Source organism: Ahaetulla prasina, chromosome 6, assembly GCF_028640845.1.
Source record: "Ahaetulla prasina isolate Xishuangbanna chromosome 6, ASM2864084v1, whole genome shotgun sequence".
Classification (NCBI taxonomy): domain Eukaryota; kingdom Metazoa; phylum Chordata; class Lepidosauria; order Squamata; family Colubridae; genus Ahaetulla; species Ahaetulla prasina.
The window spans coordinates 110,350,836-110,421,435 of NC_080544.1; the positions used below are offsets into that span (position 1 = coordinate 110,350,836).

The 70,600-nt window shown below is 45.9% G+C and overlaps 3 protein-coding genes across 7 annotated transcripts in view; 2 read left to right on the forward strand and 1 right to left on the reverse strand.

The window, feature by feature from the left end:
* The first annotated feature begins 19,445 nt into the window (after nucleotides 1-19,445).
* NPPC (natriuretic peptide C) lies at nucleotides 19,446-31,131 on the forward strand. Its single transcript, XM_058187330.1, has 3 exons — nucleotides 19,446-19,881; nucleotides 20,580-21,012; nucleotides 30,311-31,131. Exons 1-2 carry the CDS (start codon nucleotides 19,579-19,581, stop codon nucleotides 20,973-20,975), a joined length of 699 nt encoding a protein of 232 aa, XP_058043313.1. The 5' UTR covers nucleotides 19,446-19,578; the 3' UTR covers nucleotides 20,976-21,012; nucleotides 30,311-31,131.
* Nucleotides 31,132-37,142: 6,011 nt separating this feature from the next.
* COPS7B (COP9 signalosome subunit 7B) lies at nucleotides 37,143-53,683 on the reverse strand. 5 transcript variants are annotated; one of them, XM_058187324.1, is made up of 8 exons: nucleotides 53,534-53,683; nucleotides 52,739-52,957; nucleotides 50,743-50,919; nucleotides 47,743-47,818; nucleotides 46,556-46,644; nucleotides 44,730-44,932; nucleotides 43,449-43,554; nucleotides 37,143-38,534 (listed from the first exon to the last, which is right to left on the reverse strand). In XM_058187324.1, exons 3-8 carry the CDS (start codon nucleotides 50,902-50,904, stop codon nucleotides 38,373-38,375), a joined length of 798 nt encoding a protein of 265 aa, XP_058043307.1. In that variant the 5' UTR covers nucleotides 50,905-50,919; nucleotides 52,739-52,957; nucleotides 53,534-53,683; the 3' UTR covers nucleotides 37,143-38,372. The 5 variants fall into 5 exon arrangements, with proteins under 5 accessions (XP_058043307.1, XP_058043309.1, XP_058043311.1 ...); XM_058187326.1 differs by having other exon boundaries at nucleotides 52,739-52,944; nucleotides 53,534-53,644; XM_058187328.1 differs by lacking the exon at nucleotides 50,743-50,919.
* A 12,914-nt stretch (nucleotides 53,684-66,597) lies between these two features.
* Nucleotides 66,598-70,600, forward strand: part of PDE6D (phosphodiesterase 6D) — a 47,416-nt gene continuing 43,413 nt past the window's right edge. Inside the window, exon 1 of the mRNA XM_058187331.1 lies at nucleotides 66,598-66,827. Within this exon, the coding sequence (XP_058043314.1) occupies nucleotides 66,760-66,827 (68 nt within the window). The 5' untranslated portion in view covers nucleotides 66,598-66,759. The remainder of the gene's footprint in view (nucleotides 66,828-70,600) is intronic.

Genomic DNA, 70,600 nt, shown 5'->3' on the forward strand with positions numbered 1-70,600 from the left:
CCAGAGCATATAAAACATTTGCTAGACCAATTCTAGAATACAGCTCGCCTGTTTGGAACCCTCACCACATCTCTGACATCAATACAATTGAACGTGTCCAGAAATATTTTACAAGAAGAGTTCTCCATTCCTCTGAAAACAATAGAATACCCTATCCCACCAGACTTGAAATCCTAGGCTTAGAAAACTTGGAACTCCGTCGCCTTCGACAAGACCTAAGTTTAACTCACAGAATCATCTACTGTAATGTCCTTCCGGTTAAAGACTACTTCAGCTTTAATTGCAATAATACTAGAGCAACTAATAGATTTAAACTTAATGTCAACCGCTTTAATCTAGATTGCAGAAAATATGACTTCTGTAACAGAATCATCAGTGCTTGGAACACTTTACCTGACTCTGTGGTCTCTTCCCATAATCCTAAAAGCTTTATCCAAAAACTTTCTACTATTGACCTCACCCCATTCCTAAGAGGACCATAAGGGGCGTGCATAAGCGCACAAACGTGCCTACCGTTCCTGTCCTATTGTTTTCTTTTCTTCTTTCTATATATATGCTTATACCTCCTTATATTTACCCATATATGTTTATATACTATATAATCTTTTGTATGATTCCTACATATATTGTTGTGACAAAATAAATAAATAAATAAATAAATCTTATTTGGGGAAGGGATTCAAGAAAGAAGGGGGGGCAAGACTTATGGGGGGTTTTCCTTTTCTTTATTAATTTTATGTGCCGATCTTAGATTTTCGAATTGTATTTATATACCGCCCAGAGCCTTCCTCTGTGTGGGAGACGTGGTCGGTTTCGAAATTTGATAAATAAATAAAATACATTCCACACGGTCCAGTCTTAATGAACCTTCTGTCCTTTAGTTACAAATTGCAAGTTGAAAGGACTGCTTGTTGTGGGGGGGAAAAAGCGTGTTCACACAACAAACTTAACGAGGGCTGAGAGAGAGACAGACCAGACCAAGATCAAAAAACAAGTGTCTGCATTTCTTGAGTCGGATGAGGAGAGCACCTTTTTCTCCTCCTGTCCTGGCCACTTTTTACAGAGGCACGATTGAGAGCGTTTTAACAAACTACATCCCTGTTTGGTTTGGTGGCTGCAGTGCCTCAGATAGAAAGTTCCTACAGAGAGTGGTGAGGACAGTGGAGAAGATTATAGGAAGTTCTATTCTATTCTATTCTATTCTATTCTATTCTATTCTATTCTATTCTATTCTTCTGTTCTGTCCTATCCTATTCTATCCTATCACACACTGAAGCTGAGCTCGCCTGCCCACCGATAAGGCTCCAGTTGCCACCTGTGGCACACATGCCATAAGTTCACCATCACAGGTATAGAGTTTCCTCCCTGAGCAAGGTTTGGACTAGAAAACCTCCAAGGTCCCTTCCAAGTCTGTTATTTGAGAACGTACTCCTATTCAAGCAGAGACATCACCCTGCCAACAAAAGTGCGTATAATCAAGGCCAAGGTTTTCCCAGTTGCAATGTATGGCTGTGAAAGTTGGATCATAAGGAAGGCCGAGCGCCAAAGAATGGAGGCCTTTTGAACTCTGCTGCTGGAGAAGACTCCTGCGAGTCCCTTGGACTGCGTGGCCATCCAACCGGTCAGTCCTAGAGGAGATCAACCCTGACTGCTCTTTAGAAGGCCAGATCCTGAAGAGGAAACTCAAATACTTTGGCCACTTAATGAGAAGGAAGGACTCCCTGGAGAAGAGCCCAATGCTGGGAAAGATTGAGGGCAAAAGAAGAAGGGGACAGCAGAGAACGAGGTGGCTGGATGGAGTCACTGAAGCAATCGGCTTGAACTTTAATGGACTCCAGAGGATGGTAGAGGATAGGAAGGCCTGGAGGAACGCTGTCCACGGGGTTGCGATGGGTCAGACATGACTTCGCAACTAACAACAACAACTCCTATTCAAAAGAGGATATCTCCTGTCCCCTTCAACCTTCTTCTTCTAGGCCTCTCTCTCTCTGCAATTCCTCCTTCATCAACCCATTTTCCCCTCTCGCCAGGCAGGGAGAATATGTTACAGATCCCATCCATTCAAGAATTTTGATCGAGGATCTAGGAAGAGAGCCTTCTCTGCCGTTGCCCCCACCCTAGAGAGCAGCTGGCCCAAAGGAAAGTTAAATCGGTCCCCATCCCTAGTCTTTTGGAAGAATGGAGAGGCCTGGTTCTGCCAATTAACCGGGCGGGGTGTGTGTGTTGGGATGGTGGACTGTATTGCAACTAGAATAGAACAGAACAGAATGGGACCTTGGAGGACTTCTAGGTCATCCCCCTGCTCAAGGCAGGAGACCCTATAGCCTTGATGGCGAGGAGGGGGACATAGAGCCATATCGGTGGGCACGCAAGCGTAGCTCCAGCACGCATGCGCACGTCAGCCAGCTGATTTCCGGGTGTTCTGGGCCCACCGGATGTAGGGAAACAGGGTGTTTCCAGCCTCTGGAGGGCTTCGGCAGTGGGTGGGGAAAGGCCGTTATTGCCTCCCCAGGCTCCTAGAGAGGCTCCAGAGCCTGAGGAGAGCAAAAACTGGACCTACCGGTCCCAACATGTCATCACGTGCCAAAAGCAGTGGGGGGCAGTGGGGGGGTCATGCACACATGTGCAGGGGGCATAGAATTATGGCTGTGGGCACACATGCGCGCAACCCCCACACACACCCCTGTTGTGGCTCCAGCCCCCAAACCTGGCCCCATGCCCGAAAGTGCCTTGGAGCTGGGCCTGCTGCCCGAAAGTGCCTGGGAGCTGGGCCTGCTTGGAGCTGGGCCTGCTTGGAGCTTGGAGCTCGGCCTGCTGCCAGAAAGTGACTCGGAAAGTGAGGGGGAAGGGCCGTCAGGACTTACCTCGGGAGCACCGGCTTCCCTGGCTCAGCTGCAGGAGCCAGAGGCAGGCCAGGTGGAAGAGATAAGAGGCCTCCGTCCCCTGACTCTTTCCCCTCCCCCAGGCCACGCCTGCAGACCCAGCTGACAGCAATCAGGCCTGGCTGGACCCTAGGTTTCGTAGGCAGGAGAGGCGGGAACAACAGAAGCAGGGGAGGGGCAGGCCTAGGAAGTGCTGAGTCATGGAGCCACACCCCACAGGATATAAAAGGCAGCAAGAGCTGGTGGGTCTCTTTGTAACAGGCAAATCCATGGATTGACTAGAGCTGAAGTTTGTGACTCACCAGTGTCTTGGCAGCTAACGAGGGCTCTTGGCAGACGCTGGCTCTTTTGCTGCCAGAGCTAATACCACCCCCGCTTTTGGCAAGCGATGGCAAAAAGGTTAGCCACCACTGCCCTATAGCATTTCAGACAAATGGTTGTCCAGTCTCTTCTTTAAAAAAAACGCCACTGTTTTTGTGGAGCGCCCACAACTTTTGGGAGCAAGTCGTTCCGCAGATTAATTGTTCTAACTGAAGAATGGAAGTGATGGAGCACCCACAACTTCCAGAGGCAAGCTATTCCACTGGTTAATTGTTTTCCCAGTCAGGAAATTCCTCCTTAATTCCAGGTTGTTTCTCTCCTTGGTTGTTTTCCATCCATTGTTTCTTCTCCTGCCTTCACGGGCTTTGGAGAATAGGTGGACCCTCGTCTTCTTTGGGGCAGCCCCGTCCCGCAAATGCTGGAAGATTGCTGTCATGTCACCCCAAGTCCTTCTCTTACCCAAGAGCAGACTAGACATACCCAGTTCCTGTGGCCGTTCTTCATACGTTTTAGCCTCCAGGCCTTTGATTGTCTTAGTTGCCCTTCTCTGAACTTTTTTCCAAAGTTTCAACATCTTTTTTGTAGTATGGGGACCAAAAACTGGATGCTCCTTTCCAGGTGTGGTCTTACCAAGGCGTTTATGGAGTGGTATTAACACTTCAGGGACGTGTTGGCTCAGTGGCTAAGACGCTGAAGTTGTCGATTGAAAGGTCGGCAGTTCAGCGGTTCAAATCCCTACTGCTGCCGTGTAACGGGGTGAGCTCCCGTGACTTGTCCCAGCTTCTGCCAACCTAGCAGCTTAAAAGCAGGTAAAAAAATGCAAGTAGAAAAATAGGGACCACCTCTGGTGGGAAGGGAACGGCGTTCCGTGCGCCTTTGGTGTTGAGTCATGCTGGCCACATGACCACAGAGACATCTTTGGACAGCGCTGGCTCTTCGGCTTTGAAACAGAGATGAGCACCGCCCCCTAGAGTCGGCAATTGACTTAGCACATGTGCGCGAGGGGAACCTTCACCTTTCTCCTTATTAACACTTCCCGTGATTTTGATTCTATGCCTGGGGAAGGGGTTTGGAGACCCTCCTTCTGCCCTTTGATTTTGCATTTGTTATTTTGAACTCTGCTTCAATTGTTTGTTTGTTTTTATTTGCATTTATATCCCGCCCTTCTCCGAAGACTCAGGGCGGCTTACATTGTGTCAAGCAATAGTCTTCATCCTATTTGTATATTTATATACAAAGTCAACTTTTATTGCCCCCAACAATCTGGATCCTCATTTTACCTACCTTATAAAGGATGGAAGGCTGAGTCAACCTTGGGCCTGGTGGGGCTTCAACCTGCAGTAATTGCAAGCAGCTGTGTTAATAACAGACTGTCTTAGCAGTCTGAGCCACCAGAGGGCCCAATAATTGTGTTTTTTTATGTGATTTTATTCTTTTATTTGCAAATCGCAAATACAGGTCGTCCTCGACTTACGACCACAGCTGAATCCCACATTTCAGTTGTTAAGCAAGGCTATTTTTAAGTGAATTGTGCCTCACTTTGTGACCTTTTGGCCACAGTTCTTAAGCAAATCAATGCAGTTATTAAGTGAATTATGTGTTTTTAGGTGAATCCGGCTTCTTTCCCCCATTGACTTTGCTGATCAGAAGCTGGTTGGGAAGGTTACAAATTGTGTTCACGTGACCCCAGGACACGGCAACCTTCGTAAATCCTTGGATTCTGATCATGTGACTATGGAGAGGCTGAAATGGTCATACGTGTGAAAACCCACCACTTTTCTCAGTGCCATTGTAACTTTGAATGGTCACTAAAGGAGTGATTGTAAGGCAAGGACTACCTAAAGATAGATGAGAGAGAGAGAGAGATAAGAAAGAAAGAAAGAAAGAAAGAAAGAAAGAAAGAAAGAAAGAAATAAAGAAAAAGATAGATAGATAGATAGATGAGATATAAGAAAGAAAGAAAGAAAAAGAAACAAAGAAAACAAAGAAATAGATAGATAGAAAGATAGATAGATAGATAGAAAGATAGATAGATAGATAGATGAGAAATAAGAAAGAAGAAGAAAAGAAAGATAGATAGAGAGATAAGAAGAAAAGATAGATTGATAGATGAGAGAGATAAGAAAGAAAGAAAGAAAGAAATAGATAGATAGAGAGATGAGAGAGAGATAAGAAAGAAAGAAAAAGAAAGAAAGAAAGAAAGATAGATAGATAGAAAGATAGATAGATGAGAGAGAGATAAGAAAGAAAGAAAGAAATAGATGAGAGAGAGATAAGAAAGAAAGAAAGAAATAGATAGATAGATAGATAGATAGATGAGAGAGAGATAAGAAAGAAAGAAAGAAAGAAAGAAAGAAAGAAAGAAAAAGAAAGAAAGAAAGAAAAAAGAAAAAGATAGATAGATAGATAGATAGATGAGAGAGAGATAAGAAAGAAAGAAAAAAGAAAGAAAGAAAGATAGATAGATAGATAGATAGATAGATAGATAGATAGAGATTGATAGATGAGAGAGATAAGAAAGAAAGAAACAGAAAGAAAGATAGATTGATAGACAGAGATAAATAGTTAAGATAGATAGATAGATAGATGAGAGAGAGATAAGAAAGAAAGAAAAAAGAAAGAAAGAAAGAAAGATAGATAGATAGATAGATGGATGGATGGCAAGGGAGGGGTGAGTAGAGGCTGACGAGGCACCTCTGGGTGTGAGAGACATCGAGTTGGCCCAGCCACGCCCACCCAGTCACATGACCACCTAGCCAGGCCCATCCAGCTGGTCATTAGGCAGATCATATTAGTGGTCCATGGGGTTTAAAATTATGAATTTAGTGGTCCCTGAGGTCTGAAAGGTTGGGGACCCCTGCTCTAAGCGGTTTACAGAGTCAGCCTCTTGCCCCCAACAATCTGGGTTCTTATTTTACTAACCTCAGAATGGATGGAAGACTGAGTCAACCTTGAACCAGTCAGTATCGAACTGCTGGCAGTGGGCAGATTTAGCCTGCAATGCTGAATTTTAACTCCTGCGCCACCACAGAAGGAAGTAGGTAGCAGGCCAGCAGCTTCACTCACTTAGGAATGTCCCACCTGCACAGATACACGACTGATATATGCACAATATTTGTTTTATATTCCGCCTGTAAACAACCCAAGTTGCCGAACATATATAACCCAACTTCCTCTTCCTATTTTCCCCACAAAAACAACAACCCAGTGAGGTGGGTTGGGCTGAGAAAGAGAGGGACTGGCTCAGGGGTGAAATCCAGCAGGTTCTGGAGAACCAATAGCGGAAATTTTGAGTAGTTCAGAGAACTGGCAAATACCACCTCTGGCTGGCCCCAAAGTGGGGAGGGAATGGGGATTTGGCAATATCCTTCCTCTGGAGTGGGGTGGGAATGGAGATTTTGCAGTATCCTTCCCCCTGGAGTGGGGTGGGAATGGGGATTTTGCAGTATCCTTCCCCCTGGAGTGGGGTGGGAATGGGGATTTTGCACTATCCTTCCCCTGGAGTGGGGTGGGAATGGGGATTTTGCAGTATCTTTCCCCCTGGAGTGGGGTGGGAATGGGGATTTTGCAGTATCCTTTCCCCTGGAGTGGGGTGGGAATGGGGATTTTGCAGTATCCTTCCCCCTGGAGTGGGGTGGGAATGGGGATTTTGCAGTATCTTTCCCCAGGAGTGGGGAGGGAACGGGGATTTTGCAGTATCTTTCCCCAGGAGTGGGGTGGGAATGGGGATTTTGCAGTATCTTTCCCCAGGAGTGGGGAGGGAACGGGGATTTTGCAGTATCCTTACCCTGAAGTGGGGTGGGAATGAAGATTTTGCAATATCCTTCCCTTGCCACACCCACCAAGCCACGCCCACGGAACCGGTAGGGAAAATTTTTGGATTGGACTGGCTCAAAGTCACCGACCTGGCTTTGGTGGCCAAGGCAGGACTTGAACTCACGGTCTGAACTCACAGCCTTCTGCATTAAGCCTGATCCCCTTAATCATTAGACTAGGCATATCTAACCTGGGCAACTTTAAGACTTTGTGGACTTCAGCTCCCAGAATTCTCCAGCCAACCGTTCTGGGAATTGAAGTCCACAACAAGTCTATTTATTTATTTATTTATTTATTTATTTATTTATTTATTTATTTACTTACTTACTTACAACAGTATATATAAGCATAAGCATGAAAGTAACTATATAATATATAAGCATATATATGAGTATGAGTTGTAATAACTATATTAATTGGATATAACGAAAGGAAACAATAGGACAGGAACGGTAGGCACGCTGGTGCTCTTACAGACCTCTTAGGAATGGGGTGAGGTCAATAGTAGACAGTTTTTGGTTGAAGATTTGGGGATTTTGAGAAGAGACCACAGATTCAGGTAGTGTGTTCCAAGTATTAATAACTCTGTTACAGAAGTCATATTTTCTGCAATCAAGATTGAAGCGGTTAACATTAAGTTTAAATCTATTGCTTGCTCTTGTATTGTTGCGATCGAAGCTGAAGTAGTCTTCGACAGGAAGGACATTGCAATAGATGATTCTTTGAATTAAACACAGGTCCTGTCGAAGGCAAGTTCCCAAGTTTGGAGACACCTCCGCTCAGGGGTGGGATTCAGCCAGTTCGCACCACTTCGGGAGAACCGGTTGTTAACTTTCCGAGCAGTTTGGCAAACTGGTTGTTGGAAGAAATCATTAGGGCAGAGAACCGGTTGTTAAATTACTTGAACCCCACCACTGCCTCCGCTAGACCAAACTTCTTAGCCCCCTCCCCCATGCCCCAAAATTCCTTAATTGACCTGATTATAAGGAGCAGGGGTCTCCAACCTTGGCAACTTGAAGCCTGGCGGACTTCAACTCCCAGAATCCCCCAGAAATCTGCCAGGCTTCAAGTTGCCAAGATTGGAGACCCCGATACAGAGAATGCCCTCACTTGCCAGATCTGTCTATATATCCCATCTTCAGGATTTTTCTCAAGAATCTCGGAGACATTTGGGGTTCCGTTTCCTTTGTACCCCCAAGTTTCACGAGCGACTTGTCATTCTGTTTCTTGGCTCAGCTAGGGGGCAGTAGCGAGCCAACGTTTGCTCATCTGGGAAAAAAAAATTAAAAAACGAAGCAGAAACTCCAAAAATGGTTACAGCTGTAGGCTAAACTCCGATTAAAAGGGGGGGAAAAATCTAAGTTTTGTATCCTGGAAAGCAAATTACATGGAAGTCACCAAGGCTGAAGCATGACCGAGGTCAGATTCATCGCTTTGTATGACTCTACTGCCTCCACTTAAAATGACTTTAAGATGTGCATGGACTCCAATTCCCAGAATTCCTCAGCTAGCTTGCTGGGGAATTCTGGGAGTTGAAGTCCGCAATCCTTAATATGGCTGAGGTTGAGAAACACTAATGAAATAATCAGGAACGGTTCTAGGAAAGACTGTGGGATTTTTTTAGAGTAACAAATAGCAATAGCACTTAAGATGCACGTACCACTTCACGATGCTTTCCAGCCCTCTCTGAGCAGTTTACAGAGCCAGCCTGTGGGTGAACTCCTGGCTGTGGGTGGAGTTTACCTGCAATAATGCACTTTAACCACTGTGCCACCACAGAAAGAAAAAAAGAAAGAAAGAAAGAAAGGAAGGAAGGAAGGAAGGAAGGAAGGAAGGAAGGAAGGAAGGAAGGAATAGAATAGAATATTTTAATTTGTATACCGCCCTTCTCCCGAAGGACTCAGGGCGGTGAACAGGCAGATAAAATACAAACATACACAATAGTAAAAACAACCCTTAAAAAACTGATTTAAATTTGCCCGAATATTAAAATAACATAAACCCCCATAAAATTACAAAAATTTAAATTTTAAAAACCCATCAAAAATCAATTAAAATTTAAAGATAAAAAATCAGGCTAGTCCAGCCATACGAAATAAATAGGTTTTAAGTTCGCGGCGAAAGGTCCTAAGGTCTGGTAGTTGTCGAAGTCCGGGGGGAAGTTCGTTCCACAGGGTCGGAGCCCCCACAGAGAAGGCCCTCCCCCTGGGAGCCGCCAGTCGACACTGTTTGGCTGACGGCACCCTGAGGAGTCCCTCCCTGTGGGAGCGCACCGGGCGATGGGAGATCGAGGCCGGCAGTAGACGGTCCCGTAGGTAGCCCGGTCCTAAGCCATGGAGCGCTTTAAAGGTGGTAAGGAAGGAAGGAAGGAAGGAATCAGCCTCTTGCCCCCAACAATCTGGGTCCTCATTATACCGACCTTGGAAGGATGGGAGGCTGACTCAGTTTTGAGCTGGTCAGGATCGAACTCCTGGCTGTGGGCGGAGTTTACCTGCAATAATGCACTTTAACCACTGTGCCACCTCAGGAAGGGAGTGAGGGAGGGAGGGAGGGAGGAAAGTTGGAAGGAAGGAAAAACAACACAGCGGCTTACAGAGCCAGCCTCTTGCCCCCAACAATCTGGGTCCTCATTTTACTGACCTCGGAAGGATGGAAGGCTGAGTCAACTTTGAGCTAGTCAGGATCGAACTCCTGGCTGTGGGTGGAGTTTACCTGCAATAATGCACTTTAACCACTGTGCCACCACAGAAAGAAGAAAGAAAGAAAGAAAGAAAGAAAGAAAGAAAGAAAGAAAGAAAGAAAGAAAGAAAGAAAGAAAGAAGGAAGGAAGGAAGGAAGGAAGGAAGGAAGGAAGGAAGGAAGGAAGGAAGGAAGGAAGGAATAGAATAGAATATTTTAATTTGTATACCGCCTTCTCCCGAAGGACTCAGAGGCGGTGAACAGGCAGATAAAATACAAACATACACAATAGTAAAACAACCCTTAAAAACTGATTTAAATTTGCCGAATATTAAAATAACATAAACCCCATAAAATTACAAAATTTAAATTTTAAAACCCATCAAAATCAATTAAAATTTAAAGATTAAAAATCAGGCTAGTCCAGCCATACGAAATAAATAGGTTTTAAGTTCGCGAAAGGTCCTAAGGTCTGGTAGTTGTTGAAGTCCGGGGAAGTTCGTTCCATAGGGTGGAGCCCCCACAGAGAAGGCCCTCCCCTGGGAGCCGCCAGTCGACACTGTTTGGCTGACGGCACCCTGAGGAGTCCCTCCTGTGGGAGCGCACGGCGATGGGAGATCGAGGCCGGCAGTAGGCGGTCCCGTGGTAGCTCGGTCCTAAGCCATGGAGCGCTTTAAAGGTGGTAAGGAAGGAAGGAAGGAAGGAATCAGCCTCTTGCCCCCAACAATCTGGGTCCTCATTATACCGATCTTGGAAAGGATGGGAGGCTGAGTCAACTTTGAGCTGGTCAGCATCGAACTCCTGGCTGTGGGCGGAGTTTACCTGCAATAATGCACTTTAACCACTGTGCCGCCTGAGGAAGGGAGGGAGGGAGGGAGGGAGGGAGGAAAGTTGGAAGGAAGGAAAAACAACACAGCGGCTTACAGAGCCAGCCTCTTGCCCCCAACAATCTGGGTCCTCATTTTACAGACCTCGAAAGGATGGAAGGCTGAGTCAACTTTGAGCTGGTCAGGATCGAACTCCTGGCTGTGGGCGGAGTTTACCTGCAATAATGCACTTTAACCACTGTGCCACCACAGAAAGAAAAAAAGAAAGAAAGGAAGGAAGGAAGGAAGGAAGGAAGGAAGGAAGGAAGGAAGGAAGGAAGGAAGGAAGGAAGGAAGGAAGGAAGGAAGGAATAGAATAGAATAGAATAGAATAGAATATTTTAATTTGTATACCGCCCTTCTCCCGAAGGACTCAGGGCGGTGAACAGGCAGATAAAATACAAACATACACAATAGTAAAAACAACCCTTAAAAAACTGATTTAAATTTGCCCGAATATTAAAATAACATAAACCCCCATAAAATTACAAAAATTTAAATTTTAAAAACCCATCAAAAATCAATTAAAATTTAAAGATAAAAAATCAGGCTAGTCCAGCCATACGAAATAAATAGGTTTTAAGTTCGCGGGGAAAGGTCTTAAGGTCTGGTAGTTGTTGAAGTCCAGGGGGAAGTTCGTTCCATAGGGTGGAGCCCCCACAGAGAAGGCCCTCCCCTGGGAGCCGCCAGTCGACACTGTTTGGCTGACGGCACCCTGAGGAGTCCCTCCTGTGGAGCGCACGGGCGATGGGAGATCGAGGCCGGCAGTAGACGGTCCCGTGGTAGCTCGGTCCTAAGCCATGGAGCGCTTTAAAGGTGGTAAGGAAGGAAGGAAGGAAGGAATCAGCCTCTTGCCCCCAACAATCTGGGTCCTCATTATACCGATCTTGGAAAGGATGGGAGGCTGAGTCAACTTTGAGCTGGTCAGGATCGAACTCCTGGCTGTGGGCGGAGTTTACCTGCAATAATGCACTTTAACCACTGTGCCACCTCAGGAAGGGAGGGAGGGAGGAGGAGGAGGAGGAAAGTTGGAAGGAAGGAAAAACAACACAGCGGCTTACAGAGCCAGCCTCTTGCCCCCAACAATCTGGGTCCTCATTTTACTGACCTCGGAAGGATGGAAGGCTGAGTCAACTTTGAGCTAGTCAGGATCGAACTCCTGGCTGTGGGTGGAGTTTACCTGCAATAATGCACTTTAACCACTGTGCCACCACAGAAAGAAGAAAGAAAGAAAGAAAGAAAGAAAGAAAGAAAGAAAGAAAGAAAGAAAGAAAGAAAGAAAGAAAGAAGGAAGGAAGGAAGGAAGGAAGGAAGGAAGGAAGGAAGGAAGGAAGGAAGGAAGGAAGGAAGGAAAGAAAAGCAATAGCACTCAGCAGCTTACAGAATCAGCCTATTGCCACCACCCTCCAAATAATCTGGGTCCACATTTTACTGACCTTGGAAAGACTAAAGGCTGAATCGACTTTGAGCCGGTCAGGATCGAACCACTGACAGTCAGCAGAATTAGCCTGCAACCCTGCATTCTAACCACTGCGCCATCACAGCTCCTATAGATGGAAAGTATACCGGTATACCATTTGTTCCAGTGACATTTTTAAAGGGATAGAGGGGTTTTTTGAGGGAGGGGAGGGTCTTTATATGTTACCTAGTTTGAAACTTTTGTTCGTTGGCTCGTTGCATTGCCCCCCCCTCCCCCACGATCTTTGCTTGATGACAAAATAGCGGCGGTTAACATTGGATTTAAAACCCACCGACCCCTGCCTTCAAACTGGTGTTTTTGCGCAAAAGTCTTCAACGTTTATATTTTTAATTTAATTATTAAATTGATCGGCTGCCCATCTTAACCCAGGGTAACTCCGGGAGATGTACAATATTCAAAAAGATACGACGATACGCCGCCTGTAAGCCATGCAATTAAAATAGTGTAAAAATAGAAATAACTTTTAAAACGCACGTCAAGAACTTTCTTTATTCTTCCGATAGGCTGATAGCGCCAGGCCGTTTTTTTCCGTTCCTTCCCAATGCCCCCATCGGTTGGACATTAATTGCACTACTTATGCACACAGAGGCACACAAAGATACCTAGTTCCCTCCCTTTGTCTCTGGCAGACCTGGGAATGGTGTTCACTGCCCCGGGGCAGTTGCTCTGCAAATACCTCTGACCTCAACTGGTTTTCGTGAACCGCCCCCCCCTACTACCCATATGTGGGCCGTTCTAGATAAGGAGCAGCGGTGAGAGCATCAGGCGCTCTGGAAGTGACGCCCAGGGCCTCTGCAAAAAGGAAGTGGGGGGGACAGGAAGAGCCAAAAAAGGCCAAACCAACTCCCCACCGCTGGTTGCAAACGTTACTTTGCCTAATGGGGAAGGAAAAGTGAAAAATGGAGGTTCTTCTAAGACCAGGAGGGGTGTCTCCAAAATGTGGCCCTTTTAAGACTTGCGGACGTCAACTCCCAGAATCCCCCAGTTCAACATGGCTGGCTGAGGAATTCTGGGAGCTGGAAGTCCACCAGTTGTAAAAATGGCAGCGTTTGGAGACCCCTGTTGTAAGAGAGTGTGAATTTCATCATCCTGAAGCCGGTTTTCCCTTTGATGAGAATTTAGATCACAACAGGAGCCTCTTTAGACTAGGGGTTTCCAACCTTGGCAACTTTAAGACTTGTGGACTTCAACTCCCAGAATTCCCCAGTTCAACATGGCTGGCTGAGGAATTCTGGGAGCTGGAAGTCCACCAGTTGTAAAAATGGCAGCGTTTGGAGACCCCTGTTGTAAGAGAGTGTGAATTTCATCGTGTTGAAGCCGGTTTTCCCTTTGATGAGAATTTAGATCAGAATAGGAGATTCTTTAGACCAGGGGTCTCCAACCTTGGCAACTTTAAGACTTGTGGACTTCAACTCCCAGAATTCCTCAGCCAGAGCTTTGCTTACTCTCTTGCAATCCCTTCCTCTGGAATCTCACCACTTCGGCAGGTAAGAGAAAAAGAAACAGACATGTCTGGCTGAGGAACTCTGGGAGTTGAAGTCCACAAGTCTTAAAGTTGCCAGCTTTGGAGACCCCTGCTTTAGACAATAAATTTCCTCTTCAATGCTGGTGATTTCATAACAGATCCAGATAGCGCTCAGTGGCATTTGTGGATACAGGTGCTGTGGCCTTCTATCACCTGGGATCTCCTGGTGGCCTCCCAACCAAGGAATCACACAGTTCAATTAGGCTTTGCTTTCCTACGGCCACCTCTCCAATCCTGCGGCTGTTTTGCCCAGGGAATTCTTTTTATTTATTGGTTTGTATCCTGCCTTTATTAGTTTTACAAATAACTCCAGGCAGCGAACAAGTCCGACATACTTGCCTGCTCATATTTTTGCCACAACAACCCTGTGAGGTGGGCTGGGCTGAGTTGAGAAAGAGGGACTACCTCTACAGAATTTCTCACTGCCCTTATTTTTGAGGGTAAACAACCCCTTTCAGGATCGCAGAACAAATTGGAGTGAGAGGGAAATGAGTGTTATTATGTAGAGGAAAAAGGTTCTTTCTTTTGCTTTTAAGAATATGTAAGGTAACAAAAATGATTAGTGATAAAAAAATCTGGCAGAAATGGCAAAAATTTCTGCTTACTTGAAAGACTATACACAAGAAAAATATATTTTAGAATGGAAAATGTGGATTGATTATATTCAAAATAAGTATCAGATAAAAAAATATCAAATAGCATATGAGTAAATTTAGGAAATAATTTGTATTAGATATATTTTTGAAGGAGAGGGGAATTGAGAGTGTGAATAAGCGTGGAGAGACTAGAGATTATAATTTAGGAATTATTTTAGATTATGATTGTTAGTTTTGATACCCTGCATTTTGTTCTGGGAAGTCGGGTGGGGTGGGGGTAAGGGGAGGGGAATTGGGGGGTTGAGGTTAGTGATGGAGTGATGGTTAATGTACAGGGATTATTGAAGATGTATAAATATAATTAATGTAGGGTCGGGTCTGACCAGTTGCCATTTTAGAACGGTGGGGAGGGAAAAAAGAGAGAGTAGGAGGTAGGAAAGAGGAGAAGAGGAAGGAAGAGGGGTAGAAGAGGGAGAAGAGTGTAGGGTGGAGGGAGGAGAGGAGGTAGATAAGAGAAGGAGAGGAAGGTTTGGAAAGTAAAAGAAGGTAGAAGAGGGAAGAAGGTTAAAAAGGGGGGTGGTGACTGGGCAGGCCCGACTAATTGTATATAACTGTACATTGGATGAATTATTTGATAAGATTGTAAAAATAAAACTTTTTTATATAAAATGAGAAAGAGGGACTGGCCCAAGGTCACTCCGTTGGCTTTCAGGGCTAAGGCGGGACTAGAACTCACCATCTCCTGGTGATTGGCTCGAAGTCACCCAGCTTACTTTTATGCCTAAAACAGGATTAGAACTCACCATCTCCTACTGATTGGCAAGTCACCCAGTCAGTTTTCGTGCCTAAGGCGGGACTAGAACTCACCGTCTCCTGGTGATTGGCCCAAGTCACTCACTCAGTTTCCGTGCCTAAGGCGGGACTAGAACTCACCATCTCCTGGTGATTGGCTCAAGTCACTCAGTTTCTGTGCCTAAGGCAGGACTAGAACTCACCGTCTCTTGGTGATTGGCCCAAGTCACTCACTCAGTTTTTGTGCCTAAGGCGGGACTAGAACTCACCATCTCCTACTGATTGGCAAGTCACCCAGTCAGTTTTCATGCCTAAGGCGGGACTAGAACTCACCATCTCCTGGTGATTGGCCCAAGTCACTCAGTCAGTTTCCGTGCCTAAGGCAGGACTAGAACTCACCATCTCCTGGTGATTGGCTCAAATCACTCAGTTTCCGCGGGACTAGAACTCACCGTCTCCTGGTGATTGGCTCAAAGTCACCCAGTTAACCTTCAAGCCTAAGGCAGGATTAGAATTCACTGTCTCCTAGTGATTGGCAAGTCACTCAGTCAGCTGTTGTGCCTAAGGTGGAACTAGAACTCACCTACTCCTGGTTTCTAGCCTGGTGCCTTCACCACTAGACTAAACTGGCTCAAATTATACAGGGAAGAGCCACAGGCTGAGACGCGCTAAGGGCCATGGGAGAAAACTCTGCTTAATGCGAGCATGTTCACACCCATGCGCTCCCTAACCAGGATAACACAAGGCCCCCAACCCTTGTGTAACAAGCCACAGCTGCATTCACAGAGACCATCCATTCCTATGTTGGAATGGACATAGGAGTCAGGGGTCTCCAACCTTGGTCCCTTTAAGACTTGTGGACTTCAACTCCCAGAGTCCCTCAGCCAGCAAAGCTGGTTGAGGAACTCTGGGAGTTGAAGTCCACAAGTCTTAAAGGAACCAAGGTTGGAGACCCCTGTTCTAAATTCTATCCCCACCCCCCCGCCCTTAGTGGTTCCCTTAGTGGAGAACAAGGACAGTACTTCTCTGTTGTTGATTGGCTAAGCCCTTTGACAACCGATATAAAAGAGCTGCCAAACGGAAGAGAGTTTTTGTTCCTTTGCATTGCTAACTGCTGTTAGCAATGTTCAAGGTTAATAAAGTAATTTACCTGCTATCCAGAGTCCTGCCTACCCATTGAACTCGCAACACAATAGGAACCATCATTTGGAAATGAGATGGGCATCAAATACGTTTAATAAAGAAATGAACAAGGAACACCCATGTTGGCTGCACTTGTGCGGTAAAGTTTAACCAAGCCAGGTTCGGGTTAAAACTCAACATCTGCATTTACCACAAGAGGCAACGCTAAAGCTGGGTTAAGGCTCACGTCTGTTGTCCGAGCGTTTGTTCAACGTACAGCAGTGGTGGGTTTCTACCGGTTTGCCCCAGTTCAGGCGAACTGGTAGCAGCCGTGAGAAGCTCCACCCACCCGCCCGGACATCATTATGTGGTCTTTCGGGTGCACTTCAAGGTGTTGGTTACCACCTTTAAAGCGCTCCATGGCTAAGGGCCCGGGTACTTACGGGACCGCCTGCTGTTACCTTATGCCTCCCACAGACCCGTACGCTCACACAGAGAGGGTCTCCTCAGGGTGCCGTCCGCCAAGCAATGCCAGCTGGCGGCCCCCAGGGGAAGATCCTTCTCTGTAGGAGCACCTACCCTCTGGAACGAACTTCCCCCTGGTTTGCGTCAACTACCTGACCTTCGGACCTTTCGCCGTGAATTGAAAAAGTACTTGCTTATTCAAGCGGGACTGGCTTAATTCCTAATTTTTTTAAATTTTGAATTTTTTGAATTTTAATAATTTTAAATCGGGGCATTTTGTTTTATTGGGTCAAATTTGACGGTTTTAAATTTCTCGGCCATTATAGAATATGTTATTTTAATTTGTTGTTTTAAAATTGTATATTGTATTGTTTTAATCTGGCTGTACACCGCCCTGAGGGGGAGTATAAAAATCTAAATAATAAATAAATAAATTATGGACTCTCTGCGCATGCGCAGAAGGTTCTACGCATGTGTAGAAGCGCTGTGTGCGCACTCACAGTTCCAAACCGGTAGCAAAGGTAAGTGAAGCCCAGTACTGACGTACCAGTAGTTCTCGACTTACAGCAGTTCACTTAGTGACCGTTAAAGTCACAACGGCACTGAAATAAGGGAGTTAGAGCCATTTTTCACACTTAACGACCGTTGCAGCATCCCGTGTGATTTACTTTCGGATGCTTGGCAACTGATTCATATTTATGACGGTTGCAGTGTCCCGGTGGGGTCCCGCGATCCCCTTTTGTGACCTTCCGCTGAGCCGGGGAAGGCAGATTCACTGACCAACTGAATTACTAATTTAAGAAGCGCAGCGATTCGCTTAACGAGCTTTCTCCCTTCGCAACGTAAATCTGGGGCTCCATTGTGGTTGCAAATGGAGGACTACCTGCGTTACGCAACCCCGAACGTGGGGTAAGTGAAGAACCAGTGACATGTCAATGCGAGTCATGATCCAGAGATGGCAACTGGTTTTCCCACAACCGCCTGAGCCCAGCCTCCGTTTGGCCGGAGAAGAAGGGCTCGTCCCCAAACTTGTGAGAATGGCAACAAGCCAACTTGGGAGAGGACTTGAGTGTCCTGAGTCTTGGGAATGTGCGTGTGTGCGTTTGTTTGTGTGTGTCGTCCACCATTGCTTCCTCCCTCTCAATTTCCATGGCAATCAGGACCCTTTAGGTCTTGGAGTTTTACAGTGTGGGGCAGTGGAGGGTTTCAAAATTTTTTGAAACTACTGGTTCTGTGGGTGTGGCTTGGTGGGCGTGGCAGGGGAAGGTTACTGCAAAATCTCCATTCCCACCCCACTCCAGGGGAAGGTTACTGCAAAATCCCCATTTCCTCCCGATCAGCTGGGACTCGGGGGGGCAGAGAATAGATGGGGGAGGGGCCAGTCAGAATTTTTACTACCAGTTCTCCGAACTACTCAAAATTTCCGCTCCCGCTTCTCCAGAACTGGTCAGAACCTGCTGAAACCCACCTCTGGATATAACCGAGGTCTCCTCTTGAGTTTGATGTTCCTGGGAAGCATCATGCTAAATGTTGAAAACTGTCTGTGGCAGTGATGAAATCTATTTTTTTTTACTACCGGTTCTGTGGGTGTGGCTTGGTGGGCGTGGCAGGGGAAGGTTACTGCAAAATCCCCATTTCCTCCCAATCAGGCTAGAACTCGGGAGGCAGAGAATAGATGTGGGCGGGGCCAGTCAGAATTTTTATTACCGGTTCTCCAAAACGACTCAAAATTTCTGCTACCGCTTCTCCAGAACTGGTCAGAACCTGCTGAAACCCACCTCTGGTGTGGGGTCTTGCAGTGTTTGTGCGAAAGTGTGTGTGTATGTACACAAAATCCCTGGAAACAGCTTAAAGTCCTTTTTGTAAGATGTGACCATTTTCCCATCTGCCTGCTGCCCCCACCCGCGAAAACAGAAATGGTTGGGGGCCACAAATGAAAAATCCTACAATTCTGTGTTTAAGATGCCCGCCCCCACCGTTAATTTCTGATCCCTGGTTTTGTAGGAAGGAAGGAGGGAGGGAAGGGGGCCCTTAGGGATTTCCCAACAAGCTCTTGGGGAGGAGGGACCTCCCTTGTCTCAATGGGGGTCTAATTGGATTTTTAAGTATCTCTCCACACCCCACACCCCCTCATTTCTTGGAATTTGAGACATTAGAAAAAAAAGAAGGGAGGGAGGGAGGGAGGGAGAGAAAGAAAGAGAGAGAGAGAGAGAGAGAGAGAGAGAGAGAGAAGGAAGGAAGAAAAGGAGAGAGAGAGAGAAAGGGCCGGTTTAGCTCACGCTGGTAAAGCCTGTTATTAAGAACACAGTAGCCTGCAATTACTGCAGGTTCGAGCCCGGCCCAAGGTTGACTCAGCCTTCCATCCTTTATAAGGTAGGTAAAATGAGGACCCAGATTGTTGGGGGGGCAATAAGTTGACTTTGTAAAAATATACAAATAGAATGAGACTATTGCCTTATACACTGTAAGCCGCCCTGAGTCTTCGGAGAAGGGCGGGGTATAAATGTAAACAAAAACAAAAAAAATGAGTGAAAGAGAAAGGAAGGAAGGGAGAAAGAGAGAGAGAGAGAAAGAAAGAAAGAGAGAGAAAGGAAGGAAGGGAGAGAGAGAAAGAGAAAGAGAGAGAGAGAGAGGAAGAAAGAAAGGAAGGAAGGAAGGAAGGAAGACTCCAGCAGAGCTTCTTCCCTCTCTCCTCCCCATCGGGGTACCTGAACCCCAACTTTTCCCGGAGCCTCCCTCAAGTCGAGGCGTTTGGAAGTCCGACGGACTCCCAGGCCAATGGTTCCCGGCTGCGCCTGGGTGGGGTTGGAGGCAGAGGAGGCCCCGGCTGAGCTCCTGCCCCAGAGCGCCCCCTCGGGGCCCATCCCGTCCCCCACCCCCGTCCCCTCCAGGCCAGGAAGGAGGGAGGGAGGCTGGGCGGGCGAGCGAAGCATCGATCGCTGGATGGCGAGGGCTCCCTCCCTCCCTCCCGGCCGGGGCGGGGGCTGCCGTCGGGGCGTCACCTGCAGGTCGCCTATATAAGGCGCGGGAGGCGATGCCGGCGCTAAGAGCGGAGCCGGCCAGGCAAGCGAACGCGGCTCAATCAGACGCTCCGGAGGCACCAGCGCTCGGCTCGGCTCGGCTCAGCGGTCCGCGCCGTCGAAGCTTCTCTCTCTCTCTTTCTCTTTCTCTCTTTCTCATTCGCTTTCTCTTTCTCGCCCAGCCGGTTCTTGGTTTGCGCCGCCCAGGGATGTTGTGCTCCCGTCTGGCGGCCAGCGGGCTGCTGCTGTTGCTACTGGCCCTGCTGCCTCTCGCCCTCGACGGGAAGCCGGCGCCACCGCCGCCGCTGCTGCACAAGGTGAGCCGCGGTCGGCTTTTCCCTCGACGTTCTGGGCGCTGGGCGGGTTGGGCGCGCGTCCACTGATCGCGGCGTCGGGTTTGGGAAGCGGGAGGAGAGGGGAAACTACGGCTCCCATCGTCCCCGCCTTCAACCACGGGCGTCGCAGGCTGGGCCGGCCGGAGAACGCTGGAAATGGGGGTCGGGGGTCGGTTGGGAGAAACGGACGGCGGGACGCCCCCCCCCCCTTTTCCTCCTTTCCCACCCTCCCGGTCTAATCCTGCAAACTTTCCTTTTCCTCCTTTTTCCTTTTCTTCCTTTTTGTCCTTTTCCATCCTTTTCCTATTTTCCCACCCTCCCCGTCTAATCCGGCAAACTTTCCTTTTCCTCTTTTTCCTCCCTTTTCCTTCCCCTCTCCCTTTTCCTCCTTTTTCCTTTTCCTCCTTTTCCTCTTTCCTCCTTGTCCCTTGTCCTCCTTTTCCTCCTTTCCCACCCTCCCCGTCTAATCCGCGCAAACTTTTCTCCAAACTCCCCGGCGCCATCGCTTCTTCTGTTTTCTCTCCCCGCTTCCGCCGCACGACCCCCACCCACTCGCCCACCTCGGACCCCCACTCGCGATCGCGCCCTTCGGGTGGGCAAGGCAAGGCAAGGCAAGGCAGGGGCGTCCGGGGCTTGCCCTGACGGCCGTGGACGGGTTTTTGTTTTGTTTTGTTGGGCAGGCTCCGGCGGGCGGCACGACGGCGCTGCGGGGGGAGCTGACGGAGCAGCCGGAGGGGTCGTCGGGGCCCGCGGTTGGCGGCGGCGGAGGAGGAGGAGGAGGCGGCGGGCGCAGCGGCTCCAAAGCGGCCAACGCAGCCCCGGTGCCACCGAAGAGCAAAGGCGGAGCGGCGGCGGCGGCGGCTGCCTCGCGGCTGATGCGGGATTTGCGCCCCGACAGCAAGCAGTCGCGGGCCGCCTGGGGCCGGATGGTGCACCCCGAGCACCACGCAGCAGGAGGAGGCGGAGGAGGCGGCGGCTCGCGTCGTCTGAAGGGGCTGCCCAAGAAAGGGCTGGGCAAGGGCTGCTTCGGCCTCAAGATCGACCGCATCGGCTCCTACAGCGGCCTGGGCTGCTGAGCCGTCGAGGCCGGCCCGAAGGCGACACCTGGCGGCGGTGAGTGGCAAGCGCGCCTGGCCACAGGGGCAACAAAGTCCCTTGGAGGGGGGAGAAAGATTAACATGGGTTGCTACCGGTTCTGTGGGCGTGGCTTGGAGGGGGGTTAATGTGACTGGGTGGGTGGGGCCAACTTTTTTCTTTCTTTCTTTCTTTCTTTTTTTTGTACTTTTAAAAGCATTTTTTTTTTTCTACAAGCTCTTCCGGGCCCTGAAGAGGCTGTAAAAACAATGCTTTTGAAAGGTTCTGGCGATCCCAGCTGAGTTGCCTGATTGTCAGAGGCTTTTTTTCTTTTCTTTTAAAAGCTGCTTTTTTTTTTTTTTGGCCTTTAAAAGAGAAAAAAAAGCCTCTGATGATCAGGCAACTCAGCTGGGATCGCCAGAACCTTTCAAAAGCATTGTTTTTACAGCCTCTTTAGCCAAAATGGCTGTTAAAAAATGCTTTTAAAAGGTTCTGGCGATCAGGCGACTCAGCTGGGATCGTCGGAGGAGCCTTTTAAAAGCATTTTTTTCTATAAGCTCTTTGGCCGAAGAGGTTGTTTAAAAAAACGCTTTTGAAAGGCTCTGACGATCCCCGCTGAGTTGCCTGATTGTCAGAGGCTTTTTTTTCTTTTCTTTTAAAAGCATTTTTTTTTTGCCTTTAAAAGAGAAAAAAAAGCCTTTGACGATCAGGCAACTCAGTTGGGATCGTCGGAGGAGCCTTTTAAAAGCATTTTTTTACATTTTCTACAATTGTAGAAAAAATGCTTTTAAAAGGTTCTGGCGATCAGGCGACTCAGCTGGGATCGTCGGAGGAGCCTTTGAAAAGCATTTTTTTCTATAAGCTCTTTGGACGAAGAGGTTGTAAAAAAAACGCTTTTGAAAGGCTCTGACGATCCCAGCTGAGTTGCCTGATTGTCAGAGGCTTTTTTTTCTTTTCTTTTAAAAGCATTTTTTTTTTGCCTTTAAAAGAGAAAAAAAAGCCTTTGACGATCAGGCAACTCAGTTGGGATCGTCGGAGGAGCCTTTTAAAAGCATTTTTTTTTTACATTTTTCTACAATTGTAGAAAAAAATGCTTTAAAAGGCTCTGACGATCCCAGCTGAGCCGCTCGATCATCAGAGGCTTTTTTTTTTTACTTTTAAAAGCATTTTTTCTTTAAAAAAAAAACAAACACTCGGATGATTGTGCAGCTCAGCTGGGCACGGGCAGTGGGGGGAGGGCAGGGTTTTTTTGCTACCAGTTCTCCGAACCACCCACCGCCATTGCTGCCGGATCGGGTGATCCGGTCCAAATCGGGAGCATTTCACTCCGGTCCATTGGTGCTGGTGGGGGGGATGAAAGAACAGCTGAATCAAAGTCTGGGGTGTCACATTAGAAGGGTGGGTTGTTCCTTTTATACATCCGGTCCGTTTGTCGTCGGGATAGAGAAATTTAGTGGGGGGGGCTGGTGTTTGGGGGGCGGGCACTGAAAAGACTCAGGGGGGAAGCTGTTCCCAAACTGGACATTCAGACAGTGGGAGTTTCCTGCCTCTGAATCTATTTCCTGGGGTTCGGACACAATTTATTGGACGGGTTCATCCTCGAACTTAACGACCACAATGGTGCCCCAAATCTCCGTGGCTAAGCAAGACGGTTATTGACTTTGGATCCATTTCTCGACCTTGCTTGCCACCGTTGTTAAGAGGAATTGCCGCGCTTGTGGAGTTAGTAACGCGGTTCTGCCTTTCCCGTTGTACGTCAGAAGGTTGCAAAAGGGGGAGGGAATCACAGGACCCAGGACGCAGTAACCGTCATAAATACAAGTTGCTTCCCAAACATCCACCTTTTGATCACAAGAATGCTGCCATTGTAGTAAGCGTGCAAAAAACGGCCGCAAGTCACTTTTTTCCGGTGCTTTTCTAACTTAAAACGGTCACTTAATTGAACTGTTGTAGGTCGAGGACAACCTGTGTTTGCTATTTATTAATTAAATGTATTAGCTGCCCATCTTATTTTGAAAGGACGTTTGTGGGACTATGGGAGTGTAAAAGAAGGAAGTCGCCAAGGTTGGGCCAACCATAAAGCGAGGGAAGAAATGCAAGCTAAGTATGTTGGAAAGCAGCTGTTAATTGACCTGGGTTAAGTGTGTTGTGTGAATAGAAACCGGGGATGTTTAATTCCATCCATGATGGTCTATTATCCTGCTTTTCTTGTAGGTGGTAGGGTTGCAACAGGGGGACCTTGGTGTGTATCCAATCATCTGTAGTTTTCGAGTGAAGAGTTGTTTTCCCGTAAACGAGGGTGCAAATTCTTAAAACCCACTGGGAATGCTGGGAGTTCAAGTTGTGGAAGATTTCTCTACCGTGCCAATTTTAATTTTAAGGGTGGACTTCGACTCCCAGAATTCCCTAGCCAGCAGAGCTCACTTTTGCGATCTGTTGACAGTCGAAGTCAACGTAATATAACAACTGAAGTGAGTCACGTAACAAATGCAGCAAGTATGGGGCAAAATCTCGCTTAGCAACAGAAATTTTGGGCTCAGTTGTGGCCGTAAGTTGAGGACCACCAGTATTAATAGAGACCGGTCCTGCTTCTTGCACTTCTGCAGCTGGCTGAGTGGCAGCTTCAGAGACTCACAACCGATTCGTCTCTGTCTTGGTTGTGTAACAGAATTGTGAGCCAGTGTGTGATTTTGCCGCAGGCTGTTTTCCTTCCCATTCTTCAGTCGCCGAACGACGCAGCGAAATCCGCCTGTGATCGTCCTACCAAATTTTTATTCCTTTGTTAAATTTATGCGCCGCCCATCGCTGTCCGCTTGCAACCCTCATTAAAAACAAAGGGGCAAAACATTAAATACTAAAATCAACAGAGATTATTAAATAAGTTTTTTTTTTAAAAAAAATAAACAACCCCAATTTTAAGATAGAACACAGATTTTTCTTCAAAGTTGTTCGGGACTCCTGCATCGGGCACGGCCAAGTACCAAAGTTATCTTGCAACCCGTTCAATTTCGGTAGGCAACAGCGCAGCCAATTTTGCACCGAAATTCTGATTCCCCGAAGATCCTTTTTAAACGAAGGCTGATAAAATGTCTCTAGGGTTTGGAAGACTCGAAGGGCTTCCTGCCCTAGGGAAGAGGTAGAATTTGAGATCTCAGATACTTTCTGAGCAGTTTCGGATCCCGAAGTGTACAAAAGGGTAGTGCATTTTTTTTTCACCCTTAAAAAACAACTTTCGGATTTGGCAGCCACCTGTTTCTGGCTAAATGAGGCACCGGGCATAATTATAGCCGGTTTCGTTAGCTTTCTAACCAGCCGGCTGGAAAAAGTGTATTTGTCCATTTAAAATAAAATAGGTATAAATATATTCTTGCACATCTGTTGCATAGCAGGAATAGTTCCAGCCCCCAACTCGGTGCGAAAAAAACTAAACAAAGAAGATGGATCGCCGACATACAAAACATCTTATTGGTCGCATTTATTTTATTAATTGTTTTATTTTAAGCGTTTGCATGCCAGCCTTCCTGCCTAGGTGCTCCCATCATCCTCAGATAACGCCGTTGTGCCTGATGGGAATTGTGATCTAGAATTTCGAGCAGATCTGGAACTCCTGCAGTAGGTTCAACAACCTCCAGGAAAATTCCTACTGGGCAGTTTTGAATGCAGGTGGTTCTCGCCTTACAACCACCCCTGAGCCCCAAATTCCTGTTGCTAAGCAAGACATTTGTTAAGTGAGTTTTGTCCCATTTTGCCACTCACTGCAGCGGTTCAGTTAGCGACAGGGTTGTTAAGTGAATCTGGCTTCCCCATTGGCTTGGCTTGGCCGAAGGTGGCAAAAGGGGGTCGCGTGACCCCGGGACATGGCAACCGTCATAAATATGAGTCCTGAATTTTGATCACTGCAATGGTCTTAAGTGTGGAAAAATGGTCGTAAGTCCCAAACTCGTCGTAACTTTGGTCACTAAATGAACTGTTGTCACTTGAGAACCGATACACCTCTTAAGGAATCGTCTCCAAGTGGTGTTTTTTTTTCCATGACTCGGCGACAAAGTTAATTTCTTTTAAGCTTCCAAATTGCCACCTTTTATTTTTATTTATTTATTTATTTGCTGTTTCTTATAGCCATGCCAAAGCCCTGCAGAAGGTCTGGACAGGTGTTTCTCTAATGCTCCCCAGGGAGATTCTTCTGTTGTTGCTTTTTTTTTTGTAGGTCTTAATTAAGTCTTTATTAAAAGGCTGCCGAATTATTAATACCGGGTTGGCAGCTTCGTTTCGCCTTCTCTTTAGCCGCAGATCTCGTTTGGGCAAAATCCCCGGCAAAGCAGAATACGGGACTTAAAAAGGTGGTGGGATGAAATATTGAGCAATACAACTGGAAGGAAGATTAGCGTAAATCTGTATTTCTCAACTTTGGCAGCTTGAAGACGGGTGGACTTCAACTCCCAGAATTCCCCAGCCAGCTATAGAATTCCCCAGCCGTCAAGCTGCTAAGGTTGAAAAAAATATCCTGGCACAGGCTGTTAGCATCCTACAGTTAGTTCTCGACTTAACGACCACAATTGAGCCCGACGCTTCCGTTGTTAAGTGAGACACTTCTCCAGTGAATTTTCTCCCGTTTAATGACCTTTCTTGCCACAGTTGTTAAGCGAATCACTGCCGGTGTTAAACTAGTTACATGGTCATTAAGTGAATCTGGCTGCCCCATTGACTTGGCTTGTCAGAACGTCGCAAAAGGGGATCACGTGACCTGCATCGGTCAATAAGTACGAGTTGGCTGCTGAGCAGCTGAAGTTGGATCACAGGGGATGCCACAGTGTGGGGAAAAACCTGTAGCAAGTCACTTTTTTCAGGGCCGTCGTAAACTTCGAGCGGTCACTAAATGAACTGCCGTAAATCGAGGACTGTGTGCTTTCAGGTTGGCAGCAGGGAAGATCCGGTTACTTTGGAGAATGATCCCAGAGCAAATTTAGGAGGCGAGCACCCTAAATTTAGGGCCTCTCACCAACCAGACGGTTGCCGGGAACACATTGTTTTGCCTAGCAACGGCTTGTGCACAAAAAAAGCTGCTTTTGTCCCTACGGAAGGCCCTTGTGTGTGAATTGGACGTCGTTGTTGTTGTTATTGCTGTTGTTGTTGTTGTTGTTTCCTGTGTTGGTGGAACTTTTTGAAAAGAGAGGAGATGGCATTCGCGATTCCTCTTTGAAGTGTATTTTTTAAAAAAAAAAAAAAATTGAAGATCTTTGGAAAAATTAGCCATGCTTAATGCGCCGAGAGTCGCTGCTGCGGTGGCTTTTCGGCAATGTAATTGTGTACTGTTACACAATGTAAGCCGCCCTGAGTCTTCGGAGAAGGGCGGGATATAAATTCAAATAAATAAATAAATAAATAAATAAATAAATAAATGCTCAGAAGCATTATGGAACCTGCCTCCTCAAGGAATAATCCAGAGGTCTTCAAATTTGGCAGCTTTAAGACTTGTGGATTTCAGCTATGCTGGCTGCAGAATTTTGGGAGTTGAAGTCCACAAGTCTTAAAGCTGCAGAGTTTTGAGGACCCCTGGGTTAATCAGGGTCTCTCAGACCCTCATTTTTGTGCCCTGGTGGCCCCTTGCTTTCTCACTCCCTTAAAAACGAATTAACCCCAACTTCGGAAGTCGTGGGTGCTTCAACACACTGGAGGTTTTTGCTAGATTTACGTCTCCTCCTTCCATGGTTAGCAAAGGCTTATAGAGAAAGTTATATAACCTAATGTTAGGGGAGACATTAGTATTGAGGGGCTGCCCCAAAAGAAGAGGGAAAGGGGTTTTAGCCTGTTCTCCAAAGCACCTGAAGACAGGACAAGGGGCAACGGATGGAAGCTCATCAAGGAGCGAGCCACTTAAAGAAATAAGGAGAAATTTCCTGACTGTGGGAACAATTAACCAGGGGGAACTGCTCCATCGCTTTAAGAAGAGATTGGAGAGCCAATGGTCTGGAATGGATATTAGGGTCTCCTCCTTGAACAAGGGCCTCTGGTGGCTCAGCAGACTAAGCAGTCTGTTATTAACACAGCTGCCTGCAATTACTGCAGGTTCAAGCCCCACCAGGCCCAAGGTTGACTCAGCCTTCCATCCTTTATAAGGTAGGTAAAATGAGGACCCAGATTGTTGGGGGGGCAATAAGTTGACTTTGCATATATATAATATACAAATGGATGAAGACTATTGCTTAACACTGTGTAAGCCGCCCTGAGTCTTCGGAGACGTGCGGGATATAAATTTTTTTTAAAAAAGAGAGGGGGGGGGTTGGACTAGAAGACCTCCCAAGGCAAGAGGTCCCCAACCTTAACAACTTTTAAGACTTGTGGACTTCAGCTCCCAGAATTCCCCAGCTAGCCATGAATTCTGGGAATTGAAGTCCACAAGTCTAAAAGCTGCTAAATTTGGAGACCCCTGCTCCAAGGTCTCTTCTAACTCTTGTTGCCCTGTTAATGATAGGGATGTGGGGATGAAAGTCAATTAAAGGTTCTTTTAGCGGCTTGCAATATCTGAGAATAAGAATAAGACTCGATGGGGAAGGTTCAGCTGTAGAGAGGGTTGGGCTAGAAGACCTCTAAGGTCCCTTCCAGCTTCTGTTCTGATTGATTAAACTTTCCTCCACAGAATGCAATTCTCGGGGTGCGCATCTCCTAACGCCTGAAGTCTAATAAGTTGTTGAAAGTAGTATGAACATTTCACAAATAGTCCTCGTCTTACAATAATTTATTTAATGACCGTTTGAAGTTACAGCGCCGCTGAGAAAAAGTGACTGATGGCCGCGTTTCACACTTAACGACCGTTGCAGCCTTCCCCATGGTCATGTGATCAAAATTCAGACGCTTGGCAACGGATTCATATTTATGACGGTTGAAGCGTCGCCGGGGTGTGTGTGTCACGTGATCCCCTTTTGTGACTTTCTCACAAGCAAAATCCATGGGGAAACCAGATTCACTTAAACAACCGTGTTACTAACGTATCTACTGCAGTGATTCACTTAACAACGGTGGCAAGAAAGGTCGTAAAATGGGGCTTTAAAAAATGTCTCGTTTAACAGCAGCTACATTTTGGTCTCAGTTGTGGTCATAAATTGAGGACTACCTGCACTGAGAGGGCGTAATCTTGATGGACTACACACAATGGATTATTTGTTCCTGGCCAACTATATTGGCCAGGAACCAATTCAGCTTTAAGCCAGGGGTCTCCAATCTTGTCAACTTTAAGACTTGTGGACTTCAACTCCCAGAGTTCCTCAGCCAGCAAAGCTTTGCTGTGGACTTCAACTTTAAGACTTGTGGACTTCAACTCCCAGAATTCCTTCTGGGAGTTGAAGTCCACAAGTCTTAAAAGTTGACAAGGTTGGAGATGAGCTATTCAGACTGCTAGAGATAGCCCTCCACTTACAACAGTTTGTTTAGTGACTCAGCAAGCTTTTGGAATTCTGGGAGTTCAAGTCCACAAGTCTTGAAAGTTGCCGAAGTTGGAGACCCCTGTTCTAGTCCAACCCCTGCTCAAGCAATAGTCCTCAACTTGTGACCACACCTGGGGCCAGATTCTCCTTCCCTAAGCAAGGCGGTTGTCCAATGCGCACTGCCTCATTTTACAACTTTTTTTTTGCCAAGCTTTTTAAGCGAATCACTGCAGTTGTTAAGGGAAACATGCAGTCATTAATCCAGCTTCCCCCCCCCCCCCCATTGGCTTCGCTTGCCGGAAGCCAGCTGGGAAGGTCGCAAATGGCGATCAGGGGACTCTGGGTGCCGCAGCCGTCATAAAATGGCAAGTGGTAAGAAAGGTCGTAAAATGAGTCAAAACTCAATTAAGAAATGTCTGGACAACATAAATGTTGGGCTCAATCGTAGTCGTAAGTCGAGGACTACCTATATAGCAGCATTTGAGACCTGGAAAGTACAGATAGTCCTCGAGTTATGACCCTGATGGAGCCTGAAATTCAACTTGCTAAGCAAAACATTTGTTAGGTGAGTTTTCGCCCCATTTTACGACCGTACTTGCCACGGTCGTTAAGTGAATCCCTGCAATTGTTAAGTTAATAACACGGCTGTTAAGTGAATCTGGCTTCCCCACGGACTTGGCTTTGTCAGAAGGTCGCCAAAGGGGGATCACGTGAACCTGGGACACTGCGACCGTCATAAATCTGAGTCGGCTGCCAAGTGTCCAAATTCTGATCACATGATCCTGGGGATGCTACAGAGGTTGCAACCACGAAACACGGTTCTAAGCCACATTTTTCTGTGCGGTTGTAACTTCGAACGGTCACTAAACAAACTGTTGTAAGTGGAGGGCTATCTCTAGCAGTCTGAATAGCTCATCTCCAACCTTGTCAACTTTTAAGACTTGTGGACTTCAACTCCCAGAAGGAATTCTGGGAGTTGAAGTCCACAAGCCTTAAAGTTGAAGTCCACAGCAAAGTTTTGCTGGCTGAGGAATTCTGGGAGTTGAAGTCCACAAGTCTTAAAAGCTACCAAGGTTGGTGACCCACTGGACTAGATGACCCCTTAAGGTCCTTTCCAACTCTGTTGCAGGCAGTCCTCGACTTACAACAGTTCGTTTAATGACCGTTCAAAGTTACAACGGCCCTGAAAAAAAGTGACGTATGACCGTTTTCACACTTACGACCGTTGCAGCAGCCCCACGGTCACACGATCAAATTTCAGAGGTGCTCGGCAACTGATTCGTATTTGCGACGGTTGCAGCCTCCTGGGGTCACATAGGTCCCCCTTTTGCGACCTTCGGACTAGCAAAATCCGTGGGGAAGCCCGGTTCACTTAACAGCCGTGTCGCTAACTTAACCGCTGCGGTGATTTCCTTAACAACTGCGGCAAGGAAGGTCATAAAATGGGATAAAGTTCACTTAACTAATGTCTCGCTTAGCAACAGAAATTTGGGGCTCAGTTGTGGTTGTCAGCCGAGGACTACCTGTATTCTCTTTTTCTGTAAAGAGGTGGTGGACAATTGCTTGGGATGTCAATCAATCAGAATAGAGCTGGGAGGGGTCTTGGAGGTCATTTAGTCCATCCCTCTGCTCAAGCAGGAGACCCTGTCCCATTTCAGAATCAGAATAGAGCTGGGAGGGACTTTTGAGGTCATCTAGCCCAGCCCTCCGTTCAAGCAGGAGACCCTCTACCATTCCAGACAAGTGGCTGCCCAGTCTCTTCTTTAAAACCTCCGGTGATGGGGCAAACACAACTTCTGGTGGCAAGCTGTTCCACTGGTTAATGGTCTTCCGCGTTACGATGCTTCTCCTCAATTCCAGGTTGCTTCTCCCCTTGTCAGAATCCTCTGATGATTCTTTTGATGCTTTTCTTCCAGGTCTTTGAAGGGACACACCCCACCCCATCCGCGGACATTTCTGGACATCCCCTGCAGTCACCCAGGGCCCCACTGGCGGGACCCGAAGGGCCACACAGCCTGTTTCCGGTTGGTACGAGGACCTGACGCCAAAACAACTATTTTAAGTGGGAGGGATCCGGGTAGGGTTGGATTGAGTTTTGCACCCCCAAATCATCTTATCTTACCCAATATATACATAGACGCCATTTATATAGACACCAACACACCCACACAAAAACACAACCAACACACCCGCACAACTTCTTCCCCCATGACAAAGGACCGTTTCTTGGAGACTGAGAAAAACCAGCTGTGTTATGCCCTCCCGATCGCTGTTTGTACATTCGTGTCACGCATAAATGTATTTAAGTTGTAAAAGCTATTTATATATTGTTTATAAAGAGATATTTATAAGAAAACAAAATTTTATTTATGTAAACGAAATGAAAAGGGGCCGAGCATTGTAACTTCTTCTTTTTATTTCCCCTCTCATCCTGAATAGCTGGAAGAAAACAAAACAACACAAAAAAAAACCCCCCACAAAATTCTTCATGTATGATGGGTAACCTTGTCTTTGTTTGGAATCCGATGCAAATCTTTCTTTTTCTGAAATTGAAATTGTGGGTTTTGGGACAAAGGCTTTAGATAACCGCGGATAAGAGTAAATGAATTTGTAAAAAAAAAAAAAGATGAAGATGCACGCTATGGTTTAAAAGGACCCGCTGTTCCGCTTGTCGTTTTTAACAAAAATTACAACCAGTTTTCAAAAAGTCCCGCACAAATAAAATCACTAGACTGGAGGTCTTTTTGCCTTTTATTGTTCACACGACGTTACTGCTAAGTTTGAAGTCCGTCTTGTCTTTGCAGCAATTTCTCCGCGACAGCCGATGAATATTTTCCTCTTCTTCGACGGTTGAATCTAAATCTCAAACTAAATAGGAGGAGTCTTCGGTTTACGACCATAATTGTGCCCAAAAATTCTGTTGCTAAGTTGGGAGATTTGTTAAGTAAATTTTACCCCATTTTGTCCCAAAGGTGGTTTTTTTAGGAGGCAGCTGGACTTTTCAGCTCAGAGCTGAAGAAGCTTCTTGGATGAGAAGCAAAAGATCTTCAAAGAAAAAAACAAATTCCAATTGCCACTTGAAAAAAGCACCTTTGGGACAACCATGAATTGGATCAGGGGTCTCCAACCTTGGTCCCTTTAAGACTTGTGGACTTCAACTCCCAGAGTTCCTCAGCCAGCTTTGCTGGCTGAGGGACTCTGGGAGTTGAAGTCCACAAGTCTTAAAGGGACCAAGGTTGGAGACCCCTGAACTGGATGACTGAGAATCTCCAGAGACGTTTTACAACTTTTCTTGCCACGGTTGTTAAGTGAATCATTGCAGTTCTTTTAAGTGAGTAACGTGGGCGGTAAGTGAATCTGGCTGCCCCATCGACTCCGCTTGTCAGAAAGTCACAAAAAGGGATCACGTGACACACAACCCCCCCCCCCCCAAGTACGCTGCGGCCATCATACATATTAAGTCAGTTGCCAAGCGCCTGGATTTTGATCACGTTACCAGGGGGATGCGCCAAAGGGTTGCAAGTGTGGAGAACGGTCGTAAGTCACTTTTTCCAGGGCCGTTGTAACTTTGAACGGCCACTAAATGAACGGTTGTTAAGTTGAGGACTACCTGTATCTTCACAGCGGGGTATCCCAACTTGGCAACTTGGAAGCGGTGTGAAGTTTGCTCCGTTTATATACAGTACATTTCCCTGCCAGCCTTGATGGGGGTGTGGTTTCCTAGTTCCTGGATCAGAGTATTGTTTTCCCCTGATTGTTTGTCTGGTGATAATCCCCGCTTATCTGGGTGTTGGTTGCGGGAGAGGATGTGTTCTGGTTTTTTCCCCCCCGTTTGCTTAATTATTTTTTTTCATTGTCCTTTCAACGATGTATAAATGTGGTTTATCTCTTATGTGTCTACCACACCCCAACCAACGCTGGCAGAGCAAGCTACTGTATATTCACAGTAGGGAGCAAATACGAGAACGTATGATGTTATCTAGTTGGATGATGAAACATCGGTAAGAAAACAACCAGGTTCAGACGACACCAAAGATCCCATAGTTGTCATCCTCCTCCTCTTCTCTACACACGCCACTCCCCTTCTAGCACTGATGATGTTACCTAGCTGGGTCATGAAACATCTGCAAGAAAATAATCAAGCTCGGAGAACACCAAGGACCCCAGTCGTCCTCCTCCTCCTCCATAGACCCCACTCCCTCCTGGCACTGATGATGTTAGCTAATTGGGTTGTGAAATGTCTGCAAGACAACCGAGCTCAGAGAGCATCCAGGACCACCACCACTTCTTCTTCTTTTCTTCTTCTCCTCCTCTTCTTCTTCTTCTTCTCCTCCTCCTTCCCCTTTTCATCTTCTCCTTCCCTGTCCCCTTTCTCCTCCTCCTCCTCCTTCCCCGTCCCCTTCTTCATCTTCTTCTTCTTCTCCTCCTCCTTCCCCTTCCCTGTCCCTTTTCTCTTTCTCCTCCTCCTCCTCCTTTGCAGGGTTGGTTGGGGCCACTAAGTCACATATTAGGGCCCTTCCTAGTGCAACTCTGGAATGGACAAGTAGAGTTCGTATACAGATGTAGCAGAAGCATTCACACCGCTCGTTCGTGCTTTTGTTATTGTTAGTTGCGAAGTCATGTCCGACCCATCGCGACCCCATGGACAACATTCCTCCAGGCCTTCCTGTCCTCTACCATCCTCTGGAGTCCATTTAAGCTCATGCCTACTGCTTCAGTGACTCCATCCAGCCACCTTGTTCGTGCTAATCCTGGTTTATTTGGCTTTTGTGACTGCCAGTGTACTTAGGAGGTGTGCATTCCCACAACACACTTCACCGGAAGGGATTAAAAACCAGGAGGCTGATGTTACCTAGTTGGATCATGAAACAAGAAAACGACCAAGCTCAGGGCACCAAGGACCCCCTAAGCCAGTTTTCTTATTATCCGTCTGTCCATCCAGTTTATAGTCCACCTCTCATTCAGCTGGCTGCTTGCAATTAAAACAGAATTTAAAAAAAAAAAAAACCAGACACCAAAAATGACATAAAAAACAGCCGAGAAGGCTTACAAACAAGCCATGACACAGGTTCACCCATGCTATCAGATCCTTCTCAGGCTTGATGGCAAAAGCAGGTTTTTGCCAGGAGGGTTGGGAAAAGTCTAATTTTTGGGGGGGTCGGGGGGGAGGAGGATGTTTCAGAGCAGGGGTCTCCAACCTTGGCCACTTTAAGACTTGTGGACTTCAATGCCCAGAATTCCTCAACCAGCTTTGCTTACTCTCTTGTAATCCCTTCCTCTGCAATCTCTCCAGTTTGGCAGGTAAGAGAAACAGACACGTCTGCCTGAGGAATTCTGGGCGTTGAAGTCCACAAGTCTTAAAAGTTGTCAAGGTTGGAGACCCCTGGTCCAGAGGGAAGGTGCCACGGCATAAAAGGCTGTGTCCTAGACATTTGACACAGATGGGATCCAGGCCATGCCTCCCTTGCCAGATTTTAACACAATGGGGAGACACAACCAGGGATGGATGAGTACATTTTCTTATGCAAACTAACTCAGAAAACAGGTTAATTCTCATTCCCAAGTATTTGTAAGCCGCCCCCAGAATTGCCGAGAGTGGGCGGCCAAATAAATGTTCTACAAGAATAAAATTCAGGAGCCAGGTGAAGTTTGGTATAAACCAGAGGCGTCTGTCCCACCTTGGCAACTTTTAAGACTAGTGGACTTTCAACACCCAGAATTCTCCAGCCAGCATGAAGTGTTTAACTCATAGAATCATCTATTGCAATGTCCTTCCTGTTGAAGACTACTTCAGCTTCAATGAATTCAATTAATTAATTCAATGAGTTAAACCTGTGTTTAACTCATAGAATCATCCATTGCAATGTCCTTCCTGTTGAAGACTACTTCAGCTTCAATCACAACACAAGAGCAAACAATAGATTTAAACTCAATGTTAACCGCTTCAATCTTGATTGCAGAAAATATGAATTCTGTAACAGAATTATTAGTGCTTGGAACACACTACCTGACTCTGTGGTCTCTTCTCAAAATCTCCAAAGCTTTAACCAAAAACTGTCTACTATTGACCTCACCCCATTCCTAAGAGGACTATAAGGGGCGTGCATAAGAGCACAAGCGTGCCTACCATTCCTGTCCTATCGTTTTCCTTTCATTATATCCAATTAATATAGTTATTACATACTTATGCTCATTTATATGCTTATATATTATAGTTATTTTCATGCTTATGCTTATATATACTGTTGTGACAAAATAAATAAAATTAAAAATTAAAAAGAAGTCCACAGGCCGTAAACTTGCCAAGGTTGGCAGAATCTCTCCCTCTTTCTTCTCCCTGGCAGAGGATGCCCAGGGCTTCATCCGGTACCCACTGGGTTCAGACCCAGCCTTTCTTTGGCTCCTGGGATCTCTTGCGCACTCACCCGTCACCCTGAAAGCGGAGCGAAGGAACAGGTGCTTCAAATATTGCAACAGGGATGCAACCAGTCGCCGACAGCCAGGCCTCCCAAGATGGGAAGGAGCAAACCAATGTTTGGGCCGAGCACCAGAGAATAATTAAAGACACAATTGGTTCCCAGCGCCGGATAGCAAATATTGCAATGGAACAGATTAATTGGAGGATAATGTCCCTTTTCTTAGCTTTATGGGAAATTACCTGCAGCCTAAAGCGGTTTTTGTGATCCTGGAGGAGACGTTTTAACTATTTCAGAATAGCAAGAGTTGGAAAGGGACCTTGGAGGTCTTCTAGTCCAACCCCCTGCTCAGGCAGGAGACCCTGTACCATTTCAGACAAATTTCTTCTTAAAAACCTCCAGTGTTGGGACGATTCACAACTTCTAGAGGCACTGATTTACCGCAATTGTTCCGTCAGGAAATTCCTCCTTAGTTCTAGGTTGCTTCTCCATGACGAGATTCCCATCCATTTGCTTGTCTTGTCTTGATGCTTTGGAGAATAGTTTGACACCCCCCCCCTTCTTTGTGGCAGCCCCTCAAATACTGGAAGCTGCTATCATGTCTCCCCTAGTCCTTTCCCCTAAACTAGACATACCCAATTCCTGCAACCGTTCTTCGTATGTTTTAGCCTCCAGTCCCCTGATCCTCTTGGTTGCTCTTCCCTGCACTCTTTCAAGAGTCTCAACATCTTTTTTTACATCGTGGCGACCAAAGTTGGATGCAGGATTCCTGGAATCACAAGCAAGGAGACTTTCTCTCTCTCTTCCCCTCTCTCTGATCATTCAACACAGGAGCAGCATGTGGACTTGTGGGCTTCAACTCCCACAATTCTGCTGGCTGGGGAAGTAACCTCACTTTTAACCAAGGTGTGAAATTGCAAGGAATAATAACGAGGCACCCAGGTTAGCTGCCATCTCTGTAATCCGAGTCCTTCTGCCCTTCAGTCTCTTTATCAGCGGCTTCCTTAGGTGACCTGCGGATTAAAATTAATTAATCCTCAGGGATTTTCTCCTCACCAGGTTTTACACGGCTCCCTATTTTTTCGTGCAATTCAGGGGAGACTTTTTTTTTTCTTTCAAGCTAAAAGTTTCCCCCCCCGAAATCTTTTCTCATACTGAAGATGTTCAGTCCGCCTTTCGTTCCAGCGTTTTTCAAAAGGGGCAACTTTTAAAAGACGTTAAGAGACTTCAATTCCCAGAATTCCCCAGCCAGGGTTAGAAGCCCACGCGTTTTAAAAAGTGGATAGTGAATTCTGGGAGTTGAAGTCCACAAGTCTTAAAGTGGCCAAGGTTGGAGACCCCTGCTCTAAGCTACAGGCCGAGACAGCTCAGGTTATCAGAGTAGCAGTAGCCTCAGCAACCTGGTTTGACCTGTTTTCTGGTCTGTGTCCCCTTATGGGGTGTGTGGGTGTGGGTGTGTAGGTGCCAACCATTTTTGCTACTCCAAACAAGCTCTTGTGCCCAATCAGCATTCTTGGGGGATTGAAAACGACTCTCATATGTTGGTGCTGTGCATTCCAGCTGCTTCATTTCCCGTTTTTACTATTGTACAGGAAGCCCTCGACTTACGACCACAACTGAGCCCAAACTGCTAAGGGAGACATTTGTGAAGTGAGTGTTTGCCCCGTTTATACGGCCTTTCTTGCCACCGTGGCCAAGTCAATTGCTGCAGTTTGTTAAGTCACACGGTTCTTAAGTCGATCCGCCTTCCCCGTTGATTTTGCTTGTCGGGAGGGTTCGCAAAAGGGGATGGTGTGAGTGACACCCTCCCACACACACACACGACACGTCAGAAATCGAGGACTGAGCAAGCGAAGTCGTAAATCGTGAAAGTCAAAACACTGTGGTTTACCCGATTTTATGGCCTCTTTTGCAGTGGTCATTAAGCAAACGCAACACTTACGCAGACCCATCGGTTGCTAGGGACTGGTTTTTGCCAGGAAACGGAAGTAAACACCAGTTTTGGACAAAATAATTAACAGTCATATTACAGCAGGATGTTGCAAACAGTTGTAAAGGCAGGCCGGTTGCTGTGTGCCCCAAGTGCTACGCGACCGGTCGTAAATTGAGGACTACCTATCCAAAAGACAGCCAGTTTGGGGAACCCTGGCTTATAATGGGGGGGGGGGGAGATCTCGGCCTGTCCCGCGAAAACCCAGGAAGACGAGAGAACAATCTCAACTGAGCTGGGGCGCCCACCATTCTGCCGCCCACCCCCACCCCAACGCGCAACTTCAGATGTGACAAAACTGACCCACGAGAGCTCACCCTGTGAAATCCAGGACTGACTTTCTTTTGTTTTTTTTTAATAGAAAACAATCCTAATCAAGTCACCTTGCGTGAGTCTGTAACAGATATCAAATTAAAAAAAAAAAAATTTAAAAAAAGTTGAAATGTCCAAACCGTCTTTAAGAAATGTACAAAAGAGACAACCGGAAAGGAATTCAAGTTCCGAACCTCCAAATGAAAGGTTTGTTTGCCCAAATTAAGGATTCAGGATCAGCAAAGGATGGGGGAAGGGGGTGGGGAAGAGGACCTCTTGGTTGGATCCCCCACCCATCCCAGGTGCCCCCCCCCCGGGCCATCTTCAAGGAGCTGCAGCAGGGAGCAGATGGGTAGCACAGGACACGGGTGGAGAGACAGGGGGGGAAAGGGATACTCATTATTCCTCGGGGACCCCTGCCTTTGGGGGTCCAAGGTACAGAAGTGGGGCCGGAAAGGTGGTTGAAATAGCAGCTGTTTCGCCCCTCCTCCCCACCTCGGCGTCAAGGAAGGGACCCAAGCTGTCACAGGTAGGAGCGCCTGGGCTTCAAAGCGGAGCCAGGTTAAGATGGTGAGTAAACATGCCCGGCGCCCGCCGGCATGAGGTAGAGCAGGGGTTCCCAATCCCCCGAGGGCTGTGGACCAGTACCGGGCCGCGGAAGTGGCAAACAAGCAAACTCCATTTGGGCGAGCAGCGCACATACATGCAGCTCCATTCGGGCGGAGCGGCGGGTTGGCGGGCGTACCGTTTCGCTCAAAGGGAGCTGCGTGTCCGCTCGTTCGCCGCTCACGCGAAACCGTCCCTTCTTCCCCCCCCACACACCTCCCCCCCCCCCCGGCCGGTCGGCAAAGCCAGAAAGTTTGGGGACCGCTGAGGTAGAGTTGACTTCAAAGATCAAGGCCCAAGAGACGAAGGAGGAGCAGCAAAAGTAGGGGTGTCACGTTCCCTCGGGAAAAATCCAATCCTCCCCCCCCTCTCCTCACCCCGCCTTTGCCACCCGGGGAAGTGTACCGCTGCTGCCAAGGAACACAACCCCCTGGTGGGAACCTCCTTCTTCAGCGCCTGACCCCACCCCTCCCAATAAAGGGGAACCCCCCCCCCAAAGTCCTTATGCACAGCTTCTGCGGGAGAACGTTGGCAGCGTCCACTGGTTCAGAGGCTGGTGGGGAAAAGGGGGGCAGATAGAGGCCCAGAGCCCTCCCTCCAGAGTCACTGAGGGATCCCCGAGCAGCCTCCCCTCCCCTGCAGCAGCTCCGGCCACTAGTGGCGACTGGAGGCCAACCCTTTGACCTTGGAGATCTTCTTGGTAGGTTGCCTCTGCTCTGGGTGAGGACATTCCCGCTCGACCAGCTGCTGGTCCATCTCCTGGGCGGAAGAGGAGGACGAGGCGGTGGCCTTCAAGGTCTTCTTGATGTTCAGGACCTGGAAGGAAAGGAAAGGAAAGGCAGGGAAGCAGGGGGAGCAATCTACGTTTCTCTTGAGACTGGGCACACCGCCAGGCCCCTCCGTCTTCTTCGAGCCGAAAGACGGCACCCTTCGGCTTTGGCCACTCAGGATGGGACTCCTCGCTTTCAGACCTCAGCTGACCCCCGATTCTCTGCAGGTAGTCCTCGACTTATGGCCAGTCTCTTAGCGACTGTTCGAAGTTACAGGTAGTCCTCAACTTATGGCCAGTCTCTTAACGGCTGTTCAAAGTTACAAGTAGTTCTCGACTTATGGTGTGTCTCTTAGCGACTGTTCGAATTTACAGGTAGTCCTTGACTTATGGTGTGTCTCTTAGTGACTGTTTGAAGTTACAGGTAGTCCTCGACTTATGGCCAGTCTCTTAGCGACTGTTTGAAGTTACAGGTAGTTCTCGACTTATGGTGTGTCTCTTAGCGACTGTTCGAATTTACAGGTAGTCCTTGAATTATGGCCAGTTTTTTACTGACAGTTCAAAGTTACAGGTAGTTCTCGACTTATGGCCAGTCACTTAGCGACTGTTTGAAGTTACAGGTAATCCTCGACTTATGGCCAGTCACTTAGCGACTGTTCAAAGTTACAGGTAGTCCTCGACTTATGGCCAGTTTCTTAGCGACTGTTCGAAGTTATAGATAGTCCTTGACTTATGGCCAGTCTCTTAGCGACTGTTCGAATTTACAGGTAGTCCTCGACTTACGGCCAGTTTCTTATTGACAGTTCGAAGTTACAGGTAGTCCTCAACTTATGGCTGCAATTGAGCCCCACCCACCCAAATTTCTCTTGCTAAGCGAGACAGCTGGTCGAGCGACTTCCGCCCCATTTTACACCCCTTCCTGCCCCAGTGGCTACGTGAATCGCTCTAGCTGTTAAGTGAGTCACCCACTTTGCTTGTCAGAAGGTCGTAAAAGGGGATCATCACGTGACCCTCCCTCCCCCAACCCACCCCGGGGACTCTGCAACCGTCATAAATAGAAGCCAGTTTCCAAGCATTCGAATTCTGATGACATGACCACAGGGGTGCGGCCAACGGTTGTACGTGTAAAAAAAAAAAAAAAAGGTCGTCACTTTTTTCAGTGCTGTTCGTAACTTTGGTCACTAAACGAACTGTTGTTAAGTTGAGGACTACCTGCATGGAGACCAAGTATGGAGTGAATGGAGAATAAATCAGCCAAAAAAAAACCCCCCAAAACAAACCAACCCACATAAAAACAGCAGCACAACAGCACAGCTAACATCAAAAACATCATTAAAAAAGAATGTTCTTTCTGCGCCAACTCAGTAAGCTCAAACTGCCCAAGGAGCTGCTGATTCAGTTCTACAGAGGAATTATTGAGTCTGTCATTTGCACCTCTATAACTGTCTGGTTCGGTTCTGCAACCCAACAAGAAAAACACAGACTTCAGAGGATAATTAGAACTGCAGAAAAAATAATTGCTACCAACTTGCCTTCCATTGAGGACCTGTATACTGCACGAATCAAGAAGAGGGCCGTGAAAATATTTGCAGATCCCTCGCATCCAGGACATAAACTGTTTCAACTCCTACCCTCAAAACGACGCTATAGAGCACTGCACACCAGAACAACTAGACACAAGAACAGTTTTTTCCCGAAGGCCATCACTCTGCTAAACAAATAATTCCCTCAACACTGTCAGACTATTTACTGGATCTGCACTACTATTAATCTACTCATCGTTCCCATCACCAATCTCTTTCCACTTATGACTGTATGACTATAACTTGTTGCTGGCAATCCTTATGATTTATATTGATATATTGACCATCAATTGTGTTGTAAATGTTGTACCTTGATGAAGGTATCTTTTCTTTTATGTACACTGAGAGCATCTGCACCAAGACAAATTCCTTGTGTGTCCAATCACACTTGGCCAATAAAATTCTATTCTATTCATTCTATTCTATTCTATTCTATTCTATTCTATTCTATTCTATTCTATTCTATTCTATTCTATTCTATTCTATTCTATTCTATTCTATTCTATTCTATTCTACAAGAGTCAGGACAAAACCAGACAGACGGTGGGTCCATCCATCAATTAGCTTTTGATGTTTGGCAGGTTCAGGAAAGTAAAAAAAAAAAAAAAACCCAACGCCACAAGATATGGGCACAGCGCCACCTTCTGGGACGCAGGAATCAAACCCTTATTTATGGGGAAAAGGCGAAAGGCACGCTGTCTTTTACTGACCCCTTTCCGCCTCGGGGACTATCCAGCTCCTGCGATCAGGAAGAAAATTGCCAGTGAAGTTATATTTTATTATCAACAACTTCAGGATACGACTGTCGGGAAAACCGTAGTGTATGAAATACGCTCTAAATCAGGGGTCTCCAACATTGGTCCCTTTAAAACTTGTGGACTTCAACTCCCAGAATCCCACAGTCAGTATGCTTTAAAGCAGGGGTCTCCAACCTTAAAGGCACAACACCTTTAAGACTTGAGGACTTCAACTCCCAGAGTTCCTCAGCCAGCTTTGCTGGCTGAGGGACTCTGGGAGTTGAAGTCCACAAGTCTTAAAGGGACCAAGGTTGGAGACCCCTGCTCTAAATAAAGAGCCTCCCAGGAAGGTCGATGCAAGACCTGGGCTAGGAGTGGAGGAAATGAAAGGCAGCCATTAAAATAGAGGGGGTGAGATAAAATTGGGCAGAGGGCCGGCATGATTTCAGCCGATCTGACCTTCTGTGGGCAAGAAGGCGGCCACAGAAGCGATGAGCTGAATTATCAAAGCATAGGTGATACTCAACTTAACGGCCACAATTGAGCCCAAAATTTCTGTTGCTAGGCGAGATGGCCGTTAAGTGACTTTCACCCAATTTTACAACTTTCCTTCCCGCAGCTGTTAAGTGAATCGGTGCAGTCGTTCCGTTAGTCGCCCGGTTGTTAAGTGAATCTGGCTCTCCCCGCTGACTTGGCTTGTCAGAAAGTGGGACACTGCAACCAGGGGACACTGCAACCGTCATAAATACGAGTCCGTGGCCAAGCAGCTGGATTTTGATCATGTCACCATGGGGGGAGGGGGGGGAAATGCTGCAACGGCCGTTAAGTGTGAAAAACGGTCGTTAAGTCACTTTTTTTCCGGTGCCGATTTAACTTGGAATGGTCACTGAATGAATTGCTGTAAATCGAGGACTATCTGCATGTAAAGAATTTTCTCTCTTTTGGGCGTGCTGTAGCAATTTAGGCATTTTCCGAATTTCTGACATGCTGAGCCGGAAAGGTTCCCCCATCCCTGGCTTTATCCTTGGCCTTCTATTATTATTATTATTATTATTATTATTATTATTATTATTATTATTATTATTATTATTATTATTATTATTATTATTATTATTATTATTATTATTATTATTATTATTATTAAAATTTGTATACCGCCCTTCTCCCGAAGGACTCAGGGCGGTTCACAGCCAATAAAATACAAAGATACATATAACATCAGTTAAAAACAATATTACAAAACTAATTCAATGTATGGCCTAAAATTAGAATACAATTAAAAACCCCATTTAAAAACCCTCATTTAAAAACCCCAATTAAAAACCACGTTTATGCCACGGAAGAATAGGTGCATCTTTAGCTCGCGGCGGAAGGTCTGGAGGTCGGGGAGTTGTCGAAGCCCCGGAGGCAGCTCGTTCCAGAGGGCAGGAGCCCCCACAGAGAAGGTCCTCCCCCTGGAGGTCGCCAGCCGACATTGTTTCGCTGACGGTATCCGAAGGAGGCCCTCTCTGTGAGAGCGCACTGGTCGGTGGGAGGCTACCGGTGGCAGTAGGCGGTCCCGTAGGTAACCCGGTCCTAAGCCATGGAGCGCTTTAAAGGTGGTAACCAACACCTTGAATTGGACCACCAGAAGCCAGTGCAGGCTGCGCAGGAGGGGTGTCACATGGGAGCCACGAGGTGCTCCCTCTATCACTTGCGCAGCCGCATTCTGGACCAGTTGGAGCTTCCGGGTACCCTTCAGGGGGAGCCCCTCTAGATTAGGATGTGAAGGATGAGAGGCGAGCATGAGGGGAAGTTGAAAAGAAGTGTGACAAGACTCAAAAGGAGGGGGGGGGCTCTTGTTTCCTAAGGAGAATCATCTACCTAGCAATAGCAATTAGCCTTATATTCCTCTTCACTGGGCTTTCCAGCCCTCTCTTAAGCGGCTTTATAGAATCCGCCTCTTGCCCCTAATAATCTGGGTCCTCATTTTACCCACCTCGGAAGGATGGAAGGCTGAGCCAACCCTGAGCCAGTCAGGATCGAACTCCTGGCCGTGGGCAGTGAATTAGCCTGCAACTCTGCACTCCAACCACTGTGCCACATGGGAGGAAGGGAGGGAAGGAGGGAGGGAGGAAGAATAGCAATAGCACTTAGACTTATGTACCGCTTCACAGTGCTTTTATAGCCCTCTCTAAACCGTTTACAGAGTCAGCCTATTGCCCCCCAAATAATCTGGGTCCTCATTTTATTGACCTCAGAAGGATGGAAGGCCGAGTTAAACCTTGAGCCGGTCAGAATTGAACTCCTGGCTTGCGAATGCAGAAATATGCTGCAACACTGCATTCTAACCACTGCGCCACATGGCTTGAAGGAAGGAATGAAGGAAGATGTAAGGAAGAGGAGAGGGAGGGAGGGACGAATAGCAATACCGCTTAGACTTATATACCGCTTCACAGCGCTTTTACAGGCCTCTGTAAGCGGTTTACAGAGTCATCCGGTTGCCCCCAACAATTTGAGTCTTCATTTTACCCACCTCGGAAGAATGGGAGGCTGAGTCAACCTTGAGCCAGTCAGGATCGAACTCCTGGCTGTGGGCAGAGTTTGCCTGCAATACCGCATTCTAACCACTGCGCCATCACGGCCCTTATAAGACACTGACCTCTGTCTCCACCTGTTGCTGAGTCCGGTTGTGGTTCTCCTTGTACTGGTTGGCTCTAAGTACCTGTTGCTCGATTCCTAACAGGACGGCTTCACACCCGTCGCACCTGCCAACACAAAACTTCCACCGTCACGGATTGGGAGCGGCGGGGGGAGAAGGGAGGAGCGGAAAAGAGGCAATGCTGCCTGAATTGGGGAGAGGGGAGACACCCCCCCCACAACCTGTTGGGCCAGAGGGAGGCAGGGAAGGAGAGAGGCAGGGAGGGAGGAAGAGGGAGGCAAGGAGAGAGGGAGGGAAAGAGGGAGTGAGAGGGAGACAAGGAGGGAGGCAGGGAGAGAGGCATGGAGGAGGAGGCAGGGAGGGAGGAAGAGGGAGGGAAAGAGGGAGAGAGGGAGGCAGAGAGGGAGGGAGACACGGAGACAGGGAGGCAGGGAGAGAGGCAGGGAGGAAGAGGGAGGCAGGGAGAGAGGGAGGCAGGGAGGGAGGGAGAGGGAGGCAGGGAGAGAGGGAGGCAGAGAGGGAGGGAGACACGGAGACAGGGAGAGAGGCAGGGAGGAAGAGGGAGGCAACGAGGGAGGCAGGGAGAGAGGGAGGCAGGGAGGGAGGGAGAGGGAGGCAGGGAGAGAGGGAGGCAGAGAGGGAGGGAGACACGGAGACAGGGAGAGAGGCAGGGAGGAAGAGGGAGGCAGGGAGAGGGAGGGAGGCAGGAGGAAGAGGGAGGCAACGAGGAGGCAGGAGGAGGAGGGAGGCAGAGAGGGAGGGAGACACGGAGACAGGGAGAGAGGCAGGGAGGAAGAGGGAGGCAACGAGGGAGGCAGGGAGGGAGGGAGACACGGAGACAGGGAGGGAGGGAGGCAGAGAGGGAGGGAGACACGGAGACAGGGAGGAAGAGGGAGGCAACGAGGGAGGCAGGGAGGGAGAGGGAGACAAGGAGAGAGGCAGGGAGAGAGGGAGGCAGAGAGGGAGGGAGAAACGGAGACAGGGAGGAAGAGGGAGGCAACGAGGGAGGCAGGGAGGCAGGGAGGGAGAGGGAGACAAGGAGAGAGGCAGGGAGAGAGGGAGGCAGGGAAAAGGAGGCAGAGAGGGAGAGAGGGAGGAAGGAGCAGAGAGAGGGAGGCAGGAAGGGAGGAAAAGGGAGGCAAGGAGGGAGGGAGGGAGGGAAAGAGGGAGAAAGGGAAGCAGAGAGGGAGGGAAGCAGAGAGGGAGGCAGGGAGGAAGAGGGAGGCAGGAAGGGAGGCAGGAAGGGAAGGAGGGAAGGAGAGAGGGAGGGGCCCAGCTCACCACTCATTGAGGGTTTTAATGATGTTGCTGATGTCTTTCCTTTGAATGTCCCGCCCGATGCAGAAATCCACTTCCAGCACTTGGTTCCGTTGATCCAGTTTGCCTTGGATGATGTCAGTGTAAACGGCTTCGATGATCAGGTCTTCCAGCTCCCGGAGGTTCCGCATGTCCAGGTCTTTCAGCAGCACGGAATAAGGGATGCACTGGGGAGGGGGCAAGGGGGGAGAAAAGGGGGAGAAAGGGAAGCCGTCACCCAAATGAGGCCATAGCAAAAGCTCTTAGGCTTACACGGCTAACCTCCCACTTAACGACAGTTCATTTTAGTGACCGTTCAAAGGTACAACTGCACTGGAAAAACATGGCTTGTAAATCTCATGCTCGCCTATTATAATTTTAAGCCGTAACACCTTTGCTATGATCCACACAAACCCCTCCCAAGGAGGCTGGCTGGGTTACTAATCTTTTTCTGCCACGGATAGCTTTTCCAGAAATTGTATTTCAATGCAAAAAATAACGAATACAGTAGCGGCCAAAATTGTGGAAACCTTTTGGGAAAAGTCTATTTTTGAGGTTTGATGGCTAATAACACCACTTTTTTGGGGGGGGAAGTTTCAAGATAATCCTATTCCACTGCTGGAATGGCCTGGGAATAGCCCAGACTTTCACCCAATGGAAAATCTATGGATCCGACTAAAGAAATTTGTTAGTCAGAAGCGACCCAGCAATAAATATTCAGGCCTCTGTGGCTCAGGCTGCTAAGACAGTCTGTTATTAACACAGCTGCTTGCAATTACTGCAGGTTCAAGCCCCACCAGGCCCAAGGTTGACTCAGCCTTCCATCCTTTATAAGGTAGGTAAAATGAGGACCCAGATTGTTGGGGGCAATAAGTTGACTTTGTATATAATATACAAATAGGATGAAGACTATTGCTTAACACATTGTAAGCCACCCTGAGTCTTCGGAGAAGGGCGGGATATAAATGCAAATTAAAAAAAAAACCCAGTTAATAGAAGCCATCATTCAGTCTTGGTTCACTCCATGGGAAGACATTGTAAGGCCGTCATTCATGCTAAAGGTTACCCCACTAAGTATTCACTGACATAATGATAATTTTTGTATATCTCGTTTTTTCTATGGTGATAATTTTTGTATATCTCGTTTTTTTCTACGTGTTTCATTTTTCTTCTTCATACTGTACCTGCTATTCTAATAGCAAATCCTTCATAAAAGTTATTGCATTATATTCTTGATTCAATTATCTTTCCATTGATATATAATTTTATGGTACTACTACCAAAAAAAAAGTGGTATTATTAGCTAGTTTTAGAAAATACATTTTTCCCAAAAGGTTTTCACAATTTTGGCCACAACTGTACAGATAATGTTTACATTTTAAAAGGAAACCGATTATCCTCAAATACGGTTCTCAAAATATTTTTAAAAGTTAATTCAAATATTAGATAGTGAGATTTATTAAAGCTAACAAGCATTTCCGGAGTCGCACAGCCAATTGGGCACAACTGAGCCCAAAATTTATGGTATGTTGCGAAGCGAGAAATTCGTTGTGAGTTTCACCCCTTTTTACAACTTTTCTCGTTATATTTGTTATATCTGAGCGAGAGAGAAGGAAAAGGAAAAGGGAAAGGAAGAAAGTCTAATGGGCCCATGTCCAAATACTAAAGAGAAGGCCAATACTTCAGGCACCCACAAATTGGCCTGATTTGTCTATTTCCCTACTAAAGTGCTGAACAGATTATTTTTCTGCTCCACCTGCAGAAAATAACTGGTTTTTGATTTTTTTTAATTGAGTGCATTTCTACTTTACCTTCATTCTGGAAGCTAAGCTGACAATGGTCAAATGCTTCAACTTGTTCTTCTGGGGCCCCGTCAAAGCTGGCAGGTTGCTCTGGTTCGCTGTCCGAGAAATCAAATTCCAACAACTCCTTCAGATTATGGATTAAACTGAATGTATCTGGGGTCAAAAAGTCCTTGCGTTTCCCCTTAACACCCCGGCAAATGTCAGACTGTCAACCCAAGCCCGCTTTGGAAGAGAGAGGGGGCACAGACTGTTCTATCCCCCCACCCAACCACAACCAAGAAGACATGCAAGCTGACTATATCTGCCAGCAATTTATTCCTATGACAGATATCAGTTCTGGCAATGAACCTGCGATTGCCTGCCAAGTTCTCTTATCTCCTCAGAAGCCAGCGTAGTTTGTTGCTGGAGCAACCAAGAGTTCAGAAATAAACAGAAATCCAGAAGCCAAATTCTTAGTCTCGAAATATTGCAGCCAAAGTTTCCAAGAGTCAGTTTTTGTCCGTCACAAGAAGCTATAGAGCAGCTCCTCCTGCTTTTATACCCTGTGGGGTGTGGCTCCGTGATTCAGCACTCTCTAGGCCTGCCCTACCCCTTCTTTTGTTGTTCCCGCCTCTCCTTTCTGCGATGCCTGGGATTTAACAGGAACGTTCCTCTTTTAAACGCGAGCTCAAGACCTTTTTATTTCACCGTGCGGCGCTAGCCTGATGAAATTTTTAAGTCGGGGTTTTATGATGGCTTTATCTTAGTTTTAATCCTATTTGGCCATTTTATAATCAGTTTTTTAATATGTTTTTAATTTTTGTTCATGTTTATGCTGTTTTATTTGGCTGTAAACCACCCTGAGTCCTTCGGGAGAAGGGCGGTATAAAAATTGAATGAATAAATGAACAAACAAACAAAAAAACAAACAAACAAACCAGGACTGATTGTCAGCAGCTGGGTCTTGAGGCGTTGCCTGGGAGGGGGAAGGTGCGGGAGAAAGAGGCCTCGTCATCTCTTCCACCTGGCCTGCCTCTGGGACCTGGAGCGGAGCCAGAGAGGAAGGTCCTGCAGAGGGAAGCCCTGTCGGCTCTTCCCCCTCACTCTCTGAGTCACTCTCTGCCAGGAGGCCAGGCTCGGGAGCCGAAGACACAACATAGACTGTCACATCATTGGGGGTCGTAATCAGAATCAGAATTCCAGCAGACTCTTACCAACATAATCGGGGTAGGTTCCATAGGCAAATAGATTCAGCAGCTGAAAATAAGCAGCATTCGGTCCTTGAGCAATCTGGAGATATAAGAAAAGCAAAAAGAGCCATTCGTGTGTCTCTGGAGATTCTCAGTCATTCAGGTCTCAATTGTCCGAAAGGTGCTTTTTTTCCCCCCAAGGGGCAACTGGACTTCCTGGTTTTTCTTCGGAGACGTTTCGCTTCTCCTCCAAGAAGCTTCTTCAGCTCTTGAACGGAGCTTTTTCCAGAGCTGAAGAAGCTTCTTGGGTAAGAAGCGAAACGTCTTCAAAGGAGAACGAGAAAGTCCAGTTGCCTCTAGACCAGTGGTTCTCAACCTTTATAGTGCTGCGACCCCTTTAATACAATTCCCCACGATGTGGCGACCCCAACCATAAAATTATTTTCGTTTTGAATTTATCGCACCTGAAGCCGTATTGGCTAGCGATCTGAACTGCTTGCGATTGCCTTGAGGACGGAGGCATTAAAGCAGAGACTCCTCCCCTATTAAGTTTATTGCGCCTGAAGCCAGATTAGGCTAGCGATTGGGAGTGATTGCAGCTGGCTAGAGAGGGAGACATCAGAGCAAAGATTTCTCTCTTTTTTAATTCATCCCGCCTGAAGCCGAATACAGCTAGCGATTTGAAGAGCCTGCAGCTGGCTTGTGGAGTCAACCATTGGAGCGCAATTGTTCGACTCGCAAGTATACTTCCCATATTTCCGATGGTCTTAGGCGACCCCTGGCAAATCGTCATTCGACCCCCAACGGGGTCCCAACCCACAGGTTGAGAACCGCTGCTCTAGAAAAAAGCACCGTTGGGTTATTCATGTGTGATTAACCCATGGACAAACGGAACAAACCGAGTAAGCCAGGGCTCTGTGTCGGAGGACAAGACGGCACGCAGAACTGAATCAAGACAGGGTACAAAGGCTACTACAGCTAGTGCTCGACTTACAACCGTTCCTTTAGTGACTGTTCAAAGTTACAACCGCACTGAAAAAAGTGACTTGTGACCGTTTTTCACACTTACAACCGTTGCAGCGTCCCCGCGGTCACGTGATCAAGTTTGGACACTTGGCCACTGACTCGTATTTATGACAGTCGCAATGTCCCGGGGTCACGGGATTCCCCCTTTTGCGATTTTCTGACAAGCAACATCCATGGGGAAGCCAGATTCACTTAACAGCCACGTGGCTAACCTAACTGCAGTGATTCATTCAACAACGGTGGCAAGAAAGGTCATTAAATGGGGCAAAATTCACTTAATGAATTCACTTGACGAACGTATCTTTTCTTTTATATACGCTGAGAGCATCTGCACCAAGACAAATTCCTTGTGTGTTCAATCACACTTGGCCAATCAAAAATTCTATTCTATTCTATTCTATTCTATAGTTTCCTAGTATGATTTGATTGCTTATTTGTTCCCTGTGACTATCATTAAGTGTTGTACCTTATGATTCTTGATGAAGGTATATTTTCTTTTATGTATTCTTGAGAGCATATGCACAGAAGACAAATTCCTTGTGTATTCAATCACACTTGGCCAATAAAGAATTCTATTCTGTTCTGTTCTGTTCTGTTCTATTCTATTCTATTCTATTCTATTATCACTAAGTGTTGTATCTTATGATTCTTGACAAATATATTTTATTTTTTCTTTATGTACACTGAGAGCATATGCACCAAAGATAAATTCCTTGTGTGTCCAATCACATTTGGCCAATAAAGAATTCAATTCAATTCAATTCAATTCAATTCAATTCAATTCTATTCTGTTCTATTCTACTCTACTCTACTCATAAATGTTTTGGCTCAATGTTGGTTGTAAGTTGAGGACTACCTGTATTTCAGTACCAGAGGTCACCAAATTTAGTGCTAGATGTCAAATACAGGAATCAGCACCAATGGTTTGGTTGGCACTCTTTGGCACAGGGAGTGTATCAGTTTACAATCTGTGGGGAAATCAAGTGTGGAATTTTACTTGATGCAGCCTCTCATCCCCAATGACAAAGATTCTCCCAAACTTAACCAAGGCTGGGATCAACTATCCCTTTGGCATATGCAGCAAAAGAAACTCCTGGGACATTATTTTACCAAGAATAAAAAATCTTTATTGATATTTACTGATAGATCCATACAGGATCCAGAAGAAGCGAAGCCAGTTTTGAGGCTTCCCTGCAAAAATTGCACAATTAAAATCCCCCTTTTCCCCCTCTGGGCCACCCACATGTCCTTTGTCCACCAATCCAGCGCAATCTTTTTGTTTTGGGAAACAGCCTGCCCGGCTCAGAAGGGTTTCATTGTATGACCTTGAGGTGTTGAGATTCTCCCAAGCTACAGAAGGTGCATACAAATTCCTCAATTCCATCCCTGAATGTTGGTTGCTAGAATAGTAAAAGCTATCGCGGAGAAAACAACACCTCTACCAACACAGGTAGTCCCTTGGACTGCAAGGCTATCCACCCGGTCAGTCCTAGAGGGGATCAACCCTGACTGCTCTTTAGAAGGCCAGATCCTGAAGAAGAAACTCAGATACTTTGGCCACCTAATGAGAAGGAAGGACTCACTGGAGAAGAACCTAATGCTGGGAATGATTGAGGAGCAAAAGAAGAAGGGGACGACAGAGAACGAGGTGGCTGGATGGAGTCACTGAAGCAGTCGGCGTGAGCTTAAATGGACTCCAGAGGATGGTAGAGGACAGGAAGGCCTGGAGGAACATTGTCCATGGGGTCGCGATGGGTCAGAAACGACTTCGCAACTAACAACAACAACACAGGGCAAGCTACTGTATAAAAACAGAAAGGAAACTCTATACTGGCTAGTAACGATGGTGTTACCTAGTTGGGCAATGAAATGTCTGCAAGAAAACCACCAAGCTCCGACAGCATTAACTGTGACCCCACAGTTCAACCCTGAGCTACAGATTCTCTTCTACTGGAATCTTACTGTAACAGTGAAGAAAGGAACATGTCCAACACTCACCTCTCGCACATTAGTTAATTCCAGTAGTTCTCCAAATACGTAAATCCCAGGAGCCTCCAGCACTTGGTTGATGAGGGCAATCAACGCTGAACCACTAGTGCCTCTGGCTAATAAAATGAACTGCTCCAGGAGATTACAGGCTGGCTTCTGCTCCCCTGCCATTCTTAATTCTTAACACTGCAAAACACAGAGTGTCGTAGCTGCTGTTCAATGTTTGGTTCAAAAGGAATGTGACAGAAGCCAGTATGATGAATGAAAACACTTCAGCTTTATTTCATGTCTAAAAAGTATCGTCTTAAAGAAGCAATTAATGTCAAGAGATGTTCAACCCTAAAGGGGAGGGGGGGAAACCCCAAAGGATAAATTTATGAAGGCTGGGAAAAGGAAGGGTGACAATATTTACAAATTTCTGCTTTTCCTGTTTTAAAAAAAATGAGTTTGAACAAATATAAAAAGCCTAAAGATGTCAGTGCTACATCAAAGAAACAAAAGCAATACAGATAGTTCTCAACTTACAGTCACAAATGAACCCAAAAGTTCCACTGCTAAGTAAGACAATTTAGTGAGTTTTGCCCCATTTTACGACTTTTTTCCACAGTCAAACAAGTCACTGCACATAAGTCATGCAGTTATTAAATGACTTCCCCGTTTGACCTTGCTTGTCAGAGGCCCACTTGGAAGCTTACAAATGATGATCACATGACACTGGAAAAGTGCAACTGTCAGAAATACAAGCATCTGTATTTGGATCATGTGACCCTAGGGATGCTACAACCATCATAAGCGCAAAAACTGGTCATAAGTCACTTTTTTCAGTGCCTTTATAATTCTAAACAGTCACTAAATGAGTGGTTGTATGTGGAGGGCTACCTGTACCAGAAATTATCAAGAAAATTAAACAATTCCAGAATCAGGTCTACTTTTTAAAGAAATGCCTTTCCTTGCTGATAGAACAGATTGATAATCTAATCCTAACATTTTATCAGTTCTTACGTGATCCTGCAAATGAAGACTTCCCCGTTAACATTAATCTGAATATTTTAAAAGGGAAGGCGAGCCAAAGTAAGGAAGCCAGCAGATTCTGAATCCACATTGATTCAAAGGCAGTGGCCACAAATGGCAGTAATGGCTGCCATTTTACAATACTGGCAGTATGTATCATCAGAAGAATACAAACCTCTGGCCATGCTCTCATGGATCAGTGGTCTTCAAGCTATGCTGGCTGGAGAATTCTGAGAGTCCACAAGCCTTAAAGCTGCCAAGTCTGAAGACCTCTGTCATAAATGTTTGAGGGATCAAATTACTCCCATCAATTCTACCCATCTCATTAGGTTGGACATCAGGGATAAGCTTCAGGTCCCATTTAGCGAGATGAGATGAGATGGGATCTGAAGCTCATCTAGAGATCATCTAGCAGGACCCACGGTCCTTTCTCTGTAGCTGTGCTTGCTCTCAAACACTGCCCGAGGTTCAATTGGCCCTGACTCCATTCACTTTTCAGAAAGCCTTGAAGACCTGGCTGCTTTCCCAAGCATCAGGACTAGGACAGTAACTGACCCCACGCTACTAGTGAACCGTATGTTTGGGAGTCACTGTGTTTTATCAGCTGAGAAAAAAGTTTTTAATTGTTTTCACATGCAGGTAGTTCTCAACAAATGACCCTGTTTTACAACTTTTCCTGCCACGGTTGTTTAGTTCAGGGGTCTCCAACCTTGGTCCCTTTAAGACTGGTGGACTTCAACTCCCAGAGTCCCTCAGCTAGCAAAGCTGGCTGAGGAACTCTGGGAATTAAAGTCCACCGGTCTTAAAGGGACCAAGGTTGGAGACCCCTGGTTTAGTTAGGAGCACGGTTGTAAAGTAAATCTGGTTTCCCCACTGACTTTGCTCGCAAGAAGGTCCCAAAAGGTGGATTTCACATGTCCCCTGGGCATTGCAAACCATCATAACTGCCAAGCTTGATTCTACAGTTGGGGGGGTTCATCAATAAGCAACCTACATATCCAGTCAGGGGCTTAGGAAGAAAGCGAGGAAGGTCTCCACTGGATGGTGCAGATTCAGAGCCCTCTGTCCCAAGTATCCCAGACACAGCGAAGGGAAACAAGCGGCGTTATTCCAGGCTCCAGCGTGCTCAGAAATGCAGAAAGGGACGAAGCACACAGCTGGTTTAACACCCAACCTGCTTGTGTTCAAGGGACTCGGCGGCTGCACATGTTCCCTAAGAGAGAGAGAGAGAGAGAGAGAGAGAGAGAGAGAGACAGAGACAGAGAGAAGTCAAGAGAAACGATCCAAATCTGGCCTGCAAAACTCCAGGAGGCCACCAGGGGGCAGCCACAACTCGGTAAACTCTCCTAATTGGCGCCCTCTAGCGGCGGCCTGGAGCTTTGCAGCATCCCGAGAAGCGGGAGAGGCGGCGGCGGCCGGTTTGCCGGCTACAAAAGGGCTCCCACTACCACGCCCATCATCCCCAACCCACCCAACCCCCTTTTCTTCTTGAGGTCTGGATTTCAAGCTCGCCTCAGGGGGCGTCAATTCTCTCTCCCCCCCCACAAAAAAAAAAAAAAAACCACTTGGACTCCAAATCCCATCATCCCCATCCGGCAGGCACCGTGGAGGGAGCCACGGAGGCTCCGGAGATTGAGGCGTCTCCTTCAGCGGAGCGGCGGCAGCGAAGGAAAACGCCTCCCCGCCCGCTTGCCGGCTCGCCCGCCGCTTCTGGAGGCGCGAACGAGGCCTTCTCCGGTCCCCGAAGTCGCGTTGTATTCCGTCCCGGGCTCAGGTTGGCGGTCCTTACCGGGCAAGGTGCCGTTGTCCCCCGGGCTGCTTCTCCGCTTGGCCGCACCGCGCCTCAGGCCGCCATGACAGCCGCCCTGCCCAAACGGGCGCCGCTCTCGCAGGTGCGTCCCACGGTCCGTTCGTCCCCGCCGGCCCGGCCGGAAGCTGCTCCTCCGACACAATCGTTCCGCCCAAAAAAGGTTCCCTCAGCGGCTGAAGGAGACTTGAGTTGGGGAGGGGGAAGTGAGTGAGTGAGTGAGCCGCCTTTTGAGAATCAGGGGCTGGCCTCCCATGATGCACTTCGCTTGGGCCCTCCCTTTAACCCTTAAAAATAACAGTAACAGAGTTGGAAGGGACCTGGGAGGTCATCTAGTCCAACCCCCCCCTGCTCCACGCAGGAGAGCGGGACTAGGGATTCGAACTGCCGACCTTTCGGATCTACAGTGTCTCAGCCACTTGAAATCAAAATAATAATAGTTATTATTATTTATTATCATTTTTTAATTTTATTATAATACAAACATTTCTAGTAAAGTTTTTTATTTTTAAAACACATTAAAACGGAAGGCAAAATATACAACATTTATATAGATATCACTGTTTATCAGCTATTCAAGACAGTCCTTTCCTATTATTACACATATTTTAGTTCTATCTTAACTCTACTTTTATTTGTCTACCGTTCCTATTTTCTAACCATTCATACCATTTGCTCCAGACCTTATAATATTCTGTGTCCTCTTTCTCTTTAATATCTTTTGTAAGTTTGTTTTTTTTTGTTTACATTTATATCCCGCCCTTCTCCGAAGACTCAGGGCGGCTTACAGTGTATAAGGCAATAGTCTCATTCTATTTGTATATTTACAAAGTCAACTTATTGCCTCCCCAACAATCTGGGTCCTCATTTTACCTACCTTATAAAGGATGGAAGGCTGAGTCAACCTTGGACCTGGTGGGACTAGAACCTGCAGTAATTGCAGGCAGCTGTGTTTAATAACAGGCTTTTTACAGCCTGAGCCACACCACGGCCCTGTTTGTCCAGCTCTGCACATTCTAGTATTTTTTTTAATTAGTTCTTCCTCTTGGTGGATTTTCATTCTTCCAATTTTGGGCATAGGCTGTACTTGCTGCTGTTAATATATGGAATATTAAATTTATTTATTTATTTATTTATTATTTATTTATTTTGTCACAACAGTATATATAAGCATAAGCATGAAAGTAACTAATATATAAGCATATATATAAGCATAAGTATGTAATAACTATATTAATTGGATATAATGAAAGGAAACAATAGGACAGGAACAGTAGGCACACTTGTGCTCTTATGCACGCCCCTTACAGACCTCTTAGGAATGGGGTGAGGTCAATGGTAGACAGTTTTTGGTTAAAGCTTTGGGGATTTTAAGAAGAGACCACAGAGTCAGGTAGTGTGTTCCAAGCACTAATAACTCTGTTACAGAATTCATATTTTCTGCAATCAAGATTGAAGCGGTTAACATTGAGTTTAAATCTATTGTTTGCTCTTGTGTTGTTGTGATTGAAGCTGAAGTAGTCTTCAACAGGAAGGACATTGCAATAGATGATTCTATGAGTTAAACACAGGTCCTGTCGAAGGCGGCGTAAAATATTGCGTATCGTTTGTATAATACAAACATTTCATCTTTCGTTAAACAGTGTGTCGTCTGGGTACAAATATTTTGTGTAATAACAATGAAGATTTACTGCCATATTTAATATGTTGTCTATTCTTAATACCAATATCTAACATATCTACTATTATAACAACCCTCCTCTTAGCTTCTTTAATTTTGTTAAAACGTTTTCCATATTTCACTTCTCTGCTTTTCTTTCTAATTTTCATATTCGTTCTCTAACCATTGATAGAATAACTCCCATATACTATAATAATCAGAATCTTCCTTTTCTTTAACTGCAAGTGTTAATCTATTCATTTCTGCACATTCTAATATTTTCTTAATCACATTCTCATCGGTAGTGATCTCTTCGCTTTTCACAATTTTGTGCAAATACAATTCTAGCTGCAGACATTACGTGACTAATCAGATATACATTTTCTTTACTATAAGTTTCTGGTAAAATCCCCAACAAGAATAATTCAGCTTTGAAATCAATATGTTGTTGTATCATTTTCTCCAACCACATACGAATTTTTGTCCATTATTTCTTAGCTTCTAGATTATTTTTGTTGTTGTTAGCTGCGAAGTCGTGTCTGACCCATCGCGACCCCATGGACAACATTCCTCCAGGCCTTCCTGTCTTCTACCATACTCTGGAGTCCATTTAAGCTCACGCGGACTGCTTCAGTGACTCCATCCAGCCACCTTGTTCTCTGTCGTCCCTTTCTTCTTTTGCTCCTCAATTGTTCCCAATTTATTTATTTAGCATATGGCAAATACAGGGACTTATAGTAAGGTGACCAATCGTCGTCCTTTAGGGAGGACAGTCCTTCATTTGTAAGTTCTGTCCTCTCTCGAAAAGTATCCTCCTACATGTCTTCCTTTTCTATATTTGAAGACTAATCTCTAAATCTCCATGTTCGATCGATGCCGATCCAATCCGTTGTGTGTGATGTGACGTATTTGTATTTGACATGACGATTCGTCAAGGCTCGGTACAGTGCGGCGAGACGTGATTATAAGACGCATGCGCTCCGCACAGGAGAATTGTTTTGAGAGTGTACACTGCGTGCAAGTGGCTTTTACTTCTTACCGAAACACGACACGGCACACACGCACGCACTAGACTCACTTCTTTCTCGGTGAATATTCGATGAAACACAGGTAAGCATGTTTTATTAATTCATTATCTATTTAATAATTTTCAGCTATGCATAATTTTATTTACAAGTTTATTCGCTTACGCTATTGTTTCAGTTTTAAAATTCAATAGGTAAAGGTAAAGGTTCCCCTCGCACATACGTGCTAGTCGTTGCCGACTCTAGGGGGTGGTGCTCATCTCCGTTTCAAAGCCGAAGAGCCAGCGCTGTCCGACGACGTCTCCGTGGTCATGTGGCCAGCATGACTCAACGCCAAAGGCACACGGAACACTATTACCTTCCCACCAAAGGTGGTCCCTATTTTTTCTACTTGCATTTTTACGTGCTTTTGAAACTGCTAGGTTGGCAGAAGCCGGGACAAGTAACGGGACCTCACCCTGTTACACGGCAGGGATTCGAACCGCCGAGCTGCCGACCTTTCAATCGACAAGCTCAACGTCCTAGCCCCTGAGCCACCACGTCCCTGTAAAATTCAATAGGAAGGATATTTCTTGTTCAGATATTTCCAATATATTGTTAGAAGATGATACGTTGACGAAAAATATTCATTCAATGGAAAAGTACTTCTTTAAATAATTAATAGGCATGTAAGAATAATTACAATATGAAATGTTGTTGCAAATGTTTTTTATTATGCATTTATATTATAGTGTATTCTGTATTATTGTTGCAATGAATAAAATGTTTCTTTTATTTACGATATCTTTTTTCTTCAATTTATTTGTGTCCTCCTCCTTGTAAAAAAGTTGGTCACCTTATTTATAGTAGTTCAAATGTTAATGTTCAGGCCACCCAGCCATTCAAGGACTGGGTGGTCTGTGTGGGAAAAAATCAGACATTAGGCCAATGTAAGCTCTTGATGGACATTCGGACACAGTGTGGTGGATATTTTGTCGGAAGTTTCTCAACTTTGGCAAGCTGAAGATGGGTGGACTCCCAACTTGGACGAGGGGATAGATGGGGAACTCATCAAATTTGCAGATGACACCAAGCTGACAGGAATAGCCAACATCCCAGAAGATAGGCTCAAGATACAGAAAGAACTTGACAGACTTGAACATTGGGCGCTATCTAACAAAATAAAATTCAACAGTGAAAAAAGTAAGTTTCTACATTTAGGCCAAAAAAACAAAATGCACAGGTACCTGATATGTGGTATCTTGCTCAATAGTAGTAACTGTGAGAGGGATCTTGGAGTCCTACTGGACAACCATTTAGATATGAGCCAGCCGTGTGCAGCAGCTGCCAAAAAAGCCAACACAATTCTGGGCTGCATAAACAGAGGGATAGAATCAAGATCACCTGAAGTGTTAATACCGCTTTATAATGCCTTGGTAAGGCCACACTTGGAATATTGCATTCAGTTTTGGTCGCCACGATGTAAAAAGGATGTTGAGACCCTAGAAAGAGTACACAGAAGAGCAACAAAGATGATTAGGGGACTGGAGGCTAAAACATGAAGAACGGTTGCAGGAACTCGGTATGTCTAGTTTAATGAAAAGAAGGACTAGGGGAGACATGATAGCAGTGTTCCAATATCTCAGGGGTTGCCCCAAAGAAGAGGGAGTCAAACTATTCTCCAAAGCACCTGAGGGTAGAACAAGAAGCAATGGGTGGAAACTAATCAAGGAGAGAAGCAACTTAGAACTAAGGAGAAATTTCCTGACAGTTAGAACAATTAATCAGTGGAACAACTTGCCTGCAGAAGTTGTAAATGCTCTAACACTGGAAATTTTTAAGAAAATGTTGGATAGCCATTTGTCTGAAATGGTGTAGGGTTTCCTGCCTGGGCAGGGGGTTGGATTAGAAGACCATACTCTGAGTCCATTTAAGCTCACGCGGACTGCTTCAGTGACTCCATCCAGCCACCTTGTTCTCTGTCGTCCCTTTCTTCTTTTGCTCCTCAATTGTTCCCAATTTATTTATTTAGCATATGGCAAATACAGGGACTTATAGTAAGGTGACCAATCGTCGTCCTTTAGGGAGGACAGTCCTTCATTTGTAAGTTCTGTCCTCTCTCGAAAAGTATCCTCCTACATGTCTTCCTTTTCTATATTTGAAGACTAATCTCTAAATCTCCATGTTCGATCGATGCCGATCCAATCCGTTGTGTGTGATGTGACGTATTTGTATTTGACATGACGATTCGTCAAGGCTCGGTACAGTGCGGCGAGACGTGATTATAAGACGCATGCGCTCCGCACAGGAGAATTGTTTTGAGAGTGTACACTGCGTGCAAGTGGCTTTTACTTCATCAAACACGACACGGCACACACGCACGCACTAGACTCACTTCTTTCTCGGTGAATATTCGATGAAACACAGGTAAGCATGTTTTATTAATTCATTATCTATTTAATAATTTTCAGCTATGCATAATTTTATTTACAAGTTTATTCGCTTACGCTATTGTTTCAGTTTTAAAATTCAATAGGTAAAGGTAAAGGTTCCCCTCGCACATACGTGCTAGTCGTTGCCGACTCTAGGGGGTGGTGCTCATCTCCGCTTTCAAAGTCAAGAGCCAGCGCTGTCCGACGACGTCCCCGTGGTCATGTGGCCAGCATGACACAACGCCAAAGGCACACGGAACACTATTACCTTCCCACCAAAGGTGGTCCCTATTTTTTCTACTTGCATTTTTACGTGCTTTTGAAACTGCTAGGTTGGCAGAAGCCGGGACAAGTAACGGGACCTCACCCTGTTACACGGCAGGGATTCGAACCGCCGAGCTGCCGACCTTTCAATCGACAAGCTCAACGTCCTAGCCCCTGAGCCACCACGTCCCTGTAAAATTCAATAGGAAGGATATTTCTGTTCAGATATTTCCAATATATTGTTAGAAGATGATACGCTGACGAAAAATATTCATTCAATGGAAAAGTACTTCTTTAAATAATTAATAGGCATGTAAGAATAATTACAATATGAAATGTTGTTGCAAATGTTTTTTATTATGCATTTATATTATAGTGTATTCTGTATTATTGTTGCAATGAATAAAATGTTTCTTTTATTTACGATATCTTTTTTCTTCAATTTATTTGTGTCCTCCTCCTTGTAAAAAGTTGGTCACTTTATTTATAGTAGTTCAAATGTTAATGTTCAGGCCACCCAGCCATTCAAGGACTGGGTGGTCTGTGTGGGAAAAAATCAGACATTAGGCCAATGTAAGCTCTTGATGGACATTCGGACACAGTGTGGTGGATATTTTGTCGGAAGTTTCTCAACTTTGGCAAGCTGAAGATGGGTGGACTCCCAACTTGGACGAGGGGATAGATGGGGAACTCATCAAATTTGCAGATGACACCAAGCTGACAGGAATAGCCAACATCCCAGAAGATAGGCTCAAGATACAGAAAGAACTTGACAGACTTGAACATTGGGCGCTATCTAACAAAATAAAATTCAACAGTGAAAAAAGTAAGTTTCTACATTTAGGCCAAAAAAACAAAATGCACAGGTACCTGATATGTGGTATCTTGCTCAATAGTAGTAACTGTGATAGGGATCTTGGGGTCCTAGAGGATAACCATTTAGATATGAGCCAGCAGCGTGCAGCAGCTGCCAAAAAAGCCAGCACATTTCTGGGCTGCATAAACAGAGGGATAGAATCAAGATCACCTGAAGTGTTAATACCACTTTATAATGCCTTGGTAAGACCACACTTGGAATACTGCATCGAGGTTTGGTCGCTACGATGTAAAAAAGATGTGGAGACTCCAGAAAGAGTGCAGAGAAGAGCAACAAAGATGATTAGGGGACTGGAGGCTAAAACATATGAAGAACGGTTGCAGGAACTGTGTATGCCTAGTTTAATGAAAAGAAGGACTAGGGGAGACATGATAGCTGTGTTCCAATATCTCAGGGGTTGCCCCAAAGAAAAGGGAGTCAAACTATCCTCCAAAGCATGTGAGGGTAGAACAAGAAGCAATGGGTGGAAACTAATCAAGGAAAGAAGCAACCTAGAACTAAGGAGAAATTTCCTGACAGTTAGAACAATTAATCAGTGGAACAACTTGCCTGCAGAAGTTGTAAATGCTCTAACACTGGAAATTTTTAAGAAAATGTTGGATAGCCATTTGTCTGAAATGGTGTAGGGTTTCCTGCCTGGGCAGGGGGTTGGACTAGAAGACCTCCAAGGTCCCTTCCAACTCTGATATTATTATTATTTATTATTATTATTTATTTAACTCCCAGAATTCCCCAGCCAGCATACTGAATTATTATTGTTCCTTATTCATTATGAAGGAGCATAGTGATCAAACCAATATTTGCTGTTTGCTTCTGATATGATATACTGCTAGAAATCATTTGTTAGGAATGAAGCTTTGTTATTGGCTTCTGCTTATATTATTGTCGGAAATTAGATGTTAGAAACTAATTCTAGCTTAGTAAATTGTAGTCTTGATACTGGTTAGCATTAGTGCAAAGTTTTTTTTATCTTGCTTCTGTGTCTCGCTTCTATTCTTGGCTTCAAAACCAGGCACATCCTTGAAAATATAGAAGAAACTGTTCCCCAGGAATATCAGGCCCCATAGATAAAGGAACCAGAGCAGGGAGTTTTCCTGCCTTATAAATTCTGAATCCTGAAAGAAGGCGATAGGAATGCTCCACAGATAAGGTGGACAGAGACGGGGGCCTGAACAAAGAATGTTTTAAAACAGTAGTGAAATCCAATTTTTTTTTCTACCTGTTCTGTGGGCGTGGCTTGGTGGGTGTGGCAGGAGAAGGATACTGCAAAATCTCCATTCCCACCACACTCCAGGGGAAGGATATGGCAAAACCTCCATTCCCAGCCCACTCTGGGGCCAGCCAGAGGTAGTATTTGCCGGTTCTCCGAACTACTCAAAATTTTCGCTACCGCTTCTCCAGAACCTGCTGGTTTAAAGTCTTTGTCTCTGATTGGGTAAACTTTGTTTCTAACGGCATAAAACAAATATATAATACTCTGAGAGCCTCTCATAGGGGTGTGTGGCTATTCCTTACATGTGTTTTGTCCGTATGTTTTGGATATAGTTTTGTCACTCAACATTTTTACTTTGGCCATAAATAAAAAGTTATTTTTTTTTATTCTTTTTGCAAGCCTGGTCTCTAGTCTCACTCTCTTTGGCATCTCAGTGGTTCGGGGAAACTTCTGGAAACCTTACAATTAGTTGCCAAAGTTGAGAAACACCACTCTATGAAGTCACTAGAAGCCACATTGGGCTCATAGGAGACCTTATTTTTATAAGAATAATGTAGAAAGTTAGCATCCACCCCTCTCCTAGAAGAATGGAATGTTTTGAGGAATATTAAAAAAGGCAGGATAATTATTATTATTATTATTATTATTATTATTATTTTATTGGATTTCTAAACCGCCCTTCTCCCGAAGGACTCGGGCCGGTGTACAGCCAGGATAAAACATAAACAATGTACAATTAAAAACTAAATTTAAGAAACTTATTATACAATTGGCCGACACGTTAAAATATTTAAAATCTAAAAACCCCAATTTAAAACATAAATAAAATTTAAAATTTAAAATCTAGACAGTTTAAGAAAAAAACTTAAACCAGCCTCGCGCGAATAAACAAATGTGTTTTCAATTCGCGGCGGAAGGTCCGAAGGTCAGATATTTGGCGTAAACCAGGGGGAAGTTCCTTCCAAAGAGTAGGAGCCCCCACAGAGAAGGATCTTCCCCTGGGGGCCGCCAGCCGACATTGTTTGGCTGACGGCACCCTGAGAAGTCCCTCTCTGTGTGAGCGTACGGGTCGGTGGGAGGCATGAGGTAGCAGCAGGCGGTCCCGTAAGTAATAATAATAATAATAATAATAATAATAATAATAATAATAATAATAATAATATTTTAATTTGTATACCGCCCTTCTCCCGAAGGACTTAGGGCGGTTAACAGCCAAATAAAAACAACAATCAAACACATACAATACGAATAAAAACCATAGCTAAAAAACTTATTTAAATTTGGCCCAACTATTAAAATACATTTAAAACCCTAAAAAGCTAATTAAAAAATTAAAAACCCATAAAATCATCTAAAAATGTTTCCCTGGATGAGAAATGGAGAAATGTGCTCTTGGAAGGCAGCCCCCACCCCTTCCTTAAAGCCCTCAGCAGATGTCAGCACTTAAGAGATAAAGAGATAGATAGCTCTATTCATAAGCAAATTCCCTGCAGCGAGGTCTTAACAAAGGTAGGGTTAGCCCTCAGCCACAATAGGAATTGCCCAACAAGCCCCTTCATTGCATCAGTCAAACTTCAACCAAACCTGGGAGCTGAGGCAACCTACAGCAGAAGTCTCCAATCTTGGCAACTTTAAAGGGATAATTTACCAGATTCCATTACTTTATGATAAAAATAATAATGGCTATGTGACTTGGTCTCCTAGTGTGGTCTACCTTAAAGGGTTGACTTGGCCATGGACGATTTGTTATTTGGGTTTGCTATTTAATTTACAGTTCTTCCTGTCCTCCCTGCATTTCTTTGCAATATTTTAATCAATCTGTAATTGGTGCCACCTGCAAACTTGCTGTTTTTCTGTTTATTCCTGAGACCAAATTGTTCATAAGGAATTTAACAAGACTACTTATTTCACGCGGCATCTCACAGTTGGAAGTTAGGCAGCCTTTAACAGATTAACAGAGTTGGAAGGGACCTTGTAGTCATCTAGTCCAACCCCGGCCCCCACCCAGCCAAAGCAGGAGACCCTGACACCATTTCACTCCAGTCTCTTCTTGAAAGCTTCCTGTGATGAAGCTCCCACAACTTCCGAAGGCAACTTCTGTTCCATTGGCTGATGGTTCTCCCTGCCAGAAAATTTCTCCTTATTTCCAGGTTGAATCTCTCCTTGATCAGTTTCCATCCATTGTTCCTTGTCTGGCCTTCAGGGGGTTATTTATTTATTTTTATTTATTTATTTGTCAAACACAACAGTATATATAAGCATGAAATAACCATACGAATTGGATACAACCAAAGGGAACATTAGGACAGGAACGGTAGGCACGCTGGTGCTCTAATGCACGCCCCTTACAGACCTCTTAGGAATGGGGTGAGGTCAATGGTAGACAGTTTTTGGTTGAAGTTTTGGGGATTTTGGGAAGAGACCACAGAGTCAGGTAGTGCATTCCAGGCATTAACAACTCTCTTACTGAAGTCATATTTTCTACAATCAAGATTGGAGCGGTTCACATTAAGTTTAAATCTATTGTGTGCTCCTGTATTGTTGCGATTAAAGCTGAAGTAGTCTTCGACAGGAAGGACATTGTAGCTGATGATTTTATGAGTTATACTCAGGTCAGGGTGAAAATAGCTTCACCCTCCTCCTCTCTTGTGGCAGCCTTATACATTTTAAAAATAAATAAACAAGCCTCTGCATTCCAGAACATTAGCTGTTCTCTTAACTTTTAATTAACATCTGTAGCAACTAAGAATATTATGACATTTAGGCCTTCTCAAGTAAACAGGCTGGATTGCTTTGGCTTTTACAAAACAGCAGCAGCAGGTACAAATTCATCACCATTGATCCGTCTCTTGGAGCTCATTAGAAATATCTGCCTTTTGGTGGCTCCCCAAAGTTCTTGATTATAATTTGTTCATGTAGCGATGGGTAAGAACAGCAGGAGGCTGCTAAAGCTATTTTCCTAAATTTTGTTGTGTTGTGTTTTGACATTAAGTTTTCATTTGTTTTTGGGTTGTGTTTTTTTTTTTAGTCAAGTGTTGCCCTTTTAATAATAAAGAACTGGAGCAACAAACTTGGAAGCTGGGGGAAAATTACTACCAGGAAATTGAGTTAAGTGAACAAACCAGGGATAAGTTAATTACGGGTAAAACGTATTAAACAAATGCAGCCCCAGCTGACAATTTTATTGTAGTGTAATCTTTTAAAGATCACTGCTTTTATAGGCAATTTTTAAAAGGTTAGCCACAATTATCTATCTATCTATCTATCTATCTATCTATCTATCTATCTATCTATCTATCTATCTATCTATCAAAGTTATATGGTGCTCATTTGGGTGGCTTAACATACATTAAATAAAAGGCAGGATAAACATTAAAACAATAAATGAGAGGATCTTAAATTTTAAAAATCCAGTTGAATAGGATGGAGAGAGAGCAAAGTTCACAGGGGAAAGTGATGGGGTGTTCTCTAGTCCATCAGCCACCTCCAGCGTGCCATGGGGTGTTCTCTAGTCCATCAGCCACCTCCAGCGTGCCATGGGATGTTCTCTAGTCCATCAGCCACCTCCAGCGTGCCACACCCACCCACACCCAGTAACCTGTTAGTAAAGGTGATACAATATGGTTTGGCTATTAAAATCTAAGACTACTTAGTGGCTTTAGTGGAAGCAGCAGGTGAAGCACCTACTTAGTGGAAGCAGCAGGTGAAGCTAAGCAAGATCACATCAAATACCTGTACAATTAGCACAGGGGCGCCCCAAGGCTGTGTGCTCTCCCCACTTCTCTTCTCTCTGTATACCAATGACTGCATCTCCAATGATCCATTTGTTAAGCTACTGAAGTTCGCAGATGACACAACAGTGATTGGTCTCATTCGAGACAATGACGAATCCGCATATAGACGAGAGGTCGAACGACTAGCCTTGTGGTGCAACCAAAACAATCTGGAACTGAACACACTCAAAACTGTAGAAATGGTGGTAGACTTTAGGAAAAACCCTTCCATACTTCCACCTCTCACAATACTTGACAACACAGTATCAACAGTAGAAACCTTCAAATTTCTGGGTTCTATCATATCGCAAGATCTCAAATGGACAGCTAACATCAAAAACATCATTAAAAAAGGACAACAAAGAATGTTCTTTCTGCGCCAACTCAGTAAGCTCAAACTGCCCAAGGAGCTGCTGATACAGTTCTACAGAGGAATTATTGAGTCTGTCATTTGCACCTCTATAACTGTCTGGTTCGGTTCTGCAACCCAACAAGAAAAACACAGACTTCAGAGGATAATTAGAACTGCAGAAAAAATAATTGCTACCAACTTGCCTTCCATTGAGGACCTGTATACTGCACGAATCAAGAAGAGGGCCGTGAAAATATTTGCAGATCCCTCGCATCCTGGACATAAACTGTTTCAACTCCTACCCTCAAAACGACGCTATAGAGCACTGCACACCAGAACAACTAGACACAAGAACAGTTTTTTTCCCAAGGCCATCACTCTGCTAAACAAATAATTCCCTCAACACTGTCAGACTATTTACTGAATCTGCACTACTATTAATCGTTTCATAGCTCCCATCACCAATCTCCTTCCACTTATGACTGTATGACTATAACTTGTTGCTGGCAATCCTTATGATTTATATTGATATATTGATCATCAATTGTGTTGTAAATGTTGTACCTTGATGAACGTATCTTTTCTTTTATGTACACTGAGAGCATATGCACCAAGACAAATTCCTTGTGTGTCCAATCACACTTGGCCAATAAAATTCTATTCTATTCTATTCTATTATTTTGTAATATTATGGTGGGTGGGTGGGTGGGTAGATGGGTACCTGGAATTTTTCATTTCCCCCCCCCCCTTTTCATGAGGATGCTTGGAACAGTGTATCAAAACTAAAATATTGAGTTATAATTGTAAGGTAAATGAATAAACCCAGCCAGCCCTGTAAAGGGGGGGGGGAGTTAATTTTTTTAAAAAGAAGTGGAAAAGTTAAAATAATAGTGGGAAATTACAAAGGGGCACAACATGGAGTTTTCCAACAGGAGTTGCCCCAACAATAAGGCTGTCCAAACTTGGCAACTTTTAAGAGATTTGGACTTCAACTCCCAGAATTCCCCAGCCAGCATAACATAGGTGACTGGAGCATTCTGGGAGTTGAAGTCCACAGAGATCTTAAAAGTTGCCAAAGTTGGACACCCCCTACCCTAAAAAGCCTTCACTGATAACCACGAAGCAACGTATCTCGGGGGGTCACGTGAGAACAGAAACCCCACGCGTGGAAGGCGCAAAAAAAAAACAACCCGCTTGTTTCTGCCTCCTCCCCCTCTCTGGACGCCAGGGGGCGCGCTCCGCCGCAAGCCCTTCCCGCGTCTCCCACTGCGGGCAAAGATTCTCCACGCTCCGACTTCGGCTTTTGGAGAAGATTGTCCCGCGGCGACACCCGTCTTCCAGCTGCCCGCGGTTGCTGCGAAAGCGGGGAAGGAGGTGAGGTTGGGGGGGGCGTCCCTTCCATAGCGACCGGTGGGGCGTCGCCGCCGCCAAGCCCCTCCTCGCCCTCTGATTGGTCCCTGCAGCTGCCCTTCGGCCTCCGCGGGCGGTGATTGGGCGTCGCCGGGCGGGTTTCTCCCCGAGGGTGGTTTGGTTCAGCTGGACAGTGGCGGGCGCAGGGGAGTCCGGGCCGGCGAGCTCTGCCTTTTCGCCTCTCTCCCCTCGGCCAGGCCTGAGAGGGGCGCCCAGCGGGACCATGTCGAGCCAGGAAGAAGAAGAGGAAGAGCAGCGGCGGGCCAAGGAGATCCTGAGGGGATTCAAACTGTATCCGGCCTGTCAGGGAGGCGCGCGAGGGGGCGGCGGCGGCGGGGAAATACGGTAATGCGGCGGCGGCGGCGGCGGGGATGGTGATGGTGGTGTTAACTTTGAAGGGGTGCTTCAGAAGAAGAAATACGGTAAGATTCTATCTAGGCTGGGGGCTGCCTTGGGTGGCTTGCGCGCTTATTTGGTTACTTACGGTACTTCGGAGGCGCAGCGTTTAGAGAGACTTTGTTGCTTTAAGCCTGAGGATTCAACTCCCAGACTTTCAGCCAGCAAAGCTGGCTGGGGGATTCTGGGAGTTGAAGTCCGCCAGGCTTAAAGCGGCCAAGGTTGGAGTCCCCTGTTTTAGAGGGGCTGGATAAATACGGTAGGAGGGTAATGACTGGGGGGGGCTCATTTGGGGGGGGCTGTCCTGGGGGAGGTGGGGGAGTGCCTTGAGCTGCCTGGATTCGTCGTCCCCCCCCGATACAGGTAGTCCTCGACTTACGACGGTTCGTTTAGTGACCGTCACTGAGAGAAAAGGGCGTATTTTTTTCACAGTGGCGGGACTCATTTTGGGGGGGCTCTCCTGGAGGAGGTGAAAAGAAGAGCTGCCTGGGGTTGCCCCCCGCCCCCCCCCCCCGATACAGATAGTCCTAGACTTACGACGGTTCGTTTAGTGACCGTCACTGGGAGAAAAGGGACTTACTGCTTATTTTTTTCACAGTGGCGGGACTCATTTTAGGGGGGGGCTCTCCTGGGGGAGGTGGGGGGAGTGTCTTGAGCTGCCTGGAGTCTCCCCCCGCCCGATACAGGTAGTCCTTGACTTACGACGGTTCGTTTAGTGACCGTCACTGGGAGAAAAGGGCTTATTTTTTTCACAGTGGGGGGGATTTCCTAGGGGAGGGGGGGCAGTGTCTTCAGCCACCTGGAGTCCCCTCCCCCCCCGCTACAGGTAGTCCTCGACTTACAACGGTTCATTTAGTGACCGTCACTGGAAAACGGGACTATTTTTTTTCACCTTGGCGACCTTTGCAGCATCCCGCGGCTCAAAATTCAAACGCTTGGCCACTGGTTTTGTACTTAACGGCCGTTTTGGCGTCACAGGATTCCCCTTGGGCAACCTTCTGGCCAGCAAAGTCAATTTTTGATGTTGGGGGAGGGGAAGAGGCCAGATTCACTTAACGGCCGTGTGACTCACTTAACAAATGGAGCTGATTCGATTAACAAAACGGCGCGAGACTCGGGTAACAAATTCTCACTTTTAATAAAGTTTGGCTCAGTTGTGGTCATAAGTCGAGGACTGCTTATATTGGCTGGAATTCTGCCCCTCTCCCCCTTTCCCAACCTGTTCCAGGTGAATGAATAATCTGGGGGCCATACAGTTGCTGGGGTAAATACTGGTTAGTATTTTGAGGCTCCAGTTCATACCACATAGAGGTAGTTCTCCAGTTACGACCACAATTGAGCCCTGGATTTCTGCTGCTGAGCGGGACAATGGTTACGTGAGTTTTGCACCCTTTTTTAATGACCTTTCTTGCCACCGTTGTTAAGTGAATCGCTGCGCTTGTGAAGTTTGTAACTTGGCTGTTGAGTGAATTTGGCTTCCCCATGGACTTGGCTTGTCAGAAAGATCATAAAAGAGTATCATGTGATCACTGCGACCGTCATAAATATGAGTCAGTTGCCAAGTGTCTGCATTTTGATGACTTTGTGGGGATGTTGCGATGGTCGTAAGGGTGAAAAACGGTCCTAAGTCGCTTTTCAGTGCTATTGTAACTTCGAGCAGTCATTAAATGAACTGTTGTAAGTTGAGGATTCCAGTATTTAACAGTGTCAGGTGAAGGCTGCGCATATCTTGCCTTAAGCTTAGTATTCATTTTAGTTAAATAGAAGAGGTTAAGGCAGAAGACTTCAAACTTGGCAGCTTTAAGACTTGTGGATTTCAACTCCCAGAATTCTCCAGCCAGCATAGGTGGAGAATTCTGGGAGTTGAAGTCCACGTCTTAAAGCTGCCAACTTTGAAGATTACTTTTCTGTTTGTTTTGTGGGTTAATATATTGTCTGAACCCAGCTGGCATGGTTGCTTCATGCGTCCATATAAAGCAGTGGCCAAAATTGTGGAAATCTTTTGGGAAAAGTGTATATTCTAAAACTAATATCACCACTTTTTTGGGGGGGAGTAATACCATACAATTAGGGACGTGGTGGCTCAGTGGCTAGGCACGCTGAACTTGTCGATCGAAAGGTCAGCAGTTCAGCCGTTCGAATCCCTAGTGACGCATAATGGAGTGAGCTCCCGTTACTTGTCCCAGCTTCTGCCAACCTAGCAGTTCGAAAGCACGTAAAAAATGCAAGTAGGAAAATAGGGGACCACCTTTGGTGGGAAGGGAACAGCGTTCCATGCGTCTTTGGCGTTTAGTCATGCCGGCCACATGACCACAGAGACGTCTTCGGACAGCGCTGGCTCTTTGGCTTTGAAACGGAGATGAGCACCGCCCCCTAGAGTCGGGAACGACTAGCACATATGTGCGAGGGGAACCTTTGCCTTCACCATACAATTATATATCAATGGGAAGATAATTTAATCAGGAATGTAATGCAATAACATTTATGAAGGATTTGTTATTAGAATAGCAGTTACAGGCTCAAGAAGAAAAGTGAAACGTAGAAAAAATGAGATATACAAAAATTATCACCATAGAAAAAACGAACTATACAAAAATTATCACCATGTCAGTGAATCCTTAGTTGGGTAACCTTCAGCATGAATATTGGCCTTACAACGTCTTCCCATGGAGTGAACCAAGTGTGAGTTCTGCAGCTGTTCTAATGTGAAACCAAGATTGAATGATGGCTTCTATTAACTGGGTTTTATTGCTGGGTCGCTTCTGACTAAGATGTTTCTTTAGTCGACTCCCTAGATTTTCAATTGGGGCCGTGGATAGCTCAGGCTGTAAGGAGCCTGTTATTAAGAACACAGTAGCCTGCAATTACTGCAGGTTCAAGCCCGGCCCAAGGTTGACTCAGCCTTCCATCCTTTATAAGGTAGGTAAAATGAGGACCCAGATTGTTGGGGGGGCAATAAGTTGACTTTGTAAATATACAAATAGAATGAGACTATTGCCTTACACACTGTAAGCCGCTCTGAGTCTTCGGAAAAGGGCGGGGTATAAATGTAAATAAATAAATTGGGTGAAGGTCTGGGCTATTCCCAAGCCATTCCAGCAGTGGAATAGGATTATCTTGAAAGTCCCCCCAAAAAGTGGTGTTATTAGCCATCAAACCTCGAAAATACACTTTTCCCAAAAGGTTTCCAAATTTTGGCCACTACTGTATAAGTATTCCTCGAATTATGACCACAATTGAGCCTGTAATTTCTGTTTCTAAGCAGGATATTGGTTAAGTGAGCTTTGCTGCATTTTCCGATCTTTCTTCGTGCTACAGTTGTGAACGAAGCAGTGCAGTAGTTAAGTTAGCAACGTGGTTGTTAAGTGAATCTGGCTTGTCCGAAGGTCGCAAAAGCGGATCACACGATCCTGAGACACTGCAACCGTCATAAAATAAATGGCAGTTTCCAAAGCATCCGGATTTTGGTCACAGGACTGTGGGGATGCTGGTCATAAGGGTGAAAAACGGTCATAAGTCACTTTTTTTCAGTGCCCGTTGTAACTTCGATCACTGAACGAATGGCTGTAAGTCAAGGACTACCTATATGGCGCAAACCCAGAAATAACGCTGGGATCCAATTCAAAGTAAGAGGCATGGATGCATCTTGGGGTTTGGGAGGGGCTCTC

Coding starts and splice junctions, on each gene's coding strand:
- NPPC (XM_058187330.1), top strand. CDS start 19,579: ATGCCGGCGCTAAGAGCGGAGCCGGCCAGGCAAGCGAACGCGGCTCAA. Junction 19,882..20,579: donor CGCCGCCGCTGCTGCACAAG/GTGAGCCGCGGT, acceptor TTTGTTGGGCAG/GCTCCGGCGGGCGGCACGAC.
- COPS7B (XM_058187324.1), bottom strand. CDS start 50,904: ATGGCAGGGGAGCAGAAGCCAGCCTGTAATCTCCTGGAGCAGTTCATT. Junction 44,933..46,555: donor GCTTAGCTTCCAGAATGAAG/GTAAAGTAGAAA, acceptor CCCCCTCCCCAG/TGCATCCCTTATTCCGTGCT. Junction 43,555..44,729: donor ATTAAAACCCTCAATGAGTG/GTGAGCTGGGCC, acceptor TTGTGTTGGCAG/GTGCGACGGGTGTGAAGCCG.